Genomic DNA, 72,089 nt, shown 5'->3' on the forward strand with positions numbered 1-72,089 from the left:
AATTTGGGAATGCTTTTTCAACCCAGAACAAAAAGTCTGCTTTGACGGTCACTACAAATAACTTGACCAGCTAAAACTGTGCAGATTTGGTTGAATAGAGATGTGAGACCTGTTTTTTTTTTGCGCTGTGTGACAGTTATAGGTTTAATCACAGAATGACACTTCTATCAGCACGCTAGCGTGTGTCTTAGGTTTTTCTGAATGATACTATCAATAACTTCAATGTAAGATTTTCTTTTTGGGATAGATTTCAAGTAGGCCTGAAATACCACAAACTAGTTATTTTCAGAATGGCAAATTTGGGAATGCTTTTTCAACCCAGAACAAAAAGTCTGCTTTGACGGTCACTACAAATAACTTGACCAGCTAAAACTGTGCAGATTTGGTTGAATAGAGATGTGAGACCTGTTTTTTTTTTGCGCTGTGTGACAGTTATAGGTTTAATCACAGAATGACACTTCTATCAGCACGCTAGCGTGTGTCTTAGGTTTTTCTGAATGATACTATCAATAACTTCAATGTAAGATTTACTTTTTGGGATAGATTTCAAGTAGGCCTGAAATACCACAAACTAGTTATTTTCAGAATGGCAAATTTGGGAATGCTTTTTCAACCCAGAACAAAAAGTCTGCTTTGACGGTCACTACAAATAACTTGACCAGCTAAAACTGTGCAGATTTGGTTGAATAGAGATGTGAGACCTGTTTTTTTTTTGCGCTGTGTGACAGTTATAGGTTTAATCACAGAATGACACTTCTATCAGCACGCTAGCGTGTGTCTTAGGTTTTTCTGAATGATACTATCAATAACTTCAATGTAAGATTTTCTTTTTGGGATAGATTTCAAGTAGGCCTGAAATACCACAAACTAGTTCTTTTCAGAATGGCAAATTTGGGAATGCTTTTTCAACCCAGAACAAAAAGTCTGCTTTGATGGTCACTACAAATAACTTGACCAGCTAAAACTGTGAAGATTTGGTTGAATAGAGATGTGAGACCTGTTTTTTTTTGCGCTGTGTGACAGTTATAGGTTTAATCACAGAATGACACTTCTATCAGCACGCTAGCGTGTGTCTTAGGTTTTTCTGAATGATACTATCAATAACTTCAATGTAAGATTTTCTTTTTGGGATAGATTTCAAGTAGGCCTGAAATACCACAAACTAGTTATTTTCAGAATGGCAAATTTGGGAATGCTTTTTCAACCCAGAACAAAAAGTCTGCTTTGACGGTCACTACAAATAACTTGACCAGCTAAAACTGTGCAGATTTGGTTGAATAGAGATGTGAGACCTGTTTTTTTTTTGCGCTGTGTGACAGTTATAGGTTTAATCACAGAATGACACTTCTATCAGCACGCTAGCGTGTGTCTTAGGTTTTTCTGAATGATACTATCAATAACTTCAATGTAAGATTTTCTTTTTGGGATAGATTTCAAGTAGGCCTGAAATACCACAAACTAGTTATTTTCAGAATGGCAAATTTGGGAATGCTTTTTCAACCCAGAACAAAAAGTCTGCTTTGACGGTCACTACAAATAACTTGACCAGCTAAAACTGTGCAGATTTGGTTGAATAGAGATGTGAGACCTGTTTTTTTTTGCGCTGTGTGACAGTTATAGGTTTAATCACAGAATGACACTTCTATCAGCACGCTAGCGTGTGTCTTAGGTTTTTCTGAATGATACTATCAATAACTTCAATGTAAGATTTTCTTTTTGGGATAGATTTCAAGTAGGCCTGAAATACCACAAACTAGTTATTTTCAGAATGGCAAATTTGGGAATGCTTTTTCAACCCAGAACAAAAAGTCTGCTTTGACGGTCACTACAAATAACTTGACCAGCTAAAACTGTGCAGATTTGGTTGAATAGAGATGTGAGACCTGTTTTTTTTTGCGCTGTGTGACAGTTATAGGTTTAATCACAGAATGACACTTCTATCAGCACGCTAGCGTGTGTCTTAGGTTTTTCTGAATGATACTATCAATAACTTCAATGTAAGATTTTCTTTTTGGGATAGATTTCAAGTAGGCCTGAAATACCACAAACTAGTTATTTTCAGAATGGCAAATTTGGGAATGCTTTTTCAACCCAGAACAAAAAGTCTGCTTTGACGGTCACTACAAATAACTTGACCAGCTAAAACTGTGCAGATCTGGTTGAATAGAGATGTGAGACCTGTTTTTTTTTGCGCTGGGTGACAGGCTCAACTTGCCCCTGATGTAATATATGGCCAAAAAATAACCAGACTGTTGATGGTTAAATGCACTTCAGTGACACAGGCTCAGCCTGCAGCTTATGTAGTATATGGCCAAAAAATAATCAGACTGTTGATGGTTAAATGCACTTGGGTGAAACAGGCTCAGCCTGCAGCTGATGTAGTATATGGCCAAAAAATAACCAGACTGTTGATGGTTAAATGCACTTCGGTGACACAAGCTCAGCCTGCAGCTGATGTAGGATATAGCACAAAATAACCACACTATCGATGGTTAAATACACTTGGTGATAGCTCGTGCTGGCGCACCACAAGTCACAAAATGGCCGCCGATCACCCCAGAAAAAAAGTGATCTAAAAACGCTCTGGGCAGCCTTACAAAAGTGAGCAAGTCAATAATAGCACTTCAATGATCCACAGCTGCAGATCGATCACAGAATGAAGTCTTTTGGAGGAGTTAATCTGCCTAATCTCTATCTAACGTCGCAGCTGCAACCTCTCCCTATACTGATCATAGCAGAGTGACGTGTGGCGCTACGTGACTCCAGCTTAAATAGAGGCTGGGTCACTTGGTGCACTGGCCAATCACAGCCATGCCAATAGTAGGCATGGCTGTGATGGCCTCTTGGGCCAAGTAGTATGACGCTTGTTTATTGGCTGCTTTGCAGCCTTTCAAAAAGCGCCAAGAAAGCGCCGAACACCGAACCCGAACCCGGACTTTTATGAAAATGTTCGGATTCGGGTCCGTGTCACGGACTCCCCAAAATTCGGTACGAACCCGAACTATACAGTTCGGGTTCGCTCATCCCTAAACATGAGTATATATATATATTCCTATTTCCTTCAACCAGTTACCTTTGGAAAACAGGAAATCTCCAAAACCACCCAAAAGCTGCGAAAGGATTCTATCCCTCAGTAATAGCCCTATCTCAATTACAGTGATCTTATCCATATGGGCCTGGACTTTATCCCTGGTATCTGTAGTCCTCTCCTATAAACTCACAGAAACCCCCCTAAGAAGCTAAAAGAAAATCCAGCGCCATCTATTCCTGTAAGACGAGGGTTGGATTGGTGCACCTGTTGGCAAAGGGAAACAAGAGCGAAATATCATCATAGTCAATGTTAAATTTTTTAATCAGTTTTGCCACATATTCCTCTTGTATCTGCTGCAAGTTTCTAGGCATCAGAATTTAATGAACTCATTGTCCATGGGGTTGGGAAGGGTCTTCCCATCCAGATACTACTTTCCCATCCAGATACTACTCTACTCCTTTCTTTGACCATAGACCGCTAGAGTCTCTAGTCAGCCCTTGAATCTTTAATGCCCTTGCATATATTGTTCTACTGGGCTGTGCAGACTGTACAATAGGCTGATTAGCATGCTCAGACAAAACCTGTTCCACAGGTTCTGTAAAGCCAGAAGCTTGTGGTAGAGTCAAGTGTGCGCATATCTTATCACCTGATTGTACAATGGCACATATGGGGGTTTTACTTTGTTGTCTTGTGTTTGAACTGCACAAGTCAGTCCAAAACTTTTGCACAGATAGCCATGCTTGGCCACAAGTTTTATACATTTTATTCCAATGAGGGTCTCCTTTGTACCATGGAAAAGTGTCTATGTCATTCAGGCAGGTTTATGCTGGTATAAGATGAGGCATCAGACCTCCAACCCATGAATATTTCCCTGTGCAATGAATATCCCATTTGCTTCTGATCAGAGAGATAAATAACCAGCCGAGACCGAACTTAGGTTGTTAAATATCTGACATCTTTATTTTTCAGCACATACTTATAGGGCTTTTTGGGGGTGGGCGCATATTGTCTCTCAAGGTCCAATTGGAACAATCCTGGTATTTCTAAAGAGGCCTTGGGAACATGTGTTGTCAAAATACAGTTGAAACTTTGTTAAACAATGCTGGTATCTGCTATATACAATACTTGCAAAATAGCTATTTTACATTGAACAGGTTTTCCTCTATATGCTAACAAGTTGAATAGGGTATCTCAGTTCGTTTCATTGTATGTGAGGTGAGATGTTAAATAGCTCCTTTGTTCAGAGATGCTGCTATTGTTTCCAGCACTGGCAGAGGGTGTGATATGTGCTAATTCGATGTGCTGCATGCCACAAGAGATGAGGCTTGTATAATATATGTCTTATCTGTGATGTATCAAAAGTAAGATTTATGAAAATCCCTTTCATATACTAACCTTTTAGGTGGAACTGTATTAAATGCTTTGGAAAAATCTAAATATTTGACATCCAACGACTCACCCCGGTCCAGTTTAGAATTTACCTCCTCATACAAACTGATTAGTTTGACAGGACCAATCCCTTATAAACCAATGCTGATTATACACTTACAAGATACTATAGGATAGCATATTTTGGAACACATAAGGGCCTGTCTATTACATTAGTTAACTCACTTACGATATGGGGATGTAATGCATCTGGACCCGGTTATTCATCTATTTTAATGTAGTAATAGGAAAATGAGCGAGCACTCATACACTTGGCAACCAGATTGACATGTGCAGAAAATATTTATTAAATCCCCATAAAATACAAGTTATAAAATTTATAAGAACAATGTAGCAATAATATACAACATTACAGTCACATATATTGTGGTAGATATGATCGACACTATATTCATAAGACTCAATAGTGTCGATAAATTCAATAGTATATATCTCACCAAAAAACTTCAAGTATATGCTGTTATTTGGGAAGAGGGGGTATTATCTTCTAGCGCTCTATCCCAATTTGGGAAACTGAATGTCACTGAAAATGCTGTAGGTGTATTCACTGGGAGCGAAATATGTTCATAAAGTGTCCACAGGAATCCTGATAATGTGAAAAGTCTCTTATAGCATATCCTTTTAAGCTCGATATGAGCTTTGGATTGAAGAAAACTTTAAATCGATGTTTGGCTTACCGTCTAGCGTCTGCTGTCTCCCTATTGCTTCAATGGAGCTTTAAATATTTGCCGGCTTATTCAGTGGCTCCATACAGCAAGCTGGTTTAAATTTCGCGGGAGTTCCAAAGATCGCAGGAGTTACCACTCTGTTCCGCAATTTCCTTTGGTGCAGCTTTCAACGATAAGAATAGTTAATCCTTTACTGTAGAGATTTTCTTCTGTATGGCCATACAGTATTATCGGAGGCTTTTCAATGCAGGTACATCACTTGTTTCACCATACGCGTTATGGGTAAATTCACCATACGCGTTACGTGTAGATTCACTCTCCACTCTCCTGAGGAAGGGAGAGTGAATCTACCCGTAACGCGTATGGTGAAACAAGTGATGTACCTGCATTGAAAAGCCTCCGATAATACTGTATGGCCATACAGAAGAAAATCTCTACAGTAAAGGATTAACTATTCTTATCGTTGAAAGCTGCACCAAAGGAAATTCCGGAACAGAGTGGTAACTCCTGCGATCTTTGGAACTCCCGCGAAATTTAAACCAGCTTGCTGTATGGAGCGACTGAATAAGCCGGCAAATATTTAAAGCTCCATTGAAGATATAGGGAGACAGCAGACGCTAGACGGTAAGCCAAACATCGATTTAAAGTTTTCTTCAATCCAAAGCTCATATCGAGCTTAAAAGGATATGCTATAAGAGACTTTTCACATTATCAGGATTCCTGTGGACACTTTATGAACATATTTCGCTCCCAGTGAATACACCTACAGCATTTTCAGTGACATTCAGTTTCCCAAATTGGGATAGAGCTCTAGAAGATAATACCCCCTCTTCCCAAATAACAGCATATACTTGAAGTTTTTTTGGTGAGATATATACTATTGAATTTATCGACACTATTGAGTCATATGAATATAGTGTCGATCATATCTACCACAATATATGTGACTGTAATGTTGTATATTATTGCTACATTGTTCTTATAAATTTTATTACTTGTATTTTATGGGGATTTAATAAATATTTTCTGCACATGTCAATCTGGTTGCCAAGTGTATGAGTGCTCACTCATTTTTCTATTACTACATTTGCCTTTAAGAGAGGGTGGGGTGATTCCCTCTATATGAGCTTGCAGCACCATACCTTAACTACTTGCTAGTGAGCAACCACAACCTACCACTATTTTTTGTCATCTATTTTAATATTTTGCACTTTTTGCTGGGTCTGACAGACTACATTTAATGGGGAGTTTAAGTAGACACTGCACATTTGATCTTGCATTACATTTCTCCATAAAGGGCCAAAACTTTTAGGATATATATATATATATATATATATATATATATATACAGAAAATGGACGGCACTCCAATCAGATAAAAAAAAATTGTGATACCTTTATTCAACCATCCGGTGCAACGTTTCGGCTCTCAAATGAGCATTTTTCAAGCAGAGATACGATGTGAATGAGAACAATTTTATAGGTGAGTCAATTAGTGAACAAATCATAAAGACACGCCCCACAATGGGTGTGTTTACAAAAAATGTCAGTGCAGCAATAACAAGTGAAAACAAATAAAAACGGAACAATAAGTGATAAGGCAAAAGAAAGGAACACACATGTCCCATAATTGCATGTTACATATAGATTGCATATTTCATATAGATATACGGACAGACCCATCGATCGGGCACATAGAACTGATGCATGTGTCCGGTCTATGTGTAAACAAGGGGCGGAGCAGGGAGACAATCGTATGGACATACCAGACATCAGCTGGAGGCATATTCCATGCGGCTCTTCGGCGTTGTGTACGCATCAGTGCGCAGGCGCGGCGTTACACCAATCAGGGACTTCCAGCATCATCAAAGCTTGCCAGCGTCATTACGTCATCAAGACGTCCTTCAGTGCAGCCTCGATGTATTACGGCGCATGCCCAGTATCCATCTTGCTTTCAAAACGCCATCTTTAATACTGGAGGAATGCCCAATACCCGTGTATAAGTATGTATAAGCATCAGACCTGTTTCAAACTAGAGTAAAGAGATCTAGACAAGTAGGGACAACCTGGAAAACCAATATGTCCACAAACTATACCCAAGTATCAACCCATAACACACAGTGTAAAAACAAGAATATAACAAGGGTGTCATATCGCAACTAGGGATGAGCGAACCCGAACTGTATAGTTCGGGTTCGTACCGAATTTTGGGGTGTCCGTGACACGAACCCGAACATTTTCGTAAAAGTCCGGGTTCGGGTTCGGTGTTCGGCGCTTTCTTGGTGCTTTTTGAAAGGCTGCAAAGCAGCCAATCAACAAGCGTCATACTACTTGCCCCAAGAGGCCATCACAGCCTTGCCTACTATTGGCATGGCTATGATTGGCCAGTGCAGCATGTGACCCAGCCTCTATATAAGCTTGGGTCACGTAGCGCTGCACATCACTCTGCTGATTCAAGCATAGGGAGAGGTTGCTGCTGCGACGTTAGGGCGAGATTTGGCAGATTAACTCCTCCAAAAGACTTCATTCTGTGATCGATCTGCAGCTGTGGATTATTGAAGTGCTAATATCGAATTGCTCACTTTTTTTAGGCTGCCCAGAGCGTTTTTATATCACTTTTTTCTGGGGTGATCGGCGGCCATTTTGTGGCTTGTGGTGCGCCAGCACAAGCTACCACCAAGTGCTTTTAACCATCAATAGTGTGGTTATTTTTTGCTATATCCTACATCAGCTGCAGGCTGAGCCTGTGTCACCGAAGTGCATTTAACCATCAACAGTGTGGTTATTTTTTGGCCATATACTACATCAGGTGCAGGCTGAGCCTGTGTCACCCAAGTGCATTTAACCATCAACAGTGTGGTTATTTTTTGGCCATATCCTACATCAGCTGCAGGCTGAGCCTGTGTCACCGAAGTGCATTTAACCATCAACAGTGTGGTTATTTTTTGGCCATATACTACATCAGGTGCAGGCTGAGCCTGTGTCACCCAAGTGCATTTAACCATCAACAGTGTGGTTATTTTTTGGCCATATACTACATCAGGTGCAGGCTGAGCCTGTGTCACCCAAGTGCATTTAACCATCAATAGTGTGGTTATTTTTTGGCCATATAATACATCAGGGGCAAGTTGAGCCTGTCACCCAGCGCCTAAAAAATAGACCTGACATTTATATTCCTCCAAATCAGTACTGTTTTAGCTGGTCAAGTTATTTGTAGTGACCGTAAAAGCACAGTTTTTGTTCTGGGTTGAAAAACTATTCCCAAATTTGCCATTCTCAAAATTAGTAGTTTCTGCTATATCAGGCCTACTTTAAATCTATCCCAAAAAGGATATCTTAGATTCAAGGTGCTGATAGTGTCATTCAGAAAAACTTAACACACACGCTACCGTGCAGATACAAGTCTAATTCTGTGATTAAAGGTATATCTGTCACACAGCGCAAAAAAAATAGGCCTCACATTTCTATTCAACAAAATCTGTACTGTTTTAGCTGGTCAAGTTATTTGTAGTGACCGTAAAAGCACAGTTTTTGTTCTGGGTTGAAAAACTATTCCCAAATTTGCCATTCTCAAAATTAGTAGTTTCTGCTATATCAGGCCTACTTTAAATCTATCCCAAAAAGGATATCTTAGATTCAAGGTGCTGATAGTGTCATTCAGAAAAACTTAACACACACGCTACCGTGCAGATACAAGTCTAATTCTGTGATTAAAGGTATATCTGTCACACAGAGCAAAAAAAATAGGCCTCACATTTCTATTCAACCAAATCTGTACTGTTTTAGCTGGTCAAATTATTTGTAGTGACCGTAAAAGCACAGTTTATGTTCTGGGTTGAAAAACTATTCCCAAATTTGCCATTCTCAAAATAAGTAGTTTCTGCTATATCAGGCCTACTTTAAATCTATCCCAAAAAGGATATCTTAGATTCAAGGTGCTGATAGTGTCATTCAGAAAAACTTAACACACACGCTACCGTGCAGATACAAGTCTAATTCTGTGATTAAAGGTATATCTGTCACACAGCGCAAAAAAAATAGGCTTCACATTTCTATTCAACCAAATCTGTACTGTTTTAGCTGGTCAAATTATTTGTAGTGACCGTAAAAGCACAGTTTTTGTTCTGGGTTGAAAAACTATTCCCAAATTTGCCATTCTCAAAATAAGTAGTTTCTGTTATATCAGGCCTACTTTAAATCTATCCCAAAAAGGATATCTTAGATTCAAGGTGCTGATAGTGTCATTCAGAAAAACTTAACACACACGCTACCGTGCAGATACAAGTCTAATTCTGTGATTAAAGGTATATCTGTCACACAGCGCAAGAAAAATAGGCCTCACATTTCTATTCAACCAAATCTGTACTGTTTTAGCTGGTCAAATTATTTGTAGTGACCGTAAAAGCACAGTTTTTGTTCTGGGTTGAAAAACTATTCCCAAATTTGCCATTCTCAAAATAAGTAGTTTCTGCTATATCAGGCCTACTTTAAATCTATCCCAAAAAGGATATCTTAGATTCAAGGTGCTGATAGTGTCATTCAGAAAAACTTAACACACACGCTACCGTGCAGATACAAGTCTAATTCTGTGATTAAAGGTATATCTGTCACACAGCGCAAAAAAATTAGGCCTCACATTTCTATTCAACCAAATCTGTACTGTTTTAGCTGGTCAAAATATTTGTAGTGACTGTAAAAGCACAGTTTTTGTTCTGGTTTGAAAAACTATTCCCAAATTTGCCATTTTCAAAATTGTGGTGAACGGGAACAATGAGGAAAACATCTAATAAGGGACGCGGACGTGGACATGGTTGTGGTGGTGTTAGTGGACCCTCTGGTGCTGGGAGAGGACGTGGCCGTTCTGCCACAGCCACACGTCCTAGTGAACCAACTACCTCAGGTCCCAGTAGCCAGCAGAATTTACAGCGATATTTGGTGGGGCCCAATGCCGTTCTAAGGATGGTAAGGCCTGAGCAGGTACAGGAATTAGTCAATTGGGTGGCCGACAGTGCATCCAGCACGTTCACATTATCTTTCACCCAGTCTTCTGCAGAAAGCGCACAGATGGCGCATGAAAACCAAGCCCATCAGTCTGTCACATCACCCCCATGCCTCAAGTTATGCAGCAGTCTCTTATGCTGTTTGAAGACTCTGCTGCCAGGGTTTCCCAAGGGCATCCACCTAGCCCTTCCCCAGGGGTGGAAGAGATAGAATGCACTAACGCACAACCACTTATGTTTCCTAATGATGAGGACATGAGAATACCACCTCAGCACGTCTCTGATGATGACGAAACACAGGTGCCAACTGCTGCGTCTTTCTGCAGTGTGCAGACTGAACAGGAGGTCAGGGATCAAGACTGGGTGGAAAACGATGCAGGGGACGATGAGGTCCTAGAGCCCACATGGAATGAAGGTCGTGCCACTGACTTTCACAGTTCGAGGAAGAGGCAGTTGTAAGACCGAGCCAACAGCGTAGCAAAAGAGGGAGCGGTGGGCAAAATCAGAACACCCGCCGCCAAGAGACTCCGCCTGCTACTGACCGCCGCCATCTGGGACCGAGCACCCCAAAGGCAGCTTTAAGGCGTTCCCTGGCATGGCACTTCTTTAAACAATGTGCTGACGACAAGACCCGAGTGGTTTGCACGCTGTGCCATCAGAGCCTGAAGCGAGGCATTAACGTTCTGAAACTTAGCACAACCTGCATGACCAGGCACCTGCATGCAAAGCATGAACTGCAGTGGAGTAAACACCTTAAAAACAAAGCAAAGAAGTCACTCACGCTCCCCCTGCTACCTCTTCTGCTGCTGCCGCCTTGGCCTCTTCTGCTGCTGCCGCCGCCTCGGCCTCTTCCTCCGCCTCTGGAGGAACGTTGGCACCTGCCGCCCAGCAAACATGGGATGTACCACCAACACCACCACCTGCGTCACCAAGCATCTCAACCATGTCACACGGCAGCGTTCAGCTCTCTATCTCACAAACATTTGAGAGAAAGCGTAAATTCCCACCTAGCCACCCTCGATCCCTGGCCCTGAATGCCAGCATTTCTAAATTACTGGCCTATGAAATGCTGTCATTTAGGCTGGTGGACACACACAGCTTCAAACAGCTCATGTCGCTTGCTGTCCCACAGTATGTTGTTCCCAGCCGGCACTACTTCTCCAAGAGAGCCGTGCCTTCCCTGCACAACCAAGTGTCCGATAAAATCAAGTGTGCACTGCGCAACGCCATCTGTGGCAAGGTCCACCTAACCACAGATACGTGGACCAGTAAGCACGGCCAGGGACGCTATATCTCCCTAACTGCACACTGGGTAAATGTAGTGGCGGCTGGGCCCCAGGCGGAGAGCTGTTTGGCGCACGTCCTTCCGCCGCCAAGGATCGCAGGGCAACATTCTTTGCCTCCTGTCTCCTCCTCCTCCTCAGCTTCCTCCTCCTTTTCTTCCACCTGCTCATCCAGTCAGCCACACACCTTCACCACCAACTTCAGCACATCCCGGGGTAAACGTCAGCAGGCCATTCTGAAACTCATATGTTTGGGGGACAGGCCCCACACCGCACAGGAGTTGTGGCGGGGTATAGAACAACAGACCGACGAGTGGTTGCTGCCGGTGAGCCTCAATCCCAGCCTGGTTGTGTGCGATAATGGGCGAAATCTCGTTGCAGCTCTGGGACTAGCCGGTTTGACGCACATCCCTTGCCTGGCGCATGTGCTGAATTTGGTGGTGCAGAAGTTCATTCGCAACTACCCCGACATGTCAGAGCTGCTGTATAAAGTGCGGGCCATCTGTTCGCGCTTCCGGCGTTCACACCCTGCTGCTGCACGCCTGTCTGCGCTACAGCGTAACTTCGGCCTTCCCGCTCACCGCCTCATATGCGATGTGCCCACCAGGTGGAACTCCACCTTGCACGTGCTGGACAGACTGTGCGAGCAGCAGCAGGCCATAGTGGAGTTTCAGCTGCAGCAGGCACGGGTCAGTCGCACTGCGGAACAGCACCACTTCACCACCAATGACTGGGCCTCCATGCGAGACCTGTGTGCCCTGTTGCGCTGTTTCGAGTACTCCACCAACATGGCCAGTGGCGATGACGCCGTTATCAGCGTTACAATACCACTTCTATGTCTCCTTGAGAAAACACTTAAGGCGATGAAGGAAGAGGAGGTGGCCCAGGAGGAAGAGGAGGAAGAGGGGTCATTTTTAGCACTTTCAGGCCAGTCTCTTCGAAGTGACTCAGAGGGAGGTTTTTTGCAACAGCAGAGGCCAGGTACAAATGTGGCCAGACAGGACCCACTACTGGAGGACGAGGAGGACGAGGATGAGGAGGAGGTGGAGGAGGATGAGGATGAAGCATGTTCACAGCGGGGTGGAACCCAAAGCAGCTCGGGCCCATCACTGGTGTATGGCTGGGGGGAAACACAGGACGATGACGATACGCCTCCCACAGAGGACAGCTTGTCCTTACCTCTGGGCAGCCTGGCACACATGAGCGACTACATGCTACAGTGCCTGCGCAACGACAGCAGAGTTGCCCACATTTTAACGTGTGCGGTACAAAGACAATGTGCCCACCTTACTTCCTACACTAGAGCGTGATCGGAAGATGCGCGAGAACAAGCGCACGTTGGTAGACGCGCTACTGAGAGCATTCCCAAATGTCACAGGGGAACCAGTGGAAGCCCAAGGCGATGGCAGAGGAGGAGCAAGAGGTCGCCAATGCAGCTGTGTCACAGCCAGCTCCTCTGAGGGCAGGGTTAGCATGGCAGAGATGTGGAAAAGTTTTGTCAACACGCCACAGCTAACGGCACCACCACCTGATACGGAACGTGTTAGCAGGAGGCAACATTTCACTAACATGGTGGAACAGTACCTGTGCACACCCCTCCACGTACTGACTGATGGTTCGGCCCCATTCAACTTCTGGGTCTCCAAATTGTCCACGTGGCCAGAGCTAGCCTTTTATGCCTTGGAGGTGCTGGCCTGCCCGGCGGCCAGCGTTTTGTCTGAATGTGTATTCAGCACGGCAGGGGGCGTCATTACAGACAAATGCAGCCGCCTGTCTACAGCCAATATAGACAAGCTGACGTTCATAGAAATGAACCAGGCATGGATCCCACAGGACCTGTCCATCCCTTGTGCAGATTAGACATTAATTACCTCCCCTTAACAATATATTATTGTACTCCAGGGCACTTCCTCATTCAATCCTATTTTTATTTTCATTTTACCATTATATTGCAGGGCAACCCGAAGTTGAATGAACCTCTCCTATGTCTGGGTGCCGGGGCCAAAATGTGTGACAGTGGCCTGTTCCAGTGGTGGGTGACGTGAAGCCTGATTCTCTGCTATGACATGAAGACTGATTCTCTGCTGAAATGAAGCCAGATTCTCTGTTATGGGACCTCTCTCCTCTGTCTGGGTGACGGGGCCTAAATATGTGACAGTGGCCTATTCCAGTGGTGGGTGACGTGAAGCCTGATTCTCTGCTATGACATGAAGACTGATTCTCTGCTGACACGAAGCCAGATTCTCTGTTACGTGACCTCTCTCCTCTGCCTGGGTACCTGGGTCTAAATATGTGACAGTGGCCTGTTCCAGTGGTGGGTGACGTGAAGCCTGATTCTCTGCTATGACATGAAGACTGATTCTCTGCTGACACGAAGCCAGATTCTCTGTTACGGGACCTCTCTCCTCTGTCTGGGTGCCGGGGCTTAAATATGTGACAGTGGCCTGTTCCAGTGGTGGGTGACGTGAAGCCTGATTCTCTGCTATGATATGAAGACTGAATCTGTGCTGACATGAAGCCTGAATCTCTGTTACGGGACCTCTCTCCTCTGCCTGGGTGCCTGGGCCTAAATGTGTGACAGTGGCCTGTTCCAGTGGTGGGTGACGTGAAGCCTGATTCTCTGCTATGACATGAAGACTGATTCTCTGCTGACATGAAGCCTGAATCTCTGTTATGGGACCTCTCTCCTCTGCCTGGGTGCCTGGGCCTAAATATGTGACAGTGGCCTGTTCCAGTGGTGGGTGACGTGAAGCCTGATTCTCTGCTATGACATGAAGACTGATTCTCTGCTGACATGAAGCCTGAATCTCTGTTACGGGACCTCTCTCCTCTGCCTGGGTGCCTGGGCCTAAATGTGTGACAGTGGCCTCTTCCAGTGGTGGGTGACGTGAAGCCTGATTCTCAGCTATGACATGAAGACTGATTCTGTGCTGACATGAAGCCAGATTCTCTGTTACGTGACCTCTCTCCTCTGTCTGGGTGCCGGGGCCTAAATATGTGACAGTGGCCTGTTCCAGTGGTGGGTGACGTGAAGCCTGATACTCTGCTATGATATAAAGACTGATTCTGTTCTGACATGAAGCCAGATTCTCTGCTACGGGACCTCTCTCCTCTGTCTGGGTGCCGGGGCCTAAATATGTGACAGTGGACTGTTCCAGTGGTGGGTGACGTGAAGCCTGATTCTCTGCTATGACATGAAGACTGATTCTGCACTGACATGAAGCCTGAATCTCTGTTACGGGACCTCTCTCCTCTGCCTGGGTGCCTGGGCCTAAATATGTGACAGTGGCCTGTTCCAGTGGTGGGTGACGTGAAGCCTGATTCTCTGCTATGACATGAAGACTGATTCTGTGCTGACATGAAGCCTGAATCTCTGTTACGGGACCTCTCTCCTCTGTCTGGGTGCCGGGGCCTAAATATGTGACAGTGGCCTGTTCCAGTGGTGGGTGACGTGAAGCCTGATTCTCTGCTATGACATGAAGACTGATTCTCTGCTGACATGAAGCCTGAATCTCTGTTACGGGACCTCTCTCCTCTGCCTGGGTGCCTGGGCCTAAATGTGTGACAGTGGCCTGTTCCAGTGGTGGGTGACGTGAAGCCTGATTCTCTGCTATGACATGAAGACTGATTCTGTGCTGACATGAAGCCAGATTCTCTGTTACGGGACCTCTCTCCTCTGTCTGGGTGCCGGGGCCTAAATATGTGACAGTGGCCTGTTCCAGTGGTGGGTGACGTGAAGCCTGATTCTCTGCTATGACATGAAGACTGATTCTGTGCTGACATGAAGCCTGAATCTCTGTTACGGGACCTCTCTCCTCTGTCTGGGTGCCTGGGCCTAAATATGTGACAGTGGCCTGTTCCAGTGGTGGGTGACGTGAAGCCTGATTCTCTGCTATGACATGAAGACTGATTCTGTGCTGACATGAAGCCTGAATCTCTGTTACGGGACCTCTCTCCTCTGTCTGGGTGCCGGGGCCTAAATATGTGACAGTGGCCTGTTCCAGTGGTGGGTGACGTAAAGCCTGATTCTCTGCTATGACATGAAGACTGATTCTGTGCTGACATGAAGCCTGAATCTCTGTTTCGGGACCTCTCTCCTCTGCCTGGGTGCCTGGGCCTAAATATGTGACAGTGGCCTGTTCCAGTGGTGGGTGACGTGAAGCCTGATTCTCTCCTATGACATGAAGACTGATTCTGCGCTGACATGAAGCCTGAATCTCTGTTACGGGACCTCTCTCCTCTGCCTGGGTGCCTGGGCCTAAATATGTGACAGTGGCCTGTTCCAGTGGTGGGTGACGTGAAGCCTGATTCTCTGCTATGACATGAAGACTGATTCTGTGCTGACATGAAGCCTGAATCTCTGTTACGGGACCTCTCTCCTCTGTCTGGGTGCCGGGGCCTAAATATGTGACAGTGGCCTGTTCCAGTGGTGGGTGACGTAAAGCCTGATTCTCTGCTATGACATGAAGACTGATTCTGTGCTGACATGAAGCCTGAATCTCTGTTTCGGGACCTCTCTCCTCTGCCTGGGTGCCTGGGCCTAAATATGTGACAGTGGCCTGTTCCAGTGGTGGGTGACGTGAAGCCTGATTCTCTGCTATGACATGAAGACTGATTCTGTGCTGACATGAAGCCTGAATCTCTGTTACGGGACCTCTCTCCTCTGTCTGGGTGCCTGGGCCTAAATATGTGACAGTGGCCTGTTCCAGTGGTGGGTGACGTGAAGCCTGATTCTCTGCTATGACATGAAGACTGATTCTCTGCTGACATGAAGCCTGAATCTCTGTTATGGGACCTCTCTCCTCTGTCTGGGTGCCTGGGCCTAAATATGTGACAGTGGCCTGTTCCAGTGGTGGGTGACGTATAGCCTGATTCTCTGCTATGACATGAAGACTGATTCTGTGCTGACATGAAGCCTGAATCTCTGTTACGGGACCTCTCTCCTCTGCCTGGGCCTAAATATGTGACAGTGGCCTGTTCCAGTGGTGGGTGACGTGAAGCCTGATTCTCTGCTATGACATGAAGACTGATTCTCTGCTGACATGAAGCCTGAATCTCTGTTACGGGACCTCTCTCCTCAGCCTGGGTGTCGGGGCCTAAATATGTGACAGTGGCCTGTTCCAGTGGTGGGTGACGTGAAGCCTGATTCTCTGCTATGACATGAAGACTGATTCTGTACTGACATGAAGCCTGAATCTCTGTTACGGGACCTCTCTCCTCTGCCTGGGTGCCTGGGCCTAAATGTGTGACAGTGGCCTCTTCCAGTGGTGGGTGACGTGAACCCTGATTCTCTGCTATGACATGAAGACTGATTCTGTGCTGACATGAAGCCAGATTCTCTGTTACGGGACCTCTCTCCTCTGTCTGGGTGCCGGGGCCTAAATATGTGACAGTGGCCTGTTCCAGTGGTGGGTGACCTGAAGCCTGATTCTCTGCTATGGCATGAAGAGACTGATTCTCTGCTGACATGAAGCCAGATTCTTTGCTATGGCATGAAGAGACTGATTCTCTGCTGACGTGAAGCCCGATTCTCTGCTATGGGACCTCTGTCCAATTGATATTGGTTAATTTTTTATTTTATTTTTTTTAAATTCATTTCCCTATCCACATTTGTTTGCAGGGGATTTACCTACATGTTGCTGCCTTTTGCAGCCCTCTAGCTCTTTCATGGGCTGTTTTTTTAGTGCCGAAAAGTTCGGGTCCCCATTGACTTCAATGGTGTTCGGGTTCGGGACGAAGTTCGGGTCGGGTTCGGATCCCGAAGCCGAACATTTCCGGGAAGTTCGGCCGAACTTCTCGAACCCGAACATCCAGGTGTTCGCTCAACTCTAATCACAACCATACTGAAGAGGGCATTCCTCTTCCAGGTACATAGATGCCACGGGGAGCAAATCCAACCAGCTAAAATGGAAAATCTGGGTAGCACCACCAAGGCTGATATAACAATATATATATATAGGTCCCAAGGTGTTCGCCGGGTTCGGCAATACAAAATTTGCGAATAAATAAAATAATATAAAAAAATAATAAAATGACAAAAGCGCATAGCCATAGGAATAAAACTCCCGCATATGATGCTGCGTCCATTTCCTCCACATGCTCCTGCCCAGAAAAGTGCTGAGTGTGAGTGATCAATAAAAAAATAATCTAAGGATAAAAGAAAAATATATGAATATATATTTTAAGAAATCTTGAAATAGATAATTATACTCTCGTAGTGTGTACACAAGACACAGAACAGTAGCCCGACGATCAGCGGAGGAAAGCCACCCCTCATACCACATCACCAAAGTTAAATTCTATATTTAGTCCTTTTGGTTTTAGGCTGTCTAGTCTATGGATCCAGCAAAGTTCCCTGCGTTTAAGCATCTTCAACCTATCTCCCCCACGTCTGGGCTGAGGTATATGGTCGAGGATCCAGCACTTCAGATCACTCTCTTTATGTCTAGCCTCAGAGAAATGCTTGGATATCGGTAGATCCAAACGTTTCTTCCGGATACTCAGACGGTGGTTGTTCAACCGGGTCTTAAGGTCGGTCGTCGTTTTACCAACATACAGCAGGTTACACGGGCATGATAACACGTAAATAACATAGCTTGAGTTGCATGTAAGATGAAACGAGATGTTGTGAGGCTCACCTGTGCTGGGATGCACAAATGTTTTCCCTTTTCGGATGTATCTACAATTAACGCACCCCAGGCAAGGAAAACACCCCAAGCCGGGTTGTGTCAAAGTAGTCTGTCTAGAGGACCCCTTTGGACCTATGTCGGCTCTGACCAACTGGTCTCGTAAATTTCTTCAGCGCCGATAGGAAAAAAGCGGTGGACATTGGAACTCCGGAATCCCCTTGAAACAAGAGCCCAGGAGGTCCCAATGTCTCCTGAGGCTAGACAGCTATTTTGAATCTGGGATCAGAATCCAAGATTCTGTAAACCTGTGGGTCCCCTAATTGCTGCATGATCTCATTGACATATTTATGGGTGTCCATAACGACGACCGCACCACCCTTGTCTGCTGGTTTCAGAACAAGGGTGGGGTCGGACCTAAGTGCATCAAGGGACTCTACTCGGTGCTAGTCAAATTGGGGCGCCCCCACGTATGCAAATATTTTCATGCAGTGTTTTGAGGAAGATGTCGTCTTTCTATCCCACCACTTCAGACATGTGCTGAGGTGGTGGAGATACAGCTTCCTCATATGGACTGGCAGTGGAGAGGAGTTTGACTTTCATGGCTTTCTGAACAGCCATGACTCCAGTCTACAATTCACTCTCGTCCATTCTAAAACAGATATTAAATTTTTGGACACCAAGGTCACACTCAGTCGAGGTGTGTTACACACAGAGTTATATTTCTAGCCCACCAACACTAATACCTTTCTGTGTTACAATAGCTCTCATCCTAGGAGAATGGTTGAGTCATTGCCGTTCTCCCAGTTCCTTAAGGTGAAACGTATTGTGTCCGACGAACATGTGTCTAACGCGACCCTTGAATCCATGGCCAATAGGTTTCGTAATAGGGGATACCCGAAACGACTATTAAATGAGCACATGGACAGGGTTCGCAGTTTAGATCGGGGTGAATTACTGTCACAGCGTAAAACAGTTCAGAAAACCGACAGGATTCCATTTGTGTCTGTTTACAGTGAACTTAGCCCTCAGATCAACAAGATACGCAGGAGACATTGGGACCTCCTGGGCTCTTGTTTCAAGGGGATTCCGGAGTTCCAATGTCCACCGCTTTTTTCCTATCGGCGCTCAAGAAATTTACGAGACCAGTTGGTCAGAGCCGACATAGGTCCAAAGGGGTCCTCTAAACAGACTACTTTGACACAACCCGGCTTGGGGTGTTTTCCTTGCCTGGGGTGCGTTAATTGTAGATACATCCGAAAAGGGAAAACATTTGTGCATCCCAGCACAGGTGAGCCTCACAACATCTCGTTTCATCTTACATGCAACTCAAGCTATGTTATTTACGTGTTATCATGCCCGTGTAACCTGCTGTATGTTGGTGAAACGACGACCGACCTTAAGACCCGGTTGAACAACCACCGTCTGAGTATCCGGAAGAAACGTTTGGATCTACCGGTATCCAAGCATTTCTCTGAGGCTAGACATAAAGAGAGTGATCTGAAGTGCTGGATCCTCGACCATATACCTCAGCCCAGACGTGGGGGAGATAGGTCGAAGATGCTTAAATGCAGGGAACTTTGCTGGATCCATAGACTATGGATATGCGCTTTTGTCATTTTATTATTTTTTTATATTATTTTATTTATTCGCAAATTTTGTATTGCCGGACCCGGCGAACACCTTGGGACCTATATATATATTTTGTTATATCAGCCTTGGTGGTGCTACCCAGATTTTCCATTTTAGCTGGTTGGATTTGCCCCCTGTGGCATCTATGTACCTGGAAGAGGAGAGCCCTCTTGAGTATGGTTGCGATATGACACCCTTGTTATATACCTGTTTTTGCACTGCGGTTTCCCGTGTGTGATGGGTTGATACTTGGGTATAGTTTGTGGACATATTGGTTTTACAGGTTGTCCCTACTTGTCTAGATCGCTTTACTCTAGTTTGAAACAGGTCTGATGCTTATACATACTTATACACGGGTATTGGGCATTCCTTCAGTATTAAAGATGGCGTTTTGAAAGCAAGATGGATACTGGGCATGCGCCGTAATACATCGAGGCTGCACTGAAGGACGTCTTGATGACGTAAAGACGCTGGCAAGCTTTGATGATGCTGGAAGTCCCTGATTGGTGTAACGCCGCGCCTGCGCACTGATGCGTACACAACGCCGAAGAGCCGCATGGAATATGCCTCCAGCTGATGTCTGGTATGTCCATACGATTGTCTCCCTGCTCCGCCCCTTGTTTACACATAGACCGGACACATGCATCGATTAGTCCTATGTGCCCGATCGATGGGTCTGTCCGTATATCTATATGAAATATGCAATCTATATGTAACATGCAATTATGGGACATGTGTGTTCCTTTCTTTTGCCTTATCACTTATTGTTCCGTTTTTATTTGTTTTCACTTGTTATTGCCGCACTGACATTTTTTGTAAACACACCCATTGTGGGGCGTGTTTTTATGATTTGTTCACTAATTGATGGTTGAATAAAGGTATCACTATTTTTTTCATCTGATTGGAATGCCGTCCATTTTCTGGATTTACTTGTGGGGTAAGAAGTCGATTCCCTAGGAACGTGCACCCAACTTCTTCCGCTCATAGCCAGTGCCGCCATTTTTCTTCTATATATATATATATATATAGGTCCAGAAAAACGGGCGGCACTCCAAGAGGTAAATATATATATAATCAAATAGAAAGCAGGACTGCACTCCAAAATGTGATGAAAAAATCAAAGCTGTTTATTCACCCATGTTATGGCAAAGTTTGCGACGTTTCAGCTCTTGCGAGCCTTTCTCAAGCATGGAGACAGTGAAAGTGAGCACATTTAAAGCATTACAAAAAGTGTTCCACCCATCAGGGTGTGGTTACAATCATCTTAAATTACAGACATGTGATACAATTATAAAGTGCATGTTTAGCATAGTGACTAGTGTTATACGTTCTATCATACCAGGATACCATCCCTCTTATATAGAACAAAATATATGTAGAACTTGTGTTCCAATTAGAATCATAAAACAGTGCAGACATACTGAATGGGGATCCCAGGAGTGAAATTCGGAAAGCCATGGAGCCCACATACCATCATGCTCCCTATGCGTCTCGATCTCCTCAATGCGCATGCCCAGAGTAACAACATCATGTGAATCACAATGTCAAAATAGTGCGCATGCGCTCTATAGGGTAACATCTACCAGCGCCATTTTGGTTCAGGGAAGAATGCCCTAGATGTCCGCTCTATGTTCGTCACGTGAATAATAACCATACAGAGTATATACTCAAAGTCGTGACCATAGAACGGAACACATAGAAAATGTGCAGCAGACCGCAGCAGGGATCTCCTACAGGTGCCAGCATCAGGACCGGGATCCCCACCTCTCGGGAGGGACACCAGACCTTGGGGCCGTGTACGTCGGAGGGGGACATCTCCATGAGCCCCACCGACCTACCTAACCCACTTGCTGGAAAAAGCGGTCATAGAGGGATTGTCCCTCAACATATACAGAAAACAGCATCGCACTGTAGCTTAATAATGTCTCTGGAATAGCGCATGTACGATAGGACACTGTAGTTGGTACTGGGCTGCATCGCTTCCAACAAATTAAAGTCCAGGGATCCGCATCCAGCATCGTGAGGGTTAAAAATTCTAAAAGGCAAGAAAAAATATATATAAGTTTCCAACTTTATACTCTATTACGTTTGCAGTTGTATATAGTACTTTCACAATTCTCCGACACTATTACAAGTATGGGGAAAGTGTAACACATAAATGCATGGAAAAAGGGGGCAAGCAACAGATCACTAGGCACCTATCTGAACTCTACATTTAATCCTCTGGGGTGCAAGCTATCTAAATCATAAATCCACCGCAATTCCCTTTTCTTGAGAATAGCTAGACGGTCTCCACCTCTCCTAGGAAGTTCGACATGGTCCAGTATCCAGCATCTTAGATCCCGCTCAGTGTGCCCAAGGGATCCAAAATGCCTGGAGACCGGAAGATCAGCACGTTTTTTTCTTATTGAATTCCTGTGATTGTTCAGTCTTAGTTTTAATTCTGTGGACGTTTCCCCAATATATATTAGGTTACACGGGCATGCTAGCACATATATTACATAAGAAGATGAACAATTTAAATGGAACTTGATGGGATATTCTTTATGTGTATATATATATAAAGCAAAGAAAGTTCGCAGCACTCCTTGAAAGATAAAATGTGCTCTTTTATTCACACATATCAAGTGACAACGTTTCGGTTCTCTCACAGAACCTTTCTCAAGTCAGGACCTGTCTTGAGAAAGGTTCTGTGAGAGAACCGAAACGTTGTCACTTGATATGTGTGAATAAAAGAGCACATTTTATCTTTCAAGGAGTGCTGCGAACTTTCTTTGTTGTCTTCCGTCCTGAATCGAGGGACCACCGCGGGCACCCTACATCTTATACAGCTTCCAAGGGAGTGCTGCCAAGTTTTCTTATGGATATATATATATATATATATATATATATACAGGGAGTGCAGAATTATTAGGCAAGTTGTATTTTTGAGGATTAATTTTATTATTGAACAACAACCATGTTCTCAATGAACCCAAAAAACTCATTAATATCAAAGCTGAATATTTTTGGAAGTAGTTTTTAGTTTGTTTTTAGTTTTAGCTATTTTAGGGGGATATCTGCGTGTGCAGGTGACTATTACTGTGCATAATTATTAGGCAACTTAACAAAAAACAAATATATACCCATTTCAATTATTTATTTTTACCAGTGAAACCAATATAACATCTCAACATTCACAAATATACATTTCTGACATTCAAAAACAAAACAAAAACAAATCAGTAACCAATATAGCCACCTTTCTTTGCAAGGACACTCAAAAGACTGCCATCCATGGATTCTGTCAGTGTTTTGATCTGTTCACCATCAACATTGCGTGCAGCAGCAACCACAGCCTCCCAGACACTGTTCAGAGAGGTGTACTGTTTTCCCTCCTTGTAAATCTCACATTTGATGATGGACCACAGGTTCTCAATGGGGTTCAGATCAGGTGAACAAGGAGGCCATGTCATTAGATTTTCTTCTTTTATACCCTTTCTTGCCAGCCACGCTGTGGAGTACTTGGACGCGTGTGATGGAGCATTGTCCTGCATGAAAATCATGTTTTTCTTGAAGGATGCAGACTTCTTCCTGTACCACTGCTTGAAGAAGGTGTCTTCCAGAAACTGGCAGTAGGATTGGGAGTTGAGCTTGACTCCATCCTCAACCCGAAAAGGCCCCACAAGCTCATCTTTGATGATACCAGCCCAAACCAGTACTCCACCTCCACCTTGCTGGCGTCTGAGTCGGACTGGAGCTCTCTGCCCTTTACCAATCCAGCCACGGGCCCATCCATCTGGCCCATCAAGACTCACTCTCATTTCATCAGTCCATAAAACCTTAGAAAAATGAGTCTTGAGATATTTCTTGGCCCAGTCTTGACGTTTCAGCTTGTGTGTCTTGTTCAGTGGTGGTCGTCTTTCAGCCTTTCTTACCTTGGCCATGTCTCTGAGTATTGCACACCTTGTGCTTTTGGGCACTCCAGTGATGTTGCAGCTCTGAAATATGGCCAAACTGGTGGCAAGTGGCATCTTGGCAGCTGCACGCTTGACTTTTCTCAGTTCATGGGCAGTTATTTTGCGCCTTGGTTTTTCCACACGCTTCTTGCGACCCTGTTGACTATTTTGAATGAAACGCTTGATTGTTCGATGATCACGCTTCAGAAGCTTTGCAATTTTAAGAGTGCTGCATCCCTCTGCAAGATATCTCACTATTTTTGACTTTTCTGAGCCTGTCAAGTCCTTCTTTTGACCCATTTTGCCAAAGGAAAGGAAGTTGCCTAATAATTATGCACACCTAATATAGGGTGTTGATGTCATTAGACCACACCCCTTCTCATTACAGAGATGCACATCACCTAATATGCTTAATTGGTAGTAGGCTTTCGAGCCTATACAGCTTGGAGTAAGACAACATGCATAAAGAGGATGATGTGGTAAAAATACTCATTTGCCTAATAATTCTGCACGCAGTGTATATATGAACATTTTAGGGTTGGTTTTACTCTCAAACAAGTTTTGCAATGTTCTAATATTCTTTGTTCAATTTCCCACTTTATAGACCTTTGCTTTCTTGTTAGTGAAGGAGTTATTTCAGCTAATGCAGAAATGTGCTGAATAAGGATTATAGAAACTATAATTTATTGTTCTTTTAACACACAGTATATGTAAAGACCCCCTGTTAAGGTAAAGAAGCTGTAAACATATATTCACCTCATTTATGGGTTAGATTTACCAGTCATTTTACAAAACACATGTAGAAAGCACAATCTGGAATTCATTAATGTGTGAGTTTTGCCGTGTGTTGAAGGCAGCCAGTATCCTCCTACCTCTTTTGTCAGTCAAGGAAGTTTAGAAAAAAAATCACACATTCCTTACAGATTTAGCAGAATGTGAGTAAGGAGAAATTGAATTCCAGTATGCTCCTGTCCTCCTGCTGGTTTTTACTTTCTTACTTGGTCTTACTTTCTTCTTGGAATTATTTTACCAAATGTGCTAGAGCATTAATACACATCGCTGATGTTTCAATTGTAATTAAAGTAAAAAGCAGATTTTTTTAACCTTGATCTTTGTCTTAGGCTACTTTCACACTAGCGTTCGGAGCGGATCCGTCTGATGTTTCATCAGACGGATCCGCTCCGATAATGCAGACGTTTGCATCCGTTCAGAACGGATCCGTCTGCATTATTACTTAGAAAATTTTCTAAGTCTGAAAGTAGCCTGAGCGGATCCGTTCAGACTTTACATTGAAAGTCAATGGGGAACGGATCCGCTTGAAGATTGAGTCATATAGTGTCATCTTCAAGCGGATCCGTCCCCATTGACTTACATTGTAAGTGTGGACGGATCCGCTCGCCTCCGCACGGCCAGGCGGACACCCGAACGCTGCAAGCAGCGTTCAGGTGTCCGCTCACTGAGCGGAGCGGAGGCTGAGCGCTGGCAGGCGGATGCATTCTCAGTGGATCCGCCTCCACTGAGAATGCATTGGGGCCAGACGGATGCGTTCGGGGCCGCTCGTGAGCCCCTTCAAACGGTGCGCACGAGCGGACACCCGAACGCTAGTGTGAAAGTAGCCTTATCTCAACATTTTCCAGAACTCCAGATTTGTACCATTCTTTGCTATCTATAAATTGTACATTTAAATAGACATTTTAATCACTGTGAGGAAATAATAGTCACATCATCACACAGTAATTGAATAAAACTTCATACAATCTAGTGAAGGTCAAATGGCTTTAGTCCTTAATCTCTTTACAGATTAAATGCATAGAGACGTTAATGATTTTTTTTAGTTGTGCCTGTAAGTTTACAGAACAGACTATGAAAGACGTTCCAGTTTTAGAAAATATCAATTATCCTGCAAAACATTATTGGTTAATTTGGGAATATTGGTATTTTGTGTATTTTGCGAATACTTTAGTAATCATAATGATAACTGAGAATGAAAAGATTCCCCTGTACAAAAGTTTACATATGATAATATTACCTCTACTTGACAGATATATGTTGAGATGCCAATTGGTATATAGCCACAAATGGGCCTTGTATGACTGTAATTAGTGTCTGGTAGAAATAATTTGTATATCTCCTACCTCTGGAGAAATGCTCTCTAATATCTTCTAGAGTAAACAGTTCTGGTTGGTCATTGAACCACAAAGAAAGCAAAACAACTGTGAAAGAATCTGAAAGAAAAGCAGGTCAACTTTATAAATCATGAATAATGTAAAGAGATATCAAAAGATTTGAAAATATCAATAATTTCTCTCCAAGCTGTGACCAAGAAGTGGAAAATGATGGGTTCTTTTAATATCAAGCTATAGTCAGGAATAGAGTTGAGCGAACACCTGGATGTTCGGGTTCGAGAAGTTCGGCCGAACTTCCCGGAAATGTTCGCGTTCGGGATCCGAACTCGACCCGAACTTCGTCCCGAACCCGAACCCCATTTAAGTCAATGGGGACCCGAACTTTTCGGCACTAAAAAGGCTGTAAAACAGCCCAGAAAAGGGCTAGAGGGCTGCAAAAGGCAGCAAAATGTAGGTAAATCCCCTGCAAACAAATGTGGATAGGGAAATGAATAAAAATAAAATAAATAGAAATTAACCAATATAAATTGGAGAGAGGTCCCATAGCAGAGAATCAGGCTTCATGTCATAGCAGAGAATCATGCTTCATGTCACCCACCACTGGAACAGGCCATTGTCAGATATTTTTAGGCCCCGGCACACAGACAGAGGAGAGAGATCCCATAGCAGAGATTCAGGCTTCATGTCATAGCAGAGAACCAGGCTTCATGTCACCCAACACTGGAACAGGCCACTGTCAGATATTTTTAGGCCCCGGCACCCAGACAGAGGAGAGAGGTCCCATAGCAGAGAATCAGGCTTCATGTCAAAGCAGAGAATCAGGCTTCATGTCACCCACCACTGGAACAGGCCACTGTCAGATATTTTTAGGCCCCGGCACCCAGACAGAGGAGATAGGTCCCATAGCGAGAATCAGGCTTCATGTCATAGCAGAGAATCATGCTTCATGTCACCCAACACTGGAACAGGCCATTGTCAGATATTTTTAGGCCCCGTAACCCAGACAGAGGAGAGAGGTCCCATAGCAGAGATTCAGGCTTCATGTCATAGCAGAGAATCAGGCTTCATGTCACCCACCACTGGAACAGGCCACTGTCAGAAATTATTAGGCCCCGGCACCCAGACAGAGGAGAGGTTCATTCAACTTTGGGTTGCCCCGCAATATAATGGTAAAATGAAAATAAAAAGAGGATTAAATGAGGAAGTGCCCCGGAGTACAATAATATATGGTTAAGGGGAGGTAGTTATAAATGTCTAATCTGCACAAGGGATGGACAGGTCCTGTGGGATCCATGCCTGGTTCATTTTTATGAACGTCAGCTTGTCCACATTGGCTGTAGACAGGCGGCTGCGTTTGTCGGTAATGACGCCCCCTGCCGTGCTGAATACACGTTCAGACAAAACGCTGGCCGCCGGGCAGGCCAGCACCTCCAAGGCATAAAAGGCTAGCTCTGGCCACGTGGACAATTTTGAGACTGTCACGAGGGTATCGAGAACCACGCCTGACTCCGTTATACCCGGGGTCAGGAAGTCGTAGCGGTTGGCTGCACGCTCTATTTAAGATAGGGCTGTTTTCCTTATGGTAGCTTTCTGGGTTTGCTTTGCAAACCCTTTTGGCTCACTCAGGGATCCGTAGCTCCTTCTCCTCAGCTGTTCCTTGTCCAGCACTCCCAAACCTCCTTATATTCCTCTCTCACACTTCTCTGGTTGCCAGAGATAGAACTTTCTGCCTGGACATCTATTCTGACCTTCTGGAGCTGTGTTGCTGCGTTCTCTGGTAGTTGGTCCAGAACGCTACCCTCCGGATCCCTGTTGGACCTTTGTGGTCTATTGTGATCGCCCACCTGGGTGTATGTGTTTGTCTGTGTTGTCTGTCCTCTCCCTGGTGTTTCCCTCTTAGTTATAGTGGTGCGGACTAGCGATCCCACCTATCTAGGGCTCATTTTAGGGAAAGCCAGGGTTTAGGCACATGATCGCCGCACGGGTGAGGAACCCGTCTAGGGACGTCAGGGCAGTCAGGTGCCAGCCGCAAGGTGAGTTAGGGGTAACCACCTTTCCCTCTCCCTTGGGCAGGGCTTTCCCTTTTTTCCTCCCTGTGCGTGACGTCGGTCATTACATTATCTCTGGCCTTTATTTTGTGTAGGTTAAAAAAAAAATTAATTTTTTTTTTTTTTTTACCTACTTAGAATCCAGTATGGATCAAATTGCAGCTCTGTCCAAACAATTTCATGGCCTGTCTATTGAGGTGGCAGGATTGAAGGCGTCGGTCCTCCAGCAACAGCAGCGATTACAACTGACCGCAAGCCCAGCGGTTGCTACTGGTAACCAGGTTGTTGCGGAACCCAAGGTCCCTCTCCCTGACAGATTTTCTGGGGGAAGGGACAAGTTTTTGACATTCCGTGAGGCCTGTAAGTTATATTTTAAACTGCGCCCTTACTCCTCTAGTAATGAAGAACAGCGGGTGGGGGTTGTTATTTCCCTGCTGCAGGGGGACCCGCAGTCCTGGGCGTTCTCTTTACCTACTGATTCCCAGGCTCTCCGGTCAGTGGATGAGTTTTTCGGGGCTTTGGGTCTCATATATGACGACCCTGACCGAGTCGGACTGGGTGAATCAAGATTACGGAGACTCTTACAAGGAGAGCGGCCGGTAGAGGAGTATTGCTCTGAATTGCGTAGGTGGGCTACGGATACCCAATGGAACGACCGGGCTCTCAGGAGTCAGTTCTGCTCTGGGTTATCCGAAAGGGTTAAGGATGCGCTTGCATTATATGAGACCCCCTTTTCCCTTGATGCGGTTATGTCCCTTTCTATCCGTATAGAGAGACGCCTTAGGGACAGGTTGAAAAAACCGGAGCAATTGGTAACCCCTCCCAAGCAGCAGTTAGTCTGTACGGACTTAGACGGGCCTATGCAGCTAGGAGGAACTACTCGTCAGGTCCGTCCTCCTGAGGCTCGCCGTAGGCGTGGGGTTTGTTTTTTTTGTGGGGAGAGGGGTCATTTCATTAATGTCTGTCCTTCTTTCCTCAGAAACAAAAAAACGTCGGAAAAACTACTAACCCCAGGCTGTGTGGAGGATGTCAGCCGGGGGGTATACGTTTCCTCCATACGTACATCGCAATTTGTGTTGCCAGCGGTTATTATTTTTGGTGATAAGACGGAGACTATTTCTTTCTTTCTAGACAGTGGAGCAGGGGTAAATTTGATAGATGCCCATTTTGCCCGCACTATGGGTTTGTCTCTCTGTACGTTACAGAGACCCATTCCCATATTTGCTATTGATTCTGCTCCCCTGTCTCAGAGAAACCTCACCCACATTGTTCATAATTTACACCTTCGGGTAGGGGACCACCATAACGAGATGCTTTCAGGTTATGTTCTGGAGGGGCTTCCCACTCCGGTAGTGCTGGATCTTCCCTGGTTGGTAGCGCACAATCCAGTAGTGGATTGGCAGGCCAGGGAGATATTGGAGTTGAGTGAGCAGTGCAGAGAAAATTGCTTAAATAGCAATTGCTTAGTCGCCTCCATAACTACCCTACCTACATTTATTTCGGATTTTGAGGATGTTTTTTCTGAAAAGGGTTGTCAGAAGTTACCACCTCATCGTCCTTATGATTGCCTGGTTAACCTTATTCCCGGCGCAAAATTACCCAAGACCAGGTTATATAATCTTTCGGGTCCAGAGAGACAAGCCATGAAAGATTATATCTCCGAGAGCTTGGCTAAGAGACACATCAGACCCTCTTCTTCACCCGTGGCTGCAGGGTTTTTCTTCATTAAAAAGAAAGATGGGGGCCTGCGTCCTTGCCTAGATTTTCGCGAATTAAATCGGATAACCATCCGAGACCCATACCCTCTTCCTCTCATTCCTGACCTGTTTAACCAGATTGCGGGTGCTAGGTGGTTCTCCAAACTTGATCTTAGGGGGGCCTACAACCTGATTCGTATTAAGGAGGGGGATGAGTGGAAGACAGCGTTTAACACCCCTGAGGGCATTATGAAAATCTAGTTATGCCTTTCGGTCTGACCAATGCTCCTGCCGTCTTTCAACATTTCGTTAATTACATTTTTAGTCATCTAATCGGCAGGTTTGTGGTAATATACCTAGATGATATTTTAATTTATTCGTCTGATCTAAAAACACAGGAGGTGCATGTCAGACAAGTACTGCAGGTCCTACGGACGAATGAATTATATGCTAAAATTGAAAAATGTGTCTTCGCCATTCAGGAGATACAATTCCTAGGTTATTTTTTATCTGCTTCAGGTTTCCGTATGGATCCTAGGAAGGTCCAGGCAATTTTAGATTGGGATCTTCCTGAGAACCTCAAAGCACTACAACGGTTCTTGGGCTTCGCGAATTTCTATAGGAAATTCATTAAAAATTATTCACTTATTGTAAAACCGCTTACTGACATGACTAGGAAGGGGACTGATTTTTCTAAATGGTCTGACGCCGCTAAAGTTGCTCTTTCCTCTCTAAAAGAGAGGTTTACCTCAGCACCTGTACTAGTCCAACCTGATGTCTCTCAGCCTTTTATTGTTGAAGTCGATGCGTCAGAGGTGGGAGTGGGGGCGGTGCTGTCTCAGGGTCCGTCTCCTGGCAAATGGCGTCCTTGTGCTTTCTTTTCTAAAAAAACTATCTGCAGCAGAAAAGAACTACGATATTGGCAATAGGGAACTATTAGCTATTAAACTTGCGTTTGAGGAGTGGCGTCATTTCTTAGAGGGGGCAGTCCACCCCGTCACTGTGATTACGGACCACAAAAATCTTCTGTACCTCGAATCAGCTAAGCGTCTCACCCCTAGACAGGCTAGGTGGTCGCTATTTTTTACCAGGTTTAACTTTGTGATCACCTATCGTCCTGGGGCAAAGAACACCAAGGCTGATGCACTATCTCGTTGTTTCCCTGGAGGGGGTAATGTGAGTGATCCGGTGCCCATTCTTCAAAGAGGAGTGGTTGTTTCTGCGGTACACTCTGTTTTGGAGGGGAAGGTGTTAAAGGCCCAGGGGGACGCCCCGGTCTCTTGCCCCTCAGAGAAATTGTTTGTACCGTTGAACCTACGTTTCGAATTATTAAAGGAACATCATAGTTCGGCACTTGCTGGGCACCCGGGTAGTAAAGCAACCTTGGAGCTATTGTCTCGTCGTTTTTGGTGGCCAAGGTTGCGTCAGGATGTATTGGATTTTGTGTCTTCTTGTTCTACCTGTGCGCGCGCAAAAGTTTCACATACACGTCCTGCAGGGTCTCTATTACCACTCGTCATTCCCAATAGACCGTGGACACATCTGTCAATGGATTTTATCACTGACTTACCTTATTTCAGCCCGGCACACGCCAGACGCCATAGATCATGACTAAGGACAACATCGTCCGAAACGCGTAGATCGTGGGGACAAGTGGGTCATTGTGTCACTGTCGCTGTATGCACCGAAATGCTGGTGAATTGAATAAAGACCGGGAATTTTTTCATTACGTCCTTCTGGTGCTGGAGCATTTCTTTTATCAGTTATTTTGGTAGTAGTGGACAGGTTTAGCAAAATGGTACACTTCATTGCGTTACCCGCACTACCTAATGCTAAGACTCTTGCTCAGGTATTCGTCAGTGAAATCGTGAAGCTTCACGGGGTCCCCTCCGATGTTGTTTCGGATCGGGGTACCCAGTTTATTTCTAAATTTTGGAAAGCTTTTTGTTCCCGTTTGGGGGTACACTTGTCCTTTTCCTCAGCTTTCCATCCTCAGTCGAATGGACAGACTGAGCGTACCAACCAAAACCTTGAGACATATCTAAGATGTTTTGTGTCTGAAAACCAAGAGTTGTGGTCATCATATTTACCGTTAGCTGAGTTTGCCATAAATAATCGTCGTCAGGAATCCACTGGCAAGTCACCATTTCTTGGTGCATATGGTTTTCATCCCCAATTCTGTACTTTCAAAGAGGGGGGGGTCTTCTGGGGTTCCCGAAGAGGAACGGTTTTCGTCATCTCTTTCATCGGTATGGCAGAAGGTGCAAGCTAACTTGAAAAATATGGGAGGTAAATACAAATGCATGGCTTATAAGAGACGGTCGCCCGGTCCGCACCTAGGAGTGAATGACTATGTGTGGTTGTCTACTAGGAATATTAAATTCAAGGTTCCCTCTTGGAAACTGGGTCCTAGGTTTATTGGCCCTTACAAAATTGTAGCCATCATCAACCCCGTGGCTTTTCGCCTGGAGTTACCTCAGACTTTTAAAATTCATAATGTTTTTCATAAGTCATTACTCAAAAAATATGTTCCACCTCTAGAACCGTCACCGCTGCCACCCCCTCCTGTTGTCGTGGATGGTAATCTAGAATTTCAGATATCCAAAATTGTTAATTCTCGTCGGGTCCGCCGCTCTCTTCAATATCTGGTGCATTGGAGAGGTTACGGTCCCGAGGAAAGAATGTGGGTTCCTGCGTCTGAGGTAAACGCCGACAGGCTAGTTTGGGTTTTTCATGCCTCTCATCCTGAGAGACCTGGTCCTGAGTGTCCGGAGGCCCCTCGTAGAGAGGGGGGTACTGTCACGAGGGTATCGAGAACCACGCCTGACTCCGTTATACCCGGGGTCAGGAAGTCGCAGCGGTTGGCTGCACGCTCTATTTAAGATAGGGCTGTTTTCCTTATGGTAGCTTTCTGGGTTTGCTTTGCAAACCCTTTTGGCTCACTCAGGGATCCGTAGCTTCTTCTCCTCAGCTGTTCCTTGTCCAGCACTCCCAAACCTCCTTATATTCCTCTCTCACACTTTTCTGGTTGCCAGAGATAGAACTTCCTGCCTGGACATCTATTCTGACCTTCTGGAGCTGTGTTGCTGCGTTCTCTGGTAGTTGGTCCAGAACGCTACCCTCCGGATCCCTGTTGGACCTTTGTGGTCTATTGTGATCGCCCACCTTGGTGTATGCGTTTGTCTGTATTGTCTGTCCTCTCCCTGGTGTTTCCCTCTTAGTGATAGTGGTGCGGACTAGCGATCCCACCGGCCCGTTCACTATCTAGGGCTCATTTTAGGGAAAGCCAGGGTTTAGGCACGTGATCGCCGCACGGGTGAGGAACCCGTCTAGGGACGTCAGGGCAGTCAGGTGCCAGCCGCAAGGTGAGTTAGGGGTCACCACCTTTCCCTCTCCCTTGGGCAGGGCTTTCCCTTTTTTCCTCCCTGTGCGTGACGTCGGTCATTACAGAGACCCAGAAGTTGAATGGGGCCGAACCATCAGTCAGTACGTGGAGGGGTGTGCACACGTACTGTTCCACCATTTTAGTGAAATGTTGCCTCCTGCTAACACGTTCCGTATCAGGTGGTGGTGCAGTTAGCTGTGGCGTGTTGACAAAACATTTCCACATCTCTGCCATGCTAACCCTGCCCTCAGAGGAGCTGGCCGTGACACAGCTGCATTGGCGACCTCTTGCTCCTCCTCTGCCTTCGCCTTGGGCTTCCACTTGTTCCCCTGTGACATTTGGGAATGCTCTCAGTAGTGCGTCTACCAACGTGCGCTTGTACTCGCGCATCTTCCTATCATGCTCCAGTGCAGGAAGTAAGGTGGGCACATTGTCTTTGTATCGGGGATCCAGCAGGGTGGCAACCCAGTAGTCCGCACACGTTAAAATGTGGGCAACTCTGCTGTCGTTGCGCAGGCACTGCAGCATGTAGTCGCTCATGTGTGCCAGGCTGCCCAGAGGTAAGGACAATTGTCCTCTGTGGGAGGCGTATCGTCATCGTCCTCCGTTTCCCCCCAGCCACGCACCAGTGATGGGCCCGAGCTGTCTTGGGTGCCACCCCGCTGTGAACATGCTTCATCCTCATCCTCCTCCACCTCCTCCTCATCCTCGTCCTCCTCGTCCTCCTCGTCCTCCAGTAGTGGGCCCTGTCTGGCCACATTTGCACCTGGCCTCTGCTGTTGCAAAAAACCTCCCTCTGAGTCACTTCTAAGAGACTGGCCTGAAAGTGCTAAAAATGACCCCTCTTCCTCCTCCTCCTTCTCCTCCTGGGCCACCTCCTCTTCCATCATCATCCTAAGTGTTTTCTCAAGGAGACATAGAAGTGGTATTGTAACGCTGATAACGGCGTCATCGCCACTGGCCATGTTGGTGGAGTACTCGAAACAGCGCAACAGGGCACACAGGTCTCGCATGGAGGCCCAGTCATTGGTGGTGAAGTGGTGCTGTTCCGCAGTGCGACGGACCCGTGCGTGCTGGAGCTGAAACTCCACTATGGCCTGCTGCTGCTCGCACAGTCTGTCCAGCATGTGCAAGGTGGAGTTCCACCTAGTGGGCACGTCTCATATGAGGCGGTGAGCGGGAAGGCCGAAGTTACGCTGTACCGCAGACAGGCGACCAGTGGCAGGATGTGAACGCCGGAAGCGCGCACAGATGGACCGCACTTTATGCAGCAGCTCTGACATGTCGGGGTAGTTGTGAATGAACTTCTGCACCACCAAATTCAGCACATGCGCCAGGCAAGGGATGTGCGTCAAACCGGCTAGTCCCAGAGCTGCGACGAGATTTCGCCCATTATCGCACACCACCAGGCTCACCGGCAGCAACCACTCGTTGGTCTGTTGTTCAATACCCCGCCACAACTCCTGCGTGGTGTGGGGCCTGTCCCCCAAACATATGAGTTTCAGAATGGCCTGCTGACGTTTACCCCGGGCTGTGCTGAAGTTGGTGTTGAAGGTGTGTGGCTGACTGGATGAGCAGGTGGAAGAAGAGGAGGAGGAAGCCGAGTAGGAGGAGGAGGCTACAGGAGGCAAACAATGTTGCCCTGCGATCCTTGGCGGCGGAAGAACGTGAGCTAAAAAGCTCTCCGCCTGGGGCAGAGCCGCCATTACATTTACCCAGTGTGCAGTTAGGGAGATATAGCGTCCCTGGCCGTGCTTACTGGTCCACGTATCTGTGGTTAGGTGGACCTTGCCACAGATGGCGTTGTGCAGTGCACACTTGATTTTATCGGATACTTGGTTGTGCAGGGAAGGCACGGCTCTCTTGGAGAAGTAGTGGCGGCTGGGAACAACATACTGTGGGACAGCAAGCGACATGAGCTATTTGAAGCTGTCTGTGTCCACCAGCCTGAATGACAGCATTTCATAGGCCAGTAGTTTAGAAATGCTGGCATTCAGGGCCAGGGATCGAGGGTGGCTAGGTGGGAATTTACGCTTTCTCTCAAATGTTTGTGAGATGGAGAGCTGAACGCTGCCGTGTGACATGGTTGAGATGCTTGGTGACGGAGGTGGTGGTGTTGGTGCTACATTCTCTGTTTACTGGGCGGCAGGTGCCAACGTTCCTCCAGAGGCGGAGGAAGAGGCCGAGGCAGTAGCAGAAGAGGTAGCAGGGGGAGCCTGAGTGAGTTCCTTGTTTTTAAGGTGTTTACTCCACTGCAGTTCATGCTTTGCATGCAGGTGCCTGGTCATGCAGGTTGTGCTAAGGTTCAGAACGTTAATGCCTCGATTCAGGCTCTGATGGCACAGTGTGCAAACCACTCGGGTCTTGTCGTCAGCACATTGTTTGAAGAACTGCCACGCCAGGGAACTCCTTGAAGTTGCCTTTGGGGTTCTCGGTCCCAGATGGCGGTGGCCAGTAGCAGGCGGACTCTCTTGACGGCGGGTGTTCTGCTTTTGTCCACTGCTCCCTCTTTTGCTACTCTGTTGGCTCGGTCTCACCACAGCCTCTTCCTCCGAACTCTGAAAGTCAGTGGCACGACCTTCATTCCATGTGGGGTCTAGGACCTCATCGTCCCCTTCATCGTCTTCCACCCAGTCTTCCTCCCTGACCTCCTGTTCAGTCTGCACACTGCAGAAAGACGCAGCAGTTGGCATCTGTGTTTCATCATCAGAGACGTGCTGAGGTGGTATTCCCATGTCCTCATCATCAGGAAACATAAGTGGTTGTGTGTCAGTGCATTCTATGTCTTCCACCGCTGGGGAATGGCTAGGTGGATGCCCTTGGGAAACCCTGCCAGCAGAGTCTTCAAACAGCATAAGAGACTGCTGCATAAGTTGAGGCTCAGACAGTTTCCCTGATATGCATGGGGGTGATGTGACAGACTGATGGGCTTGGTTTTCAGGCGCCATCTGTGCGCTTTCTGCAGAAGACTGGGTGGGAGATAATGTGAACGTGCTGGATCCACTGTCGGCCACCCAATTGACTAATGCCTGTACCTGCTCAGGCCTTACCATCCTTAGAACGGCATTGGGCCCCACCAAATATCCCTGTAAATTCTGGGGTCTACTGGGACCTGAGGTAGTTGGTACACTAGGACGTGTGGCTGTGGTAGAACGGCCCCGTCCTCTCCCAGCACCAGAGGGTCCACTAACACCACCACGACCATGTCCGCGTCCACGTCCCTTACTAGATGTTTTCCTCATTGTTACCGTTCACCACAATAAGAAAAAAATTATTTGGCCCAATGTATTGAATTCAAATTCAGGCCTTTTTTTACAGGCACCTAACACTATCTGGCTATCTACTTAGGTACCGTATTACACTTATACAGGCACAGCAGTAACCACAGATTTAGCTGAATATAAATTGTAGGCCTAGTATTTAGGCGGTAGATGACAGGTATACGTTTTCGGACAGAATTAGAATTGGAGATGCACGGTAGCGTTTGAAGTTATTGAGAATGACCCTATCCGCACCTTCAATCTAATATACCCTTTTATGGATAGATTTAAACTTGGCTTGATACAGCAGAAACCACTGATTTGGGGAATTGCTAAGTTGGGAATTGTATTTCAACCCAGAACAAAAACTGTGCTTTGGCAGACACTAAATAACTTTGCCAGGCACAGCAGTAACCACAGATTTAGCTGAATATAAATTGTAGGCCTAGTATTTAGGCGGTGGGTGACAGGTATACGTTTACGGACAGAATTAGAATTGGAGATGCACGGTAGCGTTTGAAGTTATTGAGAATGACCCTATCCGCACCTTCAATCTAATATACCCTTTTATGGATAGATTTAAACTTGGCCTGATACAGCAGAAACCACTGATTTAGGGAATTGCTAAGTTGGGAATTGTATTTCAACCCAGAAAAAAATATATCCTTTGCCAGACAGCAGACAGTATTGCAATTGGCTACCCACAGCTGAAACACCAGATTTAGGGTACTGCTATTTTGGCAATTGTATTTCACCCCTCAATAAAATAGCAAGCACAGCCAAGCCCCTGATGTAGGATATAGCAAAAAAAAAAACACACTATTGATGGTTAAATGTACTTGGTGGCAGCTTGTGCTGGCCACCGATCACCCCAGAAAAAAGTGACTGAAAAACGCTCTGGGCAGCCTTAAAACAGTGAGCAATTGAATTGCAGAGGTTGAATGATACACAGCTATACATCAATCACTTCAGTAAGTAAATCCCTGCCTAATCTGGCGCTAACAGCAGCAGCTGCATCATATCCCTACACTGATCAGTTCAGAGTGACGTGTGGCGCTACGTGACTCCAGCTTAAATAAAGGTTGGGTTACATGCTGCACTGGCCAATCACAGCCATGCCAATAGTAGGCATGGCTGTGATGTCCTCTTGGGGCAAATAGTATGACGCTTGTTGATTGGCTTCTTTGCAGCCTTTCATAAAGCGCCAAGAATGCGCCGAACACCAAACCCGAACCCGGACTTTTACGAAAATGTTTGGGTCTGTGTCACGAACACCCCAAAATTCGGTACGAACCCAAACTATACAGTTCGGGTTCGCTCATCCCTAGTCAGGAACTTAGACACAATTGCCTGGAAAATTTGTCAACATGTACAATAGGAGAAATCAGAACAAAAATAGGTTGCATTGGAGGCTTGCCAGAGAAAGCCACTGCTGCACCATAACATCTGAAACAACAAAATTTGGAGTTATAAGACCAAAATTGAATTCTGTTTTGAAGAGCCATCAACAAGACATATGAAGAGAAACACAACATTGCACCTTTGAGGCATGGAGGTTCATCTCTACTGTTGAAAAGGGGAGGCATGGAAGTTCATTTCTACTGTTATAGAGGGGTATGTGAGCTACAGCGCTATAGAGAATATTGTCCAAATTGAAGGCAGGATGGTTGTGGCATCTCTGAAAATATTGAAGGAGAATTTGGAGAAGAAAGTGAAAATTGGGGAGTGGCCATCACAGTTTCCTCACCTCAGTATCAATGAACCAATTTGGGGAGAACTTTCTTTGTTTCTCTATGCACCAGACACATGGATAGCCTTGGAGCTGCAGTGTTACCATTGTACATGCATTTCTGGACTCATTATTTGTCAAACTTAGTGAAAATGTGAGATGGGTAGGAGCCTATGTTTATAGAGGTAAAAACCTATTTTACCATACCAGATTTTATGTATAGCTGTGACTTGTAAGTGTCAATGAACCTAAATAACACAGGATTGTTTAACTGAGTTCTATTACCCCTGATGAAGTCAGACTAATGTAGATACATGTGCTTCCCATATGGATGTATTCTGCCATTTGGTATATTTTACACTTGCTTTTTCTTACTTGTAGCATCATAAAAAAATATGGATATACAAGTCCTCTTTGATTAAACAATGGCAAAGTTGTTACATTATTTGAGATACAGTTAAAACTCTGGTCTGTTTGACACATCCCTGATAAATGTGACTTGGTCATTTTTAGGTCATGATTTAAACTAAAAAAGCACAGAATTAATCAAAGCATATCCCTATATAATTTAATGAATGTCTGCCAAGGAGACTTTTAAGAGGAGGGGCAGGACCCTCTTGGTGATCAGTAAAATGGGTTGGCTTGGTTTTCTTTTTCCAAAGGGAAGCTATCAATCAAATAAAAAATTATACTTACTATCCTGTGTACCCTCTGTTCCAGCACCACTGCTCAATTCTAGAGCCATGACATAATCTTTTGGCTGCAGACATGATGTGCCCGTATACCATACATAGTCACTGGGGCCAATCTCTGGCCTCAGCTGTTTATGGCACAAGACTGCTGAGGCTAGTGATGGGCTACAGTGACCACATATGATATATGGGCACGTCACTGGTGCAGCCAGAAAAACAAAGGCTGGCAAGATAGAATGGAGGGAGCTGGGAATGGTAAGTATAAATCTTTATTTTTTATCTGATAGGTTTCCTTCATTTAGAAATAATTTAGAAAAACGCTTATAACAGATATAGAGATGAGCAAATTTCTCAAAAACTCGATTCGGCCGGTTTGCCAAAATTTCTGAAAAGATTTGATTCGATCTGAATTTATTCGCAGCGAATCATGTTAAAAAACAGCTATTTCCTGGCTTTATGTGTGAGGTGTAGAACATTGTGCCTTGCAGTAACACGCATAGGGAGTCTGCTGTGGTAGTGAAACAATACTGTGAGTCAGTATGACATGCACATGACAGGCATCGCTCCTAGAATCACTGCACACTTGACTTATTTGGGCAGTTATGGGGCCAAAACTGCCCAAATAAGTCAAGTGTGAACTCAGCCTTACAGGTCGATGTTAGAACCCGCCTTCGTCAGCATTTGGTCAGTAATCCATCAGTATTGCTAAAGCCAAAAAAAACAGGAGTGGATCAAAAACAGAGATGACACATGAATGGAATATTTGCATGTCTTCTGTGTTTTGTACCCACTCCTGCTTTTGGCTACCAAATCATAAGCCAATTCTGATGGGACCATACAGGCCTTACAGCTTCTGCACAGACAGGATCCATTGTGCGTCTCATTTTTCCTTCCTTCTGATGGATCAGAAGAAGGGTCAAATAAATGATGATGTCAACCAGGCCAAAAAGGCAAAATAGTGGACCAGTCATGGAGTGGGCAGGGTGTGAGAACAGCTGGAGAAGTCCAAAGAGTAGCCAAATGACATAGTGTTGAGGTAGCAGCAGCATGAGGAGACCACATAGTGGCCCAGTGACATAGTGGGGAGGTAGCAGAAGCAGTAGCATGGGGAGACCACATAGTGGCCCATTTACATAGTGTTGAGGTGGCAGCAGCAACAGGAAGCCACAGAGTGGCCCAGTGACATACTGTAGTGTTAAGTTAGCAGCAGCATAAGAAGGCCATAGACTGGCAAAATGACATAGTGTGGAGGGGGCAGCAGCAGCATGAGAAGGCCAAAGAGTGTCGCAGTGACATAGTGTTGATTTAGTATCAGCAAGGTGACATAGTGTGGAGGTGGCAGCAGCAGCAGCAGCATGAGGAGGCCACAGAGCTGCAAGGTCTCATAGTTTGGAGATCGCAGCAGCAGCAGCATGAGGAGGCCACAGAGTGACCTGGTGACATAGTGTTGATTTAACAGCAGCATCAGTAGACCACAGAGTGGCAAGGTGACATAGTGTGGAGGTGGCAGCAGCAGCATGAGGAGGCCACAGAGTGGCACAATGAGAGAGTGTGGAGGTGGCAGCTGCATGAGGAGACCACAGAATGGCCCAGAGACAGAGTTGTTAGTTGGCAGCAGCATAAGGAGACCAGAGAGTGGCAAGGTGACAAAGTGTGGAGGTGGCAGCAGCAGTCTTTGGAGTGCACATGCATGTCACTGGTCTTGCGTTCCACCAGTGCGCTCCACTGGTCCTCACACCGGAGTATTCATGGTTCATTTCTCTGTGTGATCTATTAGTTTAACAGAGTGGAGGTGTCGATTATAAACTGGGGGGCATTGTTGTACCTAATTTTTCCCTACTACTAGTTGTATTCAATAATTTGCAAAACCATGTGATTATTGCATTACCAGAAGTGGGGTGAAGTGACATCCGACGTCTATAATACCCTGAGCCATTAAAGAGGCACCGTTCCTAATGGAGGTGCACTCTTTTTATCCTGGTGCCTCATACTTCATCTCATACTTGCTGCAAGTTTCTTTCCCCTGATGAACCACGTGGATACCACCACCTGGTGAAACGCGTCGGGAAGAGAAGATATTAGCAGGGACATCCAAGGCTTGTCAGGGTTTAGCCACCGATAAGTGGGGTCGCCCCTTTCGGGGAGGGTGCTCCGCTTTCAGGCAGGGATACCTGTAGGGTCACCCTACGGATTTTTCATCTTCCCCACCTCATTTCTTGGTTTCTACCCCTGACTGAGGACTGCCTGGCACCTACTAACTCAACTAACCGTGAGTTATGGTCACAACCATGGTCTTCTGCAATATAACGCTATATATCATATGCAGTTAATTATTATCCTATTGCCCGTACTTAGTAATTGTGCGTACACATTAATCAATTGTGTGGGCACAGGATATATATATATATATATATATATATATTTGTTGCTAATGTATTGTGCACACATATGTGTCAATTTTGGGGTTTCATATATTTCATTTTTAAATGTGTCCAGTAAAAGTTAAATTTTAGGGGCTTTTTTCAGTTATATTTTGTTTATGTCCCCTATTGGGAGTTTATTCCTATATTCTGTGAGTCATAGTATGGAGGTGGCAGCAGCAGCAAGAGGAGGCCACAGAGTGACCCAGAGACAGTGTTGATTTATCAGCAGCATGAGGAGACCACAGAGTAGCAAGGTGACATAGTGTGGAGGTGGCAGCAGCAGCATGAGGAGGCCACAGAGTGGCAAGGTGACATAGTGTGGAAGTGGCAGCAGCATGAGGAGACCACAGAGTGGCAAGGTGACATAGTGTGGAGGAAGTAGCAGCAGCATGAGGAGGCCACAAAGTGGCACAATGACAGAGTGTGGACGTGACAGCTGCATGAGGAGACAACAGAGTGGCCCAGAGACACAGTTGTGAGTTGGCAGCAGCATGAGGAGACCACCGAGTGGCAAGGTGACATAGTGTGGAGGCAGCAGAAGCAGCAGCAGCATGAGGAGGCCACAGAGTGACCCAGTGACATAGTGTTAATTTAGCATCAGCATGAGGAGACCACAGAGTGGCAAGGTGACATAGTGTGCAGGTGGCAGCAGCATGAAGATGACATAGAGTGGACCAGTGACATATTGTTGAGTTAGCAGAGGCATAAGGAGGCCACAGAATGGCCATGTGACATAGTGTGGAAGTGGCAGCGGCATGAGGAGACCACAGAGTGGCAAGGTGACATAGTCTGGAGGTGGCAGCAGCAGCAGCATGAGTAGGCCACAGAATGGCACAATGACAGAGTGAGGAGGTGGCAGCAGCATGAGGAGGCCACAGAGTGGCAAGGTGACATAGTGTGGAGGTGGCAGCACCATGAGAAGGCCACAGAGTGGCACAATAACAGAGTGTGGAGGTGGCAGCAGCAGCATGAGGAGACCTGAGTGATGAGGTGGCAACAGCATCAGGAGACCACAGAGTGACCCAGTGAAAGTGGGGAGTGAGGAGGTGGGTGGCAATAACAGTGCCCGCTGACGATGGGTGTAATAAAGAGCACTTGGCATCAGATTTGTGGCATCAGGTGGGTGGCAGCATCAGAATAGTAGTTGAGGCAGGTAGCCAGTAGAAACCGATCTCTTTTGTCAAGGTTTGGGGGAGGCAGCATGGATAATCTAGTCTAATGCATCAGGAATTGGTGGGTGGAAATCCTGGCTGATCCACACCTGATTAATCTTGACAAAGGTCAGTCTCTCCACATTTTGGGTGGATAGGTGAGTTCTCCTTGGGATAACTATGGCCCCCGTCGCACTAAACACCCACTCTAATGCCACACTACTGGATGGGCAGGAAAGCCAGTTGTGGCCACAAATCCAGTTTGGCTGCCCAGTAGTCCAGCGGATGTTTAATGTGGGGTGGCAGGGTACTGTTCAAGTATGCCACCACCTGCTGGTTCAGGTTCTGCTCCAGGTCTAGCTGCTGCTGCTGGTGAGTAGTTTCTTCACTAGGCGGGCTAAGAAAGCTGCTCATCATTGACTTTATTCTCAAGCTACTGCTGATGGAGCTGGTACTGCTCCAAACCCCCCCCACCCCTGCTCAGCAGCCATGGCAGTGGAACGAGAGCGCAGAGGGCCCCTCGGTCAGACCTCCGAGAGGATGGATGATGGCACAGATAGGTAGCGGCCAACTGACTACATAGTATGTCTCTATAGTAGTTCAGTTTGTCCTCCCTCTCAGCGGGTGTAAAAAAAGGCCCCCATTTTGGACCAGTAGCGAGTGTCCAACAAGGTGGAGAGCCAAGTCATCCCTCTGCCGAATGGTGACAATTCAGCTGTTGCTACCCAAGCAAGTAAGCATGCAGCGGGCCATTTGCGCAAGTGCCTCAGAGGGGCTCCCTTCCTCAATCTCCACTGCATACTGCCGCGGTGTGCCTGGGTCATCTGCCTCATCTTCCTCATCTCCCTCTTGCTCCTCCAGCTGATCCTGCTCCTTCTCTCCTGTCACCTGTGTAGAAAAACCACCCATTTCTCTACAAATTGCTTGTGCTCCAATGTCCTCCTCTTCCTCCAGTTCAGCCCCCACAGGACTCTTGTGGCCATGAGAGGTAGGCACCACATCTCCAGTCCCCTGGACAGCCAGATTGACCAGCATCTGTTCCAGGATATGAAGCAGTGGAATGACGTTGTTCATCCCATAGTCTTGGTGACTGACAAATAACGTGGCATCCTCAAAGGGCCTGAGCAAACAGCAGGTGTCACGCATGAGCTGCCACTGGCTGACATTGAAGTTACACAGGGGAGTACTCCTGTCCGCTTGGATCATCAAGAAATCGTTTATGGCCTTTCTCTGTTCGCATAGTCGGTCCAACATATGGAGGGTGGAATTTCAACGGGTGGAAACGTCGCATATCAGCCTATGTTGGGTGACCCTTTTCTGCCACTGCAGCTCAAGAAGGGTGTGCTTGGTAGTTTAAGAGTGGCTGAAGTGCATGCAAAGTTTCCTGGCCATTTTTAGGATGTCTTGCAGATGGGTGGAAGACTTCAGGAAACGCTTGACAACCAGATTGAACACATGCGCCATGCACGGCGCATGGCTCAGCCCTCCTTGACGCTGTGCCGACGCAATGTTCTTCCCATTGTTGGTAACTGAAAGGATTTGGACCTTTCTGGACCTCTACGACCACCTTGGTTTGATGTCACTGACGTCAGGAGAGATGTTTCTCAGTTGGCAATAACAGACACACACAGGTATCACTGAGAATAACTTTATTGTGCCATAGCATGGCCTTATATAGGCAGTAGAAAAGTTTGCATAACAACAGCGTTTAAACCAATCATAAAGATAAACATTGGTGCTCATACAGATACTACCGGAACATCCTTATATGGTATGTGTACGTGCTGTAAGCCAAAGGAATAGGGTTTAATTAGTCACATATAAGAATGTTCGCATTTGTGCCGAATGACCCTGAATAAGGCAAGAACGAACTGGGTGATTCCCAGAATCTGTCCTGGGACAGATAAGCGAAACTAAACTCACAGCGGGGGAAGGTGAAACAGTGCGTGGGTGAGATGTTATAACAATTCTTTACATATTTAGAGAAGACAAGATGGAGTCACATTTCTTTTCAATCCCCTCTTAGAACCAAATTTCTTAGATAATATGGTTCTTACCCTTGCCCTTTTCCATGTATACCGCCAGATATTTTCTATATCCTTCATGTGAGTTGTCTTCAGGATTAGGCAGCAGAGTCTTATAAAATGACATATTTGATACTCCTTTCATTATCAGTTTCCGTACACATGGTATGATACATGTTGCAACTATTGCTATTACTATAATAATTATCAGGATAATGATTCCCAACTGTACAAGTGCCTGTTTCCAGGTAGTGAACCAGCCAAAATACTGATCTCAAGGGTTATTGATACCTGAGTTTCTTTTGAGCTCGATTGATAAATCCTCGAGTTTCTTTATTGCCAGTGTGACCTTACCATTAGGGCCGGTGTTGTTGGGTATGAACGTGCAGCAGGATGAGGGGTCCGTCAATACCTTACAGACACCACCTCTTTCTGTAAGTATCATATCGAGTACCATGCGGTTTTGAAATGTCATAATGGAATCTGCCTATAACTGTTCTGCTACACCCTGTAATGCATCCCTGGTGTAGTTTACAAACCTTTGTTAATTATAGTAAATATAGTTGATCCAGTCTACATTTTTGTTGATTGTTATGTGGGGAATTATGGATTCAAATCGTCCTGCCACCTGACCTCTGGCCTTGAATTCATCAGGGACCCCTCTTGGGACGCCTATTGTGTCTATATACACATGAGGATCAAAACTACCCATGGGGAGTGATCTTTTGGTCCTTGTCACTCTTCCTACTCTAGGGGTCTCTTGTTCACTAAATATGTGAATATTCATTATGGCTTTAGCAAGAGCACATTCACCTTTCCAGGAACCCTCTAGTCTAATCTTATCTTTCCATCCCCACAGATCCAATATACATCTCCAATCGAGTATACTTGATTCTGTGTGAGGGAGGTATCTGTTTCATTGTAAGTTGCACAGTATCCTTCAGTGAAATTACCTAGGGATCTTCCTTGATCTCCCCCTCTGTGGCAGGTATAGTTACCAGGATAGATATGTATACCTGCACCAGGGTGGGAGTTTTTATGAGGAGTAGGTATTTTTGCTTCCATTCTTCACATGCAGACTGGTTACTAGATGAATTTGAGAATAATTGCAAAAAACATTCCTCAACACTAGAGGGCAATATTAAGGGCACAGTACCTAGGTGGGGCATATATAACAATTACTTTTATTTACTGAAGCTGCACTGTACTTCATCCATTCTAACCATAGGTTGGCATCAGAGAACCCAGTTTCTGCTGCCAGGGTATCCTCATAGGTAGGGTCAGAAATAGCCAGTATGTTTCCTAGGGACTGTATATTGGTTTTTAGAGGGTATATTTGTTTCTGAGGGTATGTCCTTTCTGAGGATTGTCACATATCTCTTATTTCAAAGTGTTTGGTGACCATTGAAATCTCTCCCCCCCCCCCCCCCCCCATGTCGTGAAAGTACCATCCCAGCACGTAATCTCCTTCATCACCTTTGTTGGGGTTTTCTATGTTTATAATTATTTTCATCTCAGACACCATTTTAGGGCATGCCCACCCTGTAGGACATAGGCTAACATCTATGTGACAGTCTCCTCCGTTGATAATTGCCATTCTACTAATCAAGGATTTACCATTCTTATCCTTTTGATTAAGGGCATTCTGTGGTTTATACCCCCAGTCTTCTCCTGTATTCCATCCTACAGACCCCCAGTATGTGCATCTATTACCCCAATAAGGGTCAGTAATACAGATTTAAGCCTGTCCATTCTTATAGTGGTTGCCGCATCTCGTGGAAGGACTGCACTTCATTATGCTGCATAAACAGAAGGAGTAAGTTGCAACGTGAGTACTGGAGGAATTGTACCAAAGGTGTGATTCCACCTTTCTGAGTTATAGCAACTTCAGCTTTGTTATCCTCCGGCAGAGTCATTAGGATTGTCAGTAATCCCACAGTCCAAGTGGACCGTCTGTGCCATCTTCCAGAATTGAGGGAGTGCATCCTGGTGGAGGTCAGAGCTGTCTGCTTCCGTTAGTACCTCACTTTGTCCTTTTTCGAGGTCAGGACTGTCTGTCCCCATTATTACCTCCTTTTGGGGTGCCTCCTTTACCAGTTTCACTCTGGTGGCGTGGATCCAAGTAGGTACTTCTTCCGTGAGTACTGCTGTGCGGGTCGCGGCTACCACTGTAGTCGGTGGTCCGTAGGTGAAGTCTCCTGCGAATTTTCCTTTCTTTAATTTCTTTATCAGCACGATATCTCCCACTTGGAATGGGTGAGTTGGTTCCTGTGGAAGACAAGGAGACTTACAAGCAACTTTTTCCTCAATTTCACTTAGGGTTTTAATCAGTCTGGTTACATATGCCTCTCTAATGAGGTCGAGGTCCCCTGCCTGCACTACCAGAGAGTTCTTTGCCCATGGTGTGGGAAAATGTCTCCCCGTAAGTATCTCAAATGGTGATATCCCTAGCTTTTTATTAGTGGTCATCCTAAATCTCAGCTAAGACTATTGACAGTATATCTTTCCATTTCTCAAATGTGCCCCCTGTTGCCTTTCTCAATTTATCTTTTAGGGTTCTGTTCATGCGTTCCACAATGCCGGAGCTTTGTGGGTGGTATGGGAGATGAAATTTCCATTCAACCTTAAGGAGTCTTGTCAGCTCCTTGTTTACCTTTGAGGTGAAAGCTGGCCCTTGGTCAGATTCAATTACTAATGGACAGCCCCACCTTGGAATGATGTCATGTGTCAGTATCCTTGCTACTGTTTTGGCATCTTCTGGTCTTGTAGGGTAGACCTCTGGCCATCTTGAGAACATGTCAACTATGACCAAGGCGTATTCTTGTTTACCTTTCTGTCTAGGTATGTGTGTGAAGTCTACCTGCAGATGTGTAAAAGAAGTAGTGGGGTAATCAAGGTGTTGATGTGGAACTTTGACATTGGTGTTTGGGTTGTTCCTCAAACATGTGATACACCTTCCCACATAATCTGACACTAACTGTTTAATAAGGGGTTGGGTCAGCACAACCTGCCTGTAGGTGCACATCACTATGGCGAAATACATATACAAACGGAAAATGCAAATGTGATCGCACACTACATCCAGCACTCTGCCCTCCATGCTGGACGAGACATTGGTTTATATTTTGGCCAAAGCATAGTAAGCCACTCACCGCGTCAAGGTTGTCTCATGAGTGGTCCCTAACTCTTGTTCCTACCTGTTCATGGGCCATGACAGCCACCTGCATTCCCTGGATTTTATGTGGCTGTCATGGCCCATGAACAGGTAGGAACAAGAGTTAGGGACCACTCATGAGACAACCTTGACGCGGTGAGTGGCTTACTATGCTTTGGCCAAAATATAAACCAATGTCTCGTCCAGCATGGAGGGCAGAGTGCTGGATGTAGTGTGCGATCACATTTGCATTTTCCACTAACTGTTTAATGCCTATAATATAGAAATTCTGTGCTAGCAGCATGTGTGCTGTTTGAATGCTGTTGTGTCCTACTCCATGAAAATGTGCAATGAACAGAGGGGAGCTGTGCTGTGGTATGCATGGTTTCCCCTCTTTGCAGATTAATCCTGTCCTAGGATTCTTCTGCAAGATTGGATAACACCAATCGACAATTTCATCGTCAGTAGCTGAGGACTGGAGATCCACAAGCATCTGAGTTAACTCAAGTGAAGGAGGTACTAAATTCACCATTTTCAATGTGGCTGTATGCATGCTCTTGTGAGTGCAATTAATTCTGCTGCTTGTGCAGATTGGTATGTGATGGGTCTGGCTTCCAGGACAACATCGGGTAGCATAACAATAGCATATTCTGCATGATAAGTGTTATCATTTGGTCTGCTGCAGGATCCATCAACGAAAAACATCAGGAGCCCCTTCTATTGGAACAGATTGTAAATCAGAGCGAGGTGATGTCTCATGCTGTATGGCGTGTATACAATCATGTGCCTCTGTCAAGTGATCCCCAGGTCCTTTAAGTCCTAATAGGGCATTCAAGATAGGTGCTGGACCTGAGGTGTGTGTTGCGTATTTGATTTGGAGGGAGGGATTGCTGAGGAGTAGAATCTCATATCCAGATAGTCTTTGTGCGGACATGTGCTGTGTGTGTATGGTTTGAGAAGGCCTACTACATCATGTGTGGTGTACCAGATAGTCTCATGTCCCATTGTGAGTGGCGTTGCAAGCTCAACCATCATAGCACAGGCTGCAAGAGATCTCAGACAGGCCGGCATTCCTTGGACGGATGCCGGAACCAACTTTGAGAAAAATTTTACATTGCTTTTACTTTTTGACCTCACAGTACATCTTAACGTTTTAGTATTTTAAATTACTAACTGGTGGTCACTCAGGACCTATTTACGTTTTAGGATCATGTACTGTTTGTTAAATTAAAACTTCACTTTTATTTCTTATTTATAATATATATATGATATTTAATCACTTATAACAGTATCACTAAACTATAGACGTTAAAACTATCAGTGATGCGGTCCTACTCAATTTTTTCTACCTATATATTATTATTATTATTATTTATTATTAAAGCGCCATTCATTCCATAGCGCTGTTCATATGATGAGCGGTGCACATACATAATACAGACAATTGCACTAATCATAAACAAGACAAGTTACAAACTGGTACAGAAGGAGAGAGGGCCCTGCCCGTGAGGGCTTACAATCTACATGGTATGGGAGAAGGACACAGTAGGTGCGAGTTAAGTAGGTCATGGCGGTATAGAGGCAGCAGGGTCACTGGTTGTAGGCTTGTCTGAAGAGGTGGGTTTTCAGGTTTCTTTTGAAGGATTCCAATGTAGGTGAGAGTCTGATATGTTGGGGTAGCGAGTTCCAGAGTATGGGGGATGCACGGGAGAAATCTTGGAGTCGATTGTGGGAAGAGGCAATAAGAGGAGAGGAGAGAAGGAGGTCTTGTGAGGATCGGAGAGTGCGTGTGGGGATGTATCGGGAAAGTAGCTCAGAGATGTAGGGAGGTGACAGGTTATGGATGGCCTTGTATGTATTTGTTAGTACTTTGAAGTGAATTCGCTGGGCAATGGGGAGCCAGTGAAGGGATTGGCAGAGGGGAGAGGCAGAGGAGTAATAGGGTGAGAGATGGATTAGTCGGGCAGCAGAGTTGAGGATAGATTGGAGGGGTGCGAGAGTGCTAGATGGAAGGCCACAGAGGAGAATGTTGCAGTAGTCTAGGCGAGAGATAATGAGGGCATGTACAAGAATTTTCGCAGATTCAAAGTTAAGGAAAGCACGGATGCGGGAGATGTTTTTGAGTTGGAGGCGGCAGGTGGTGGAAAGTGCTTGGATGTGCGGTCTGAAGGAGAGGGCAGAATCCAAGGTCACTCCGAGGCAGCGGACTTTGTTGACCGGGGAGAGTGTGCAGCCATTGATCATGATAGATAGGTCTGTTGAGGGGGTTGAACAAGATGGGGGAAAGATCATGAATTCTGTCTTATCCATGTTAAGTTTTAGAAAGCGAGAGGCGAAGAAGGATGATATAGAAGATAGACATTGTGGGATTCTTGATAGTAAGGTGGTGATGTCTGGACCAGAGAGGTAGATTTGCGTGTCGTCAGCGTAGGAGTGATACTGAAAGCCATGGGACTCTATGAGCTGTCCCAGGCCAAAGGTGTAGATAGAGAAGAGCAGGGGTCCTAGGACAGAGCCTTGCGGGACACCAACAGAGAGGGAATGAGACGAGGAGGTGGTGCGAGAGTGGGAGACGCTAAACGTCCGGTCTGTGAGGTATGATGTGATCCAGAAGAGGGCCAGGTCAGTGAGGGAGGGAGAGGGGAATGGGTCAGGGGTAGTGAAGATATGTGGGGTAATATAGGGGTAGGTTAGAGGTGATGTTACTACTTAGTAGCTTTATTAAGCGCTCCTATATATTCTGGAGCGTTGGTCTATTATGTAATAGATTAACTTCACTTCTGTTTGTAGTTATCGCAGCCTCTGCTGCTCCTATTTCGCCTCCTCCTATTCAACTGCTATTCATCGTTGTCCTCCTCTCTCTCAGCTGATATGTCTCTTGTCCTATATTGTTTTTATTTCTATTGCCTGCTGTATCGCTCTGTAGATATGCCCGTATATTTGAGCATGCTGCCGCTATTTTACTGCCTAAAATCTGAACACTCCTACACTCTGCATCCCGACATGTTTCGCTGTGTAACCAGCGTCTTCAGGAGATAAAGCATGTGTGAGTGTTGGGGGCGTGTACCATTATTTAATCACTCCTATTTGGTCACATGTTTCTTTGCTCCAATGATTTACCCGGACATCATTCCCCTCCCCTTTTGCTGCCGCGCCTCATTATCCCTCATAGGCCACCGAGGATCGTTGTCATATGATGCATTCTGACACACATGATAATGGGGATTTGTCATATGATGCATTCTGACACTGCATAGTAATGGGGATTTTTCATATGATGCATTCTGACGCTGCATAGTGATGGGGATTTGAGCATTCGCCCGAACTTATGTTTCTTTTTACTCGCGATCCTATTCCTGCGAGTTTACTGCCTGATTGGCGCATGCGTACGGACTTGGATCATTATTTCCAAACTAGATGTTCTTGCGATACTGGCTTCCATGACTCCGTGCTTGCGCATATACTTGATGTGTCTACAGATCCTGGTTTGCCTGCTCGATCGAATTTGAGCTGCGCAGACGCGAGGACTTATTGGATTATTTCTTTATTCTCTCATATACAATCATATTGGTATCCCTTTCTCTTTTGTCACTGAACTCACTTTTATACTCTGTCTACCTGCACCGTTATTTAACTATATTATATATAATAGCTGTATATTTGTATATGTTTGGATTATCTGTTACTATATCGATGCATTTACAGATTTCTTTTTTGTCATCCTATATACTTCCTCTCATTGTCCTGTAACAATAGGTGTATGAGGACTAGATTCATTTCAATAATTTTCACCATCCACCTTAGGGGTTATTTTATGAATTTTTTACTTTTCTTTGAGAATTATACCAGTTGACGTTTAACTAGATTTTTTTTAATTTCGATTTTTATTGGGATTGCTTTCTTTAATGTTTTATCTAGTGAAGTGTATCCAATATTTATCACCTTTTTCTCCTTTATTTTGGTCAGATGGCATATTTCTATCTACTATATTCCCCCCACCCGGTGGACTCTTCGCCCTCCAATTCGGAATTCTATCATACTCATTTGTAAGTATCACTTTTTCTATTTATATATGGTAATATTCTTTTTTTCAATTTTTCTCATTTTTAGATGGTCTCTCCCTCATTCTACTTGTCTATTGTCTCCTGTTTATTATTTCTATTATAGTCATTCTTTTTGTACACTCGTTTATCTTTCTTCCTTTTTTCCTTTTTTATCCTATTTTACTGTAACATTGTTCTATAAAAAGGGTGAGAAGGTGAATCCTTCATTAGTTCCAATTGGTGACAGCGATTTAAGTCAATATATCCACCTAGCTTCCTCCTGTTGTAATTTATTGTCTACATTTCCCTTTCTTGGGCCTACTTTGATCTTCTGTATTCCCCATATTTGGAGATCTTTTGGATTCCCATTATGGTATTTATTGATATGTCGTACAAGGGGTGTATCATCATCCGTATTAAGATTGCTTAGCTGCCTCGAAATTCTCCTCCTCAGCTCTTGTATGGTTTTACCTACATAGATCTTGGGGCATTTGCATTGTATTGCATAGACTACACCGGTCGTCTTGCAGTTTATATATTCTCTAATGGTATATTTTTTTCCATCATACGGGTTTATGAATTCTTTTTTTGGAACCATATACTTGCAAAATGCACAACCACCACAGGGATAAGATCCTTGTGTGGACAGCCAATTCTTTTTTGTACCCGTCTTTTTTTTAAAGTGGCTGTGTACCGTTTAGGTCTTTTAGGTTTTTACCTCTTCTGTAGGTTACTGAGGGGCTACTAGGCAGTACGTAGTGAAGATATGTGGGGTAATATAGGGGTAGGTTAGAGGTGATGTTACTACTTAGTAGCTTTATTAAGCGCTCCTATATATTCTGGAGCGTTGGTCTATTATGTAATAGATTAACTTCACCTATATATAAAATTGTGCTATAGTGCCGTTCCAAAATAACAGGACGTCATCTATATACCTACCCCAATACATTATGTGATCTGTGAACGGCACTATAGCACAATTTAATGAGTTCACCAAGGACCTCAATAAAAATGATGTAGGCCTGCAATTCACGGCAGAGATCAATAAAAAAAGTCTAAATTTTCTTGATCTGAAAATAAATATAGAAAATAATGGAGAAGTGACTACCGAAATATATAGGAAAGAAACAGCAAGTAACAGCCTTCTCCACTGGCAGAGTTGCCACCCAAAACCCCTAAAAAAAGGGATACCCGTAGCTCAATACCTGAGAGCTAAAAGAAACAGTACCAGTGAGATAGCATTTGAAGAAGAATGCAAAGTACTATATCAGAGGTTTATAGACAGGGGATATCCCAGAAAGGTATTGTATAGAGCTTACAACAGAGTCAAAAAGATGGAAAGGGAGAGTCTGTTCAAAAGGAAGGAAACTAAAAATGAAAAAACAATACGCTGCATTGGCACGTTCGATTATCAACATAAAAAGATATATGGGATCCTGAAAAAATATTGGCACATTTTAAGATCAGACATAGATCTAAGAGAAGTACTGCCTAGTAGCCCCTCAGTAACCTACAGAAGAGGTAAAAACCTAAAAGACCTAATGGTACACAGCCACTTTAAAAAAAAGACGTGTACAAAAAAGAATTGGCTGTCCACACAAGGATCTTATCCCTGTGGTGGTTGTGCATTTTGCAAGTATATGGTTCCAAAAAAAGAATTCATAAACCCGTATAATGGAAAAAAATATACCATTAGAGAATATATAAACTGCAAGACGACCGGTGTAGTCTATGCAATACAATGCAAATGCCCCAAGATCTATGTAGGTAAAACCATACAAGAGCTGAGGAGGAGAATTTCGAGGCATCTAAGCAATCTTAATACGGATGATGATACACCCCTTGTACGACATAACAATAAATACCATAATGGGAATCCAAAAGATCTCCAAATATGGGGAATACAGAAGATCAAAGTAGGCCCAAGGCAGGGAAATGTAGACAATAAATGACAACAGGAGGAAGCTAGGTGGATATATCGACTTAAATCGCTGTCACCAATTGGAATTAATGAAGGATTCACCTTCTCACCCTTTTTATAGAACAATGTTAAAGTAAAAAAGGATAAAAAAGGAAAAAGGGAAGAAAGATAAACGAGTGTACAAAAAGAATGACTATAATAGAAATAATAAACAGGAGACAATAGACAATTAGAATGGGGGAGAGACCATCTAAAAATGAGAAAAATTGAAAAAAAGAATATTACCATATATAAATAGAAAAAGTGATACTTACCAATGAGTATGAGAGAATTCCGAATTGGAGGGCGAAGAGTCCACCGGGTGGGGGGAATATAGTAGATAGAAATTAGTGATGAGCGGCAGGGGTCATATTCGAATTTGCGATATTTCGCGAATATTTTGTAGAATATTCGTCGAAAATTTGCAAATTCGAAAATTCATGATTTTTTTTTACTCTAAAAATCGGAAAGGTAATGATTGTGTAATATGCAAATTTTCGGAATTCAAATTTTCGGATTCAAATTTTTTATTGCGAATTTTTCAACTTACAACTATTGGACAAAGTAGATTATAGCACTATTTTAGCTAAATTGCTCTATTCGATTTTTTTCGAATATTCTCTATATTGCTATAACTTCGTTTTTTCGAATATTTGTAATATTCTAAAACAAGAATATAGAGCAAAATTCGCAAACACTACTACTCCTAAAGTCAAGTATATCGCAGCCTTCTTATTGGCCCACAAGCTAGAAGCAGTGAGGGATCATGTGTACTGATAAAAACTATATTCGAAATTTTCGCGAATTTTCGAAGTACCTATATTCGCAATAAAAATTCAAAATTCGAATATTCGTGATCAACACTAATAGAAATATGCCATCTGACCAAAATAAAGGAGAAAAAGGTGATAAATATTGGATACACTTCACTAGATAAAACATTAAAGAAAGCAATCCCAATAAAAATCGAAATTAAAAAAAAATCTAGTTAAACGTCAACTGGTATAATTCTCAAAGAAAAGTAAAAAATTCATAAAATAACCCCTAAGGTGGATGGTGAAAATTATTGAAATTAATCTAGTCCTCATACACCTATTGTTACAGGACAATGAGAGGAAGTATATAGGATGACAAAAAATAAATCTGTAAATGCACCGATATAGTAACAGATAATCCAAACATATACAGCTATTATATATAATATAGTTAAATAACGGTGCAGGTAGACAGAGTATAAAAGTGAGTTCAGTGACAAAAGAGAAAGGGATACCAATATGATTGTATATGAGAGAATAAAAAAATAATCCAATAAGTCCTCGCGTCTGCGCAGCTCAAATTCGATCGAGCAGGCAAACCAGGATCTGTAGACACATCAAGTATATGCGCAAGCACGGAGTCATGGAAGCCAGTATCGCAAGAACATCTAGTTTGGAAATAATGATCCAAGTCCGTACGCATGCGCCAATCAGGCAGTAAACTCGCAGAAATAGGATCGCGAGTAAAAAGAAACATTAGTTCGGGCGCATGCTCAAATCCCCATCACTATGCAGCGTCAGAATGCATCATATGACAAATCCCCATTACTATGCAGTGTCAGAATGCATCATATGACAAATCACCATTATCATGCAGTGTCAGAATGCATCATATGACAACGATCCTCGGTGGCCTATGAGGGATAAGGAGGCGCGGCAGCAAAAGGGGAGGGGAATGATGTACGGGTAAATCATTGGAGCAAAGAAACATGTAACCAAATAGGAGTGATTAAATGATGGTACACGCCCCCAACACTCACACATGCTTTATCCCCTGAAGACGCTGGTTACACAGCGAAACATGTCGGGAATATATAGGAGCGCTTAATAAAGCTACTAAGTAGTAACATCACCTCTAACCTACCCCTATATTACCCCACATATCTAAACTACCCCTGACCCATTCCCCTCTCCCTTCCCCTCCCCCCCTCTCCACCAACTTTTCCCTCTGCTGATCAGTCCAATGACACAAGCCAGCTATAACGGTGATACACTGAGTATATAGGTAGAGAAAATTGAGTAAGACCGCATCACTGATAGTTTTAACGTCTATAGTTTAGTGATACTGTTATAAGTGAATAAATATCATATATATATATATATATATATATATTATAAATAAGAAATAAAAGTGAAGTTTTAATTTAACAAACAACTTTGAGAAAAGGGCACAAGGACGTAACTTGCCTCCGTGATATTGTGTCAGCACACCCGCCATGGTTTTACAATTTTGTAGAGCATATACGTGGAATGCGAGTTTGTAGTCAGGGAGGCCCAAACCCGGACTTGTCATTAAAGAACCTTTCAAATAATCAAATGCATTAAAGATTTCCTCAGACCACCTGATGAGATCTGGCATGTCTGCCGAAGTGGCTTGTCTCATTACATTGTCATAGTAGGAGCAATCAGGAATCCATTGTCTGCAGTAGTTTATCATACCAAGGAAAGATAACATTTCTTTCTTGGTGTGCGGGGTGACCAGGCCCGCAACAGACTGGAGTCTTTCTGTGCTGATTCTCCTTTCTCCCTTTGTGAGAACAAAGCCCAAGTATTCAACTTGCTTTTTACACCTTTGCATTTTCTTGCGTGACACCTTGTGTCCACATTCAGACAACCATTTCAACAAAGATAAACCATCTGTTACATTGGCCTCCTCTGACACACTGCACAATAACAAATCATCCACGTATTGCAAGATTACAGAACCCTGGGGAAGGGGTGCCATGTTTTTAAACTGGCTTGGAGGACAATGCTGTACACTAAAGGTGAATCAGCATATCCCTGGGGCATCCTGCTGTCACGACCGCTATCCCAGCAGCAGTCGTGTCGCACCAGACGGAGGGGAAGGGGGACCCTTATCTACGGATGGGAAATAGGTTGGCCACCCCTGACTAACCCTAAGCTGGCACCTGTCTGCCCTGATACCCTAGACGGGGTGTGAACCCGTGCGGCGAGCAGGATGCCTAAACCCTCAGTCGCCCTAACAAGACTGGACTGGGGAAAGGCCGATGGGAGCGCTAGTCACCATCACTCACGTCTAGGAAAACAACAGGGGAAGACAGCAACAAACAAACAACAGCAGAGATAGACTTATCCAGTCACGAGCAGAGAAGGCGATCCCAAACACAACAGTCCACGCCGGACAAGAGCTCCACAGCAACACCATCAAACGATCTCCTTCCAAGGTCAGAGTAGTACTGGAAGTAAGGACTATATCTGGCAATGACTGCAAGTGAAAGTGAAACTAATATAGTAGCTGGGAGTGGCAGACAGGACTCACCTGAGAAGGATGCCTACAAACTCCCAGTCAGGACAAAAAGGTTCACAAGGCAAAACCCAGATGACATACCCTGAACCACGGAGCAAACTCACAAGCTATCGCGAGTAGCAAGTCGCTGCGACCTTCTCCTCCTAGACCTGTCTGGATCAGTCACAGTCGTGACAGTACCCCCCTTTCTACGAGGGGCCCCTGGATCCTCAAGACCAGGCCTCTCTGGATGGGAGCTATGAAAAGCCCGAATGAGTCTGTCCACTTTTATCTCTGATGCTGGAACCCACATTCTCTCTTCGGAACCATAACCTTTCCAGTGCACCAGGTACTGAAGAGAGCGGCGAACATATCGTGAATCAACAATCTTTTCTACCTGAAACTCAAGACTGCCATCAACAACCACCGGTGGAGGCGGTAGTGGCAATGGTTCAGGAGGTTCTACATATCTCTTAAGCAGAGATCTGTGGAAGACATTATGGATCCTTAGAGTCTGAGGTAGCTCCAGACGAAAAGCCACCGGGTTAATGATCTTAATTACCCTATAAGGACCAATAAATCTCAGACCTAATTTCCACAAGGGAACCTTCAAGTTGATATTTCTGGTAGACAACCACACCAAGTCATTCACCCCAAGGTCCGGACCTTCAGAGCGCTTCCTATCAGCCGCACGTTTGTATCTACCACCAATTCTCTTCAAACTTTCTTGCACACTCTGCCACACTGAAGAAAGTGAAGACGCAAATCGTTCCTCCTCGGGAATCCCAGACGGCCCCCCCTCACTAAACGTACAAAACTGAGGATGGAAACCATACGCACCAAAAAATGGTGACTTATCGGTGGATTCTTGACGACGATTATTAATGGCAAACTCGGCTAACGGTAAATAAGATGACCATTCCTCCTGATTTTCGGAAACAAAGCATCTCAAATATGTCTCTAGGTTTTGATTGGTACGTTCAGTCTGACCGTTGGACTGTGGATGGAAAGATGAAGAAAACGACAGATGAACCCCTAAACGAGAACAAAAATCTTTCCAAAATTTAGAAACGAATTGGGTACCACGATCCGAAACAATATCGGAAGGGACCCCGTGAAGCTTCACGATGTGGTCAATAAAAACCTGAGCCAGTGTGTTAGCATTAGGCAATGCGGCAAGAGCAATAAAGTGCACCATTTTACTGAATCTGTCAACAACTACAAGAATAACAGTCTTCCCCGCTGATACTGGTAGATCCGTAATGAAATCCATTGACAGGTGCGTCCAAGGCCTGTTGGGGATGGCCAGAGGTAAAAGACGCCCTGCCGGACGAGTATGATCTACCTTAGAACGAGCACAGGTAGCACATGCAGACACAAAATTCAACACCTCCTGGCGCCATTTAGGCCACCAGAACCGACGAGACACTAACTCAGAGGTTGCCCTACTACCTGGGTGTCCTGCCAGTGTGGAGTTATGGTGTTCTTTTAGTATCTCCAGTCGTAAATTTTCTGGCACAAACAGTTTACCCGAGGGGCAGGAGGCCGGGGCGTCCCCCTGAGCTTCCAACACCCTCCCCTCCAAACCTGAGTGTAATGCAGAGACCACCACCCCCTTTTGCAAAATGGGCTCTGGTACCTCAACATCACCCCCTCCAGGAAAACTTCGAGACAATGCATCCGCCTTAGTATTTTTTGCCCCCGGGCGATAGGTTATTACAAAATTAAACCTAGTAAAAAATAACGACCACCGAGCCTGTCTAGGGGTGAGACGTTTAGCAGACTCCAGATTTAATACGTTTTTGTGATCAGTAATCACCGTGACGGGATGAACCGCCCCCTCCAAAAAATGACGCCACTCCTCAAAAGCCAACTAAATAGCCAAAAGTTCCCTGTTGCCAATATCATAGTTCCTTTCTGCAGTAGAAAATTTCTTCGAAAAGAAAGCACACGGACGTCATTCACCAGGGGACGGGCCCTGAGATAGTACCGCTCCCACCCCCAACTCTGATGCGTCAACCTCTACAATAAAAGGAAGCGAGACATCTGGCTGTACGAGAATAGGGGCCGAGGTGAATCTCTCCTTCAGAGATGCAAAGGCAGTTTTGGCTGCATGTGACCATTTGGAAAAATCGGATCCCTTTCGGGTCATGTCCGTCAGTGGTTTGACCACCAAGGAATAGTTCTTTATAAACTTTCTATAAAAATTGGCAAACCCCAGGAAGAGTTGCAATGCCTTCAGGTTCTCAGGCAGATCCCATTCTATAATCGCCCGGACTTTCTCTGGATCCATGCGGAAACCTGAATCTGACAACACATACCCCAGAAATGGCAATTCTTTTACGGCGAACACACATTTTTCTAACTTAGCAAACAATTTGTTGGCCCTTAATAGCAGCACTTGTCTCACATGGATCTTATGTGTATCCAGATTCGGGGAATAGACCAGGATGTCATCAAGATATATCACAACAAATCTCCCGATAAGGTGACTAAAAATATCGTTGACAAAATGTTGGAATACCGCAGGCGCATTAGTAAGACCAAATGGCATGACCAGATTTTCATAATGCCCTTCCGGAGTATTAAAAGCCGTCTTCCACTCATCCCCCTCTTTGATGCGAACCAGGTTATAGGCTCCTCTGAGATCCATTTTGGAGAACCATTTAGCACCAGCAACCTGATTAAAGAGGTCGGGAATGAGAGGAAGAGGATAGGGATCTCGGATAGTTATCCGGTTTAATTCCCGGAAATCCAGGCAAGGACGTAGGCCCCCATCTTTCTTTTTAACGAAAAAGAACCCTGCAGCCACAGGTGAAGAAGAGGGTCTGATGTGTCCCTTAGCCAAACTCTCCGAAATATAATCTTTCATAGCCTTCCTCTCCGGGCCGGAAAGATTGTATAACCGGGTTTTAGGTAGTTTTGCCCCAGGTAATAGATTAATCGGGCAATCATATGGACGATGAGGTGGTAACCCCTGACAACCCTTCTCAGAGAACACATCCATAAAATCTGACAGAAAGGCAGGTAAAGATGTTACAGAGAGTGTAGAGCACCTACTACTCAAGCAGTTGTCCTTACAATATTCACTCCACTCCACAATCTCCCCGGCCTGCCAATCCACCACTGGATTGTGAGTCACCAGCCAGGGAAGCCCCAATACCATAGGAGCCGGAAGACCGTCCAGGACATAACAAGAGAGATGCTCTTTATGGAGGTCCCCTACCTGCAAATGGATATTATGGATGATCTGAGTTAACTCTCTCTGAGCGCTATCTCAGCAGCAGTCGTGTCGCACCAGACGGAGGGGAAGGGGGACCCTTATCTACGGATGGGAAATAGGATGGCCACCCCTGACTAACTCTAAGCTGGCACCTGTCTGCCCTGATACCCTAGACGGGGTGTGAACCCGTGCGGCGAGCAGGATGCCTAAACCCTCAGTCGCCCTAACAAGACTGGACTGGGGAAAGGCCGATGGGAGTGCTAGTCACCATCACTCACGTCTAGGAAAACAACAGGGGAAGACAACAACAAACAAACAACAGCAGAGATAGACTTATCCAGTCACGAGCAGAGAAGGCGATCCCAAACACGACAGTCCACGCCGGACAAGAGCTCCACAGCAACACCATCAAACGATCTCCTTCCAAGGTCAGAGTAGTACTGGAAGTAAGGACTATATCTGGCAATGACTGCAAGTGAAAGTGAAACTAATATAGTAGCTGGGAGTGGCAGACAGGACTCACCTGAGAAGGATGCCTACAAACTCCCAGTCAGGACAAAAAGGTTTACAAGGCAAAACCCAGATGACATACCCTGAACCACGGAGCAAACTCACAAGCTATCGCGAGTAGCAAGTCGCTGCGACCTTCTCCTCCCAGACCTGTCTGGATCAGTCACAGTCGTGACACCTGCACCAGGTGAGCTGACGACCCTCAAAGGAAAAAGCAAAAAGGAGTCTGGTCTGCTTGTCAACCGGGATAGAGAAGAAAGCATTTTTCAGGTCTATTACGCTGAAACAGACAGCATCTGCTGGGATGGCTGAGAGCAGTTGTGTCACATCAGGTACAATGGGCGCAATAGGGATGATGAGACTATTAATTGCCCTTAAGTTATGTACAAATCTTACCGTACCATCGGCCTTCATCACCGGATTGATGGGTGTACTGTATGGTGAGACAGTGTCCTCTAGGACTCCGGTCCGTAGGAATTCCTATATCATGGGTCTTAACCCTTCGATTTTCTCTTTTGATAGTGAGTATTGTTTTTGGTACACCGTGGTTGCATCTGCTCTGAGTGTGGCCCTATATGGAGTACAGTCAATGAATCCTGTGTCATAGTCTCTGGATGACCACAGGTTAGGGTCAATGTCCTCCAATTCTTGTGACTCAAATGTGGTGAGTGTAGGAAAAAATGATGATGATGAGGGTTTGGCAATGGGTATGAGATCTGATCGCACATCCAGTCCTCCCTGAGATGCAAAAACCTTGAGTTTCAACTTGCAGAACAAATCTCTACCTAAGAGGTTTACTGGACACTCAGGGATGATGCTGAAAGTGTGGTCAGTGATGTAATCTCCGTCTATGGTTTCAAGTGTCAGTGGGTCAGTTTTGTATGTTTTTGTAAGAACCCCATTGATTCCCATGAAAGGATCGGACTTTCTTAAAGGACCTTTGTAAAAATCCCTACACAGGACACTGGATGTGACTCCGCTATCTACCATGAAACCTACCTTTCTCCCCGCTACTGTTAAGAGAATGACAGGTGAGTCTTTCCAATGTTTTGTGACCTGTGTGAAAGTGGGGGTACAGTCCTCTGGGCAGCATCAGTGTTGACCCTGTTGGTTCCAGTCAATGGGAAACCTTGGGTTCTGGCTATCCCTTACCTGGGGCTGAGTGCCAGGGTTTGAGTAGCGCTGTCGTCTGGGCAACGGACATTGCCTCGCCCAGTGTCCCTCTTTAACACATTTAAAACATACAGTGGCAGATGGTGGCTGCTGCTGCTCAGGGGTTTGATTTGGGCTGTAAGGTTTCTGCTGAGACTGGGGTGGACCTCTGTTACCTTGACCTTGATAGCCTCTGTTCCTGTTCCCCCGTCCTCTCTGGTTTCTGTTGCCGGCATACCAATGAGTAGTTATAGATTTCCTTACCTCGAAACAGCCTGCTGCCTCTTTCTCATATAAATGCTTTTCAAAATCCGCAACGTGATCAGAAGTCCAGGAGGATACGTTCTGTTTCACGGTAAGCATCAAACTAGGCAATAGGTTGTTTACAAAGGTTGAGATAACCAAACTATCTTGGTTAGTCACTGTGAGACCTGCTTAGTGTTTCCAGCAATCTATGAACTGTTTCCAGAAGTCAGTAACTGACTCATTGTTCTTTTGTTTGCATGCTACAGTTATGGGAAGGGAGGAACTCTGTTTGAAAACCTCTTTCATGTGTTCCGTGAGTTCTTCCCACACCTTATTCCTGCCCTGTTCTGTGTTCAGGCTGTATGTAGTAGCATCGGGGGTTGTCTGAATGAGGCTAAGGCTGGGTATTTTAACCCAATCTCACCCTGAGTGCATCCCTATTATACCATCCACTATCAGCTTCATATCCTCCTGTGTGTAATTTCTCCCCTTACATGCCCTTTTCAGATAGGTGATAGTACCTAATGGTGCTGTAGAGGGTTTGGGACAATGTTTGATAATCCTATTGATGTCCTCTATTTCTATGGGTTTCTTCATTAACTGATCTACTATTGTCATAAAGGGGAATGAATCCTCATGTCCCTTCTCCTGTTCTTTACTCCTAGTGTGTTGGGCGACAGGACTGGTTAACCTATCTTCCTCCCTTTGTGTCTTTTCAGTGAAACGTGTGTTTTTTTGTACAACCTGTGGGGGGGGGGGGTAGGTGGGACATGTTGCGTTGATGAGACACTAGGGGGTGATTTGTTGAACATATCAATTTTATCCCGAACACTGGGTGATTCTATTGGTGTGGACGCTTGTCCTCCTGTTGCTTCAGTGGAAGAATCAGGTTGTTGAAAGACAGACGCTGATATCTGTTCCACCAAGGACACAGGCAGGCGGGGTGCTGTGGGCACTGGTTGCAGGACAATATGACCCGCAGCCAATATTTCCTCCTCTGAGAAAGAAGGGTAGAGCTTCTGAATGCTCGATTTCTTTTCAGTCACCGTGTGGTTTTTGGTTACACTCAGGGTTTTGTATGGCAATGGTTTTTCTAGGATTTTGTTCTCTCTTCCGTTTCTGAGGCCCGCCTCAAGATCGTGTTTATTTGAGTCATTGGGTAAATTTTTAGGTGATTTGGCCTTTTTTGTGGTCCTATCATACCAATGACATGCTATTTCTAACCATTGTACTCCTCCTTTTTGCATATATGTTGTGTCCCACCGTGGGTCTGGGTCAAAGTGTGGCCAGGCGACTTTGTCTCCCAAACACAGTCCTTTGACCATATCCATGTGATAGGGACTATTGTCCCCGTCACGTGGAAATGGACTACATGTGTCCATAAACTCTGTCCATCCTGCCAAGTTATCTACCCACGGATTGATGAGGTAGTAATTTGTGGGACTAACCCTTGCAACATATTCTTTACATGTTTCTCCTATATTTAGAGGAGGAAACTCCACTTTTGAACCTTGTCCACCCATAATAATATATGACAATACACAGCAATAGTAACAAGGAGGTATGTCTGTACACTTACCACCCAGACAAGACCTCCACAAAACAAGATAGATAATCAATAATTGATCTTATTACTTTATAGTAATAGTAATCTTATCTATATGGATCAAACCAAGGTAGGTCAGTCTCCCTGAGACTGTTCTCTTACATGTACCCCTGGTACTAAAAAATCTCTGTCGACAGTTAGATAAAGTTAATAGATCTCCCTGAGATCCTATGGTGTGTCCCTGACACAAAACAACTTACGGATAGATCTCCCTGAGACTCTATGCCGTGCGTGGCGCTCCAAGTGCTGGCCTTATTCATGAAAGTACTCCAAGTACTTATTATAAACTCCCATAGTCTATTTTTAAGGCTTAACAATGTATCCCGGATACATAATAAAAACTCACGGGTAGAGATGTGGCCAGTGCCCTCGAACCGGGCAGTGGACAAAAGGGATGTCTCTCTTACCGGACACGCCTTCTCTATCCCGGTCGAAGCCCCCAAACTGAAAGGATTTGGACCTTTTTGGACCTCTACGACCACCTTGGTTTGATGTCACTGACGTCAGGAGAGAAGTTTCTCAGTGGACAATAACAGACACACACAGGTATCACTGAGAAATACTCTAACTTTATTGTGCCATAGCGTGGCCTTATATAGGCAGTAGAAAAGTTTGCATAACAACAGCGTTCAAACCAATCATAAAGATAAACATTGGTGCTCATACAGATACTACCGGAACATCTTTATATGGTATGTGTACGTGCAGTAAGCCAAAGGAATAGGTTTTAATTAGTCACATATAAGAATGTACGCATTTGTGCCAAATGACCCTGAATAAGGCAAAAACGTACTGGGTGATTCCCAGAATCTGTCCAGGGACAGATAAGCGAAACTAAACTCACAGCGGGGGTAGGTGAAACAGTGCGTGGGTGAGATGTTATAACAATTCTTTACATATTTAGAGAAGACAAGATGGAGTCACATTTCTCTTCAGTCACCATGGTTTCCGATTTTGAGTTGACGTGAAGAAAGCCAGGATTCGATTTCTAGATGAAGGACATGGAGCAGTTCCTCCCCTGTGTGACTCCATTTGCCCAGGCAAATGAGAACAGTCTGACACTGCCATGCCCTGCACATATGGTATGCTAGAGGAGCACTGTGAATTGTCCCTGCAGTAGAGGGTGAGGAGGCAGAGGCAAACATTGTCACAGAACCAACAGCGTGAGAACGTGGAGGTGGAAGCGGCATCGCCTGGCCAAGTTGCTGGTTTGGCTGGGCAGGAACCACATTTACCCAGTGGGCCATAAAAAAAATATATTGTCCTTGACCGTAGTTATAGCTGCACACATCGGCGCTGCTGTGCACTTTGGCAGACACCGACAGACTTAAGGACTGGCCCACCTTCTGTTCTACATATTTGTTCACGGCTGGTACTGCCTTTTTTTCAAATAAATGACGGCTTGGGACTCTCAACCTCAGCTTGGCACAAGCAATCAGTTCTCTGAAAGGTGCAGAGTCCACCACTTGAAAAGGGAGGGACGGCAGCACCAGCAACTTGGCCAGGAGCACGTTCAGCTTCTGCGCTGTTAGATAAGTGCACACATATTGTTGTCTCTTGGAAATTGGTTCGGCGATCGATTGCTGACAGAATGACTGACGAGGAGTAGGAAGGTTGAGGAGCAGGAGCATCATGACAGGTAGATGATGGGAAGGACAGACAGCTCCCTTTGGCTGAGGTGGTGAAGCCTTGACAGCCTGAAATTGGGTGCGTTCCACTGAGTGATGCAGAGGTTGCTGCAGCAAGCTGGACTACCACATTGGAGCCACGGTTCTCCTAGGCCATTTTATAGTGACGCTGCATATGTTGACGCAGGGCCGTGGTGCCAACATTGGCATCCTTCCCACGCTTCACCATCTGCCCACAGATTCGGCAAATGGCCATGATCACTAGAGATAGCCTTGCGGTTCGGCCAGCGGTCGTTTCGGGGCGAACGTTACACGTTCGCGATTCGCCGAACATGCGAACATATGGCAATGTTTTGTGAAGCAGTTGTGTGCGATTCTGCTGCAATACTGCAGCTATATAGAGGGACAAACGCTATTGGAATAACTAATTGCAACTGGTGTGATATACCTGTTGCCCTAAAAAAAAATGATTGAGGGGTGTTATATACCTATAATATACTTTCTAACATAGAAAAAATATAGTATATTTGTATTGTGCAGAAAATGTGTGGGGTTCTGCTGCGATAATGCAGGTATATATAGGGACAAGCACTATTGGAACAACTATTTGCAACGGGTGTGATATATCTGTTGCCCTCCAAAAAAATTATTGAGGGGTGCAATATACCTCCTTTCACATTATGCTGATTAAAGGGGTTTAATATGCCTGCTTCCACAAAATACTGATTTAGTGGTGCTATATACCTTCTTCCACCAAATATTGATTAAAGTCTGCGATATACCTGCTTCCACAAAATACTGATTGAGGGGTGCGAAATACCTGCTTCCACCAAATATTGATTAAGGGGTTCTATATCCCTGCTTCCACAAAATACAGATTGCATGATGTATGCAGTCCTGGAAGAGCCGTTCGAGGGTGTATATCTTTGTTTAAGATGTGAGCAAATTACCCGTTTGGAATCGCAAATCGAGTCTCTAAACAGCCAAGTTGCAACACTTAGACATCACGCTGCCTTCCATGCCATCGGGTCCCCCCTACAGCCACATAGGGACCCGATTGCACCGCCGATCGCCGCCGCAAACCGCAGGTAAAGCAGCAAACCGCAGGTATGAAACGATTGCCGACACGGGGGGTCACGGGACCCCCCCTTGCATTTAGACAAGGTGCCTGCTCAACTATTTGAGCAGGCACCGGGATCCGATCACCGCCTGCTGGGCGGCGGTGATCAGAAATACTCAGGACGTACCCGTACGCCCTGTGTCCTTAAGTACCAGGACATCAGGACATACCGGTACGCCTTGTGTCCTGAAGAGGTTAAGGGGTTCTATATACCTGCCTACACAAAATACTGATTAAGGGGTGCGATATACCTGCTTCCACCATACATTGATTGAGGCCTGCGATACACCTGCTTCAAAAAAATACAGATTGAGTGGTGCGATATACCTGCTTCCACTAAATATTGATTAAAGGGTTCTATATACCTGTTTCCAGAAAATACTGATTGAGAGATGCAATATATCTGCTTCCACAAAATAATGATTAAGGGGTTCTTTATACTAGCTTCCACAAAATACTGATTGAAGAGTGCAATATTCCTGCTTCCATAAAATACTGATTAAAAGGTGCAAAATACCTGCTTCCACCAAATATTGATTGAGCATTGCGATACACCTGCTTTCGCAAAATACTGATTGAGTGGTGCGATATAGCTGCTTCAACGAATATTGATTAAGGAGATCTATATACCTGCTTCCACAAAATACTAATTTAGGGGTGCAATATACCTGCTTCCACCAAATATAGATTGAGGGGTGCAATATACCTGCTTCCACCAAATATAGATTAAGGGGTTCTATATACCTAGGTCCACAAAATACAGATTGAAAGGTGCAATATACCTGCTTCCACCAAATATTGATTGAGGCCTGCGATACACCTGCTTCCACAAAATACAGATTGAGGGGTGTGATACACCTACTTCCACTAAATACTGGTTGAGGCCTGTGATACACCTGCTTCCACAAAATACTGATTAAGGGGATTGATATTCCTGCTTCCACCAAATATTGATTTAGGCCTGCGATATACCTGCTTCCGGAAAAAAAAAATTAAGATGTTTGATTTACCTGCTTCTACAAAATACAGATTGAGGAGAGAGATATACCTACTTCCACTAAATATTGATTAAGGGGTTCTTTATACCTATTTCCACAAGATCCTGATTGAGGAGTGTGATATACCTGCTTCCACAAAATACTGATTGAGGGGTGCGATATACCTGCTTCCAACGAATATTGATTAAGGGGTTCTAAATACCTGCTACCACAAAATAATGATTGACTGTTGCAATATAACTACTTCCACCAAATATTGATTAAGGGGTTCTATGTACCTGCTAACACAAAATACTGATTGAAAGGTGCGATATACCTGCTTCCACCAAAAATTTATTGAGGGGTTCTATATACCTGGGTCCACAAAATACAGATTGAGGGGTGCAATATACCTACTTCCACCAAGTAATGATTGAGGCCTGCGATACACCTGCTTCAACAAAATACTGATTGAGAAGTGCGAAATACCTGCTTCCGCAAAATACTGATTAAGTGGATTGATATACCTGCTTCCACCAAATATTGATTGAGGCATGGAATACACCTGCTTCCACAAAATACTGATTAAGGGGATTGATATTCCTGCTTCTACCAATTATTGATTGAGGCCTGCGATATACCTGCATTAGCAAAACACTGATTAAGGGGTTTGATTTACCTGCTTCCACAAAATGCAGATTGAGGGGAGCGATATACCTGCTTCCACTAAATATTGATTAAGGGATTCTTAATACCTACTTCCACAAAATACTAATTGAGGAGTGCGATATACCTGCTTCCACAAAATATTGATTAAGGGATGCAATATACCTGCTTCCACAAAATACTGATTGAGGGGTACAATATACCTGGTTCCACAAAATACTAATTAAAAGGTCTAATATACCTGCTTCCACCAAATATTGATTGAGGCCTGCGATACACCTGCTTCCGCAAAATACAGATTGAGGGGTGCGATATACCTGCTTCCATCAAATACTGATTGAGGCCTGCGATACACCTGCTTCCACAAAACACTGAGTGGGAAGTGAGATATACCTTCTTCCGCAAAATACTGATTAAGGGGTTTGATATACCTGCTTCCACAAAATATTGATTAAGGGGTGCGATATACCTGCTTCCACCAAATATTGATTAAGGGGTGCGATATACCTGGTTCCACAAAATACTGATTGAGGGGTACAATATACTTGGTTCCACAAAACACTGATTAAAAGGTGTAATATACCTGCTTCCACCAAATATTGATTGAGGCCTACGATACACCTGCTTCCTGCAAAATACAGATTGAGGGGTGCGATATACCTGCTTCCATCAAATACTTTTTGGGGATGTTACAAGGCTTAGAAGTTTAGAAGCAAATCTTGAAATTCTTCTGAAATTTTCAAAAACCCAATTTTTAGGGACCAGTTCAGGTCTGAAGTCACTTTGTGAGGCTTACATAATAGAAACTGTAACAGAAGGCCTAGCACCCCGACCGGGTACCTCCGTTGATAGGTGCTCCTAGTACTTCCAGAGGACTCCAAGCACTCCACTTGACACTGTCAGCACTGCAGACCCCACGAACCGCCGAAGCTTGGTGGAGGTCTCGCCATCTCCTACCCACCCTGGACCTACGACAAGGCTCCAGGCTCCAGTGGGTGAACCTCTCCTAAATGCAGAGAGCAGGAACCATGAACAAGCTCTTACAAGAGCTTATACTCAGGGGAGTATTGTGATATAGCAATCCCCAAGAGTGTAGTTATCCCATTCCCCAAACATGAGCCAAAACTTCATGAAGGTATAAAAACAGGAACTCTCTTTATTTGAACACACAAACATTGATTTACACACATCCTCCAACAAGGTTACCACCCACAGGGTTTTGTAAAAACAGCCAATCACATGCATTTACAGTATTCAAACCATCCCAGCAATTGTACACAAAATCCCCTTCCCTCTGTCTGAGACGCAATCAACAAAATACAATTACCAAACATAATGGGCTAACTTAATCACTCACAGACATAAAACACACATTTTTCCCCAAAACACAGAAAACACCCCAAAACCCCACATACCCCCATAATGTTTACATCCATGGATAGCTCTGATCTGGGTGAACAACATATCCAAAAATCACCCAGATCCGAGCAGGGGTTCCCGAATTCCATGGAAGTCACATTTGGCCGGCTGCAAGCATGGCTTTCCTGCCCAAAACAGTTCCACAGATTTAAGCTGTGCGGCCGGTCTGTCTTCTCCTTCAAAGTTAGTATGGGCCATAATCCTGGGGCAGGAGGCTGGCAAACAGCCCCCTCCAAAACACTGCGGCGAGGTTGGTTTTGCCACAGAAACCACCCAAAAATGACCCCATTCTATAAACTACACCCCTCAAGGTATTCAAAACTAATTTTACAAACGTCTTTAACCCTTTAGGTGTTCCACAAGATTTCATGGAAAATAGATATACAATTTCAAAATTTCACTTTTTTGGCAGATTTTCCATTTTAATAATTTTTTTTCCAATTACAAAGCAAGGGTTAACAGCCAAACCAAACTCAAAATTTATGGCCCTGATTCTGTAGTTTACAGAAACACTCCATATGTGGTCGTAAACCGCTGTACGGGCACACGGCAGGGCGCAGAAGGAAAGGAATGCCATACGGTTTTTGGAAGGCAGGTTTTGCTAAACTGTTTTTTTTTACACCATGTCCCATTTGAAGCCCCCCTGAAGCACCCCTAGAGTAGAAACTCCAAAAAAGTGACCCCATCTAAGAAACTACACCCCTCAAGGTATTCAAAACTGATTTTACAAACATCGTCAACCCTTTAGGTGTTCCACAAGAGTTATTGGCAAATTGAGATCAAATTTCAGAATTTCAATTTTTTGGCAAATTTTCCATTTTAATCCATTTTTCCCAGTAACAAAGCAAGGGTTACCAGCCAAACAAAACTTAATATTTATGCCCCTGATTCTGTAGTTTACAGAAACACCCCATATGTGGTCATAAACTGCTGTACGGGCACACGGCAGGGTGCAGAAGGAAAGGAATGCCATACTTTTTTGAAAGGCCGATTTTGTTGGACAGTTTTTTTTGACACTATGTCCCATTTCAAGCCCCCCTGATGCACCCCTAGAGTAGAAACTCCAAAAAAGTGACCCCATTTTAGAAACTACGGGATAGGGTGGCAGAATTGTTGGTACAAGTTTAGGGTACAAATGGTTTTTGGTTGCTCTATATTACACTTTTTGTGAGGCAAGGTAACAAGAAATAGCTGTTTTGGCGCCGTTTTTATTTTTTGTTATTTACAACATTTATCTGACAGGTTAGAAAATGTGATATTTTTATAGATCAGGTTTTCACGGATGCGGCGATACCTAATATGTTTACTTTTTTTTATTTATGTAAGTTTTACACAATGATTTCTTTTTTGAAACAAAAAAAATCATGTTTTAGTGTTTCCATAGTCTGAGAGCCATAATTTTTTCTGTTTTTGGGCGATTACCTTGGGTAGGGTATGATTTTTCCAGGATGAGATGACGGTTTTATTTGCAATATTTTGTGGTGCGTGTGACTTTTTGAACGCTTGCTATTACACTTTTTGTGATGTAAGGTGACAAAAAATGGTTTATTTAGCAAAGTTTTTATTTTACATTTTTTTACGGTGTTCATCTAAGGGGTTAGGTCATGTGATATTTTTACATAGCCGGTTGATACGGACGCGGCGATACCTAATATGTATACTTTTTTACAGTTTTACACAATAATATTTTTGAAAGAAAAAAAAATAATCATGTTTTAGTGTCTCCATATTCTGAGAGCCATAGTTTTTTCAGTTTTTGGGCGATTATCTTAGGTAGGGTCTCATTTTTTGCGGGATGAGATGATGGTTTGATTGGCACTATTTTGGGGTGCATATGACTTTTTGATCGCTTGCTATTACACTTTTTGTGATGTAAGGTGACAAAAAATGGTTTATTTAGCACAGTTTTTATTTTTTATTTTTTACGGTGTTCATCTGAGGGGTTAGGTTATGTGATATTTTTATAGAGCCGGTCGATACGGACGCGGCGATACCTAATATGTATACTTTTTTTTATTTATATAAGTTTTACATAATAACAGCTTTTTTAAAACAAAGAAAATTATGTTTTACTATCTCCATATTCTGAGCCATAGTTTTTTTATTTTTTGGGCGATTGTCTCAGGTAGGGGCTCATTTTTTGCAGGATCAGGTGATGGTTAGATTGGTACTATTTTGGTGGGCAATCACCTTTTTGATCGCTTGCTGTTGTACTTTTTGTGATGTAAGGTGACAAAAAAATTGTTAATTTTAGTACAGTTTTTATTTTTTATTTTTTACGGTGTTCATCTGAGGGGTTGGGTCATGTGATATATTTTTAGAGCCGGTCGATACGGATGCGGCGATACCTAATATGTATACTTTTTTTTCCCCCCTATTATTTACCAATTTTTTAAACTTTATTTGGGGAAAATTATGTTTTTGTTTATTTTTACATGAAACTAAAAAAAAAAAATTGGGGAAAACTTTATTTTTTCAACCTTTTTTTTCACTTTATTTTTTGTCCCACTTTGGGACTTTTGGGGGTCTAATCCTTTACAATGCATTCCATATTGGAATGCATTGGCTGTATGAGTAATACTGTGTGTATTACTCATACAGCTTCCGGCCTATGGGATCCAGGGGGCTTCCTTAGGCATCGCGCTGCCTTCCATGCCATCGGGTCCCCCCTACAGCCACATAGGGACCTGATGGCACCGCCGATCGCCGCCGCAAACCGCAGGTAAAGCAGCAAACCGCAGGTATGAATTGACCTGTGGTTTGCGGCGATTGCCGACACGGGTGGGTCACGGGACCCCCCCTTGCATTTAGCCAAGGTGCCTGCTAAACTATTTGAGCAGGCACCGGGATCCGATCACCGCCCGCTGGGCGGCGGTGATCGGAAATACACAGGACGTACCCGTACGCCCTGTGTCCTTAAGTACCAGGACATCAGGGCGTAC

Source organism: Bufo bufo, chromosome 4, assembly GCF_905171765.1.
Source record: "Bufo bufo chromosome 4, aBufBuf1.1, whole genome shotgun sequence".
NCBI classification, from domain to species: domain Eukaryota; kingdom Metazoa; phylum Chordata; class Amphibia; order Anura; family Bufonidae; genus Bufo; species Bufo bufo.